Source organism: Saccopteryx bilineata, chromosome 8, assembly GCF_036850765.1.
Source record: "Saccopteryx bilineata isolate mSacBil1 chromosome 8, mSacBil1_pri_phased_curated, whole genome shotgun sequence".
Taxonomy (NCBI): domain Eukaryota; kingdom Metazoa; phylum Chordata; class Mammalia; order Chiroptera; family Emballonuridae; genus Saccopteryx; species Saccopteryx bilineata.
The window spans coordinates 59,466,803-59,538,571 of NC_089497.1; the positions used below are offsets into that span (position 1 = coordinate 59,466,803).

Sequence of the window (71,769 nt, forward strand, 5' to 3'; positions counted from 1 at the left end):
ATTTTGCTGGAAGTCTGCTTCTCCAGATGGGGTCTCCCATGGCAGACAGGCCTAGACCAAGGCCCACAACTCCCATCACTCCCCCAGTTAGAGTGGCCGTGTGGGGGCCAGGCAGGTATGTGGAGCTGCATGGGTGAGGAGGGAAAAAACATTATAAAGGGCAGCCATACCTATTGTCCAGGCAGTAACCTGGTCACCAGTGGCATTTTCATACGGCATTTATTCACCATAAAGGAGCCAGGAGAGTTGTCACAAACTTTCCTTAGAGAAAGCAGCACCAATCTGGTAGTATTTACTAGTTCATTCCTTTGTTCATTTGCTCATAAGCTTCTCTGTGTATTTTTTTTAACCATGACATATTTATCAAGCACTTCCTATGTATCAGAGTTGTGCCAAGGCTCCTAGATGCATTATGTCTTATTTTAGTCAGGATAGATTAGGTAATGCTGTGGTAACAAATAATCCCAAATCTCAGTGACAGAAGCAATGCAAGTTTATTCTTACTGCCGTGACATTCTCAGTGTAGCTCTCTGGAGAAAGGTCTGTTCCTGGTTGCCACCCAGATGGGTGTTTCACCAACATATGGTGCCACCATTTAGCATGAGTCCTTACAATTTATTATAGCAGGGGAAGAGAGTATGGAGAACTTTGCACCAGCTTCTAAACGATCCTGCATGGAAATGACATGCATCCTTCTGTTCACATTTCACTAGATGTCATATTGCTACACCTAACAACAGGCTGGGGTAGAGAGATACAGTGTTTCCCTGGGCCTTAAAGAAAGGAAATATGGAAATAATACAAACTCTGTTCATTTCTACCCCCCACCCCATACCCTAACAACCTTGGATGTAGTTATAATTCTGATTTTACAATGAAGAAATTGAGAGTAGGAAAGATTAAGCACCTTGTTTACATTTGCACAGCTAGTAAGAGGGAGATATGGGATTTGAACTTGGAATGATCTAAGTGCAAAACCTTTTCTGATTCCTTTATATCACCCAGTCATGCCAACAAAATGGCTATATCACAAGCTAGAGAACTGTAGCCAGTCAGCCAAAGAAGGATGAATGAGATGCTGTGTCATTTTAGAGGAAAGATTTCTTCCAGTTGGAGAAATCCAGAAAGCCTTCATTGAGGAGGTGGCTTTTGCCTCTAGGTCTTGAAGGGTAAGCCAGATTTGGACACTCAGTCGGTTAGTTATTCATTCTGTGTGCTATGTGGGTAGCTTCTTTTTTTTTTTTTTACAGAGGCAGAGATAGACAGGGACAGACAGACAGGAACGGAGAGAGATGAGAAGCATCAATCATCAGTTTCTCGTTGTGCGCGTTGCGACTTCTTAGTTGTTCATTGATTGCTTTCTCACATGTGCCTTGACCGTGGGCCTTCAGCAGACCGAGTAACCCCCTGCTGGAGCCAGCGACCTTGGGTCCAAGCTGGTGAGCTCTTTGCTCAAGCCAGATGAGCCCGCGCTCAAGCTGGCGACCTCGGGGTCTCGAACCTGGGTCCTTCCGCATCCCAGTCCGACGCTCTATCCACTGCGCCACCACCTGGTCAGGCTGTGGGTGGCTTCTTAAGTCTGGTGAGCCTTTAAAACATCCATTTAGTTCACGATCTTAGCTTAGTTCTCACTCTTTCTGAACATGAAGAATCCTGGATGATGGGGATGGGAGGGGGAGTAGTTCTGAACGGGGTTTGACTGCGGAACCTTCCTGGAACAGGCCCCGGGGAGAGATCTGATGCAATCAGTCAATTAAGAACTAGATTTTATTGCCAATTTATTATAGCCTTCCTTCCTTTCTCCTTCCTCCTTTCCTCCTTTCCTTTTTCTTTCCCTCCCCCTGTCTTGTGTCCTTAGTATCTGCTCCCTGCCCAGGGCGGTGCTGAGTGTCTGAGAAGGGAACTGGCTCGGACACAGCTTTTGGCCTCTTGAGAGCCTCAGGGTTTAATGATGGGAGGGATAAGGTTGCAGGGACCCAGGGTCCCAGTGTTTGCCTAGAAACTCAAGAAGAAGCCCCCAGCGAGGGGCAGAGTGACCCCATTGAGGGGTGTGGGTAACTGGAGTAAAAGAAAATAAGCTAGCCATACAGAGCAGGGTGGGGGAGGGGGCGGAGAGATTCCTCGGGGCAGCTGGAGGGGGAAGTCCCAGGCCTGCGGCTGAGAGGGGCTGAATGAGTCAGGACCAGCCAGTGCTCGCCCCTGACTTGGGTGGGCAGCTGGGCCCTCTGGGCTCATCCAGAGGCCGCCGACTGCACCTGGCCTTGCCCACAGCTGTGCTCCCTCGAGTGGCTCATGCCAGCAGCCGACTTGCGTCAGCCGGGCTGGAACAGAACTGGCTGCCTCACAGATTTTATTCTCTGGGAGAATACGAGTTTCAAGGACAGAGCTCTGCCTCCACCGGGAGGGTTCAGGTAAACCAAGGGTGCGCGAGGCTGGGAGGCATCGTCGCACGCACGCTGAGACTTGGTGTCCACGTTTCCCCTCCTAGATTCACGGCTGCCAGTAAAGTGCCTGGGGTGTCTACTCTGGGGAAAGTGTTATCAAGTCCATTCCTGGGGCGCAAGAGAGGAGTGCGGGTCCTTGAGCGGAGTCTGCCTCTCTTCCACCCGTAGGGCTCTTCTCCCGGTCACACCACCGAGGATCTCGGTGCCGGATGGTATCTAGGCCATTGGTTGCTAAACTGACAGGTTGTCACCTAGGCAGCCTTTGAAACCACACTTTGCCCGGCCCGGGCCCAGACGCTCTGACTCAGTGGGTCTGGGCCTGCTCTGTGTCTGGCAGACCGTTCAGCAGGTCCCACGCTCAGAGGGGTGGTCCCCTGGGGCCGTGAGGCCCACTGAGCACTTTCCTTGCTTGTGCTTGGCAACCAGCCTTTTCTTGTGAATTTATCGTTCTCATTAAGGGAATGGCTCTCAAGACCCGCTGAGAGGACCAACACCATTGTGCTCCTGAATGCAGAGCCGCCTGGCCAGGAGAGGGTTTCTGTGCTGGCTCGCTTCCATTTCATCAAGGACAAGGAGCCCTTCCCTGGGGTGGGCAAGCATTGTCCGTGCCAGCCACAGCTGCCCGGAGAAGTTCTCCTGAGCCAACCACAGGGAAAGCTGATCAGCCAGAAACATCCTCACCGGGGCTCAGGGCTGCCCAGCGGAGAAGAGGGACTGTGGGGAACACTGCTGACCTCCCTCTGACACCCCCGGCACCCCCCCAACACACCCCCCCAGGCTGAGGGGCAGGCTGTCTGCTGGAGTAATTGAGTTCCTGGGCGTTTCTCTGGGAAAACACTTTCGTTTCTAATTCTAAGTCCCAGGAATTGCTTAGCAAAAAGATACTAGTGATTTTACTCCATGTGCCCAAGGTTTTCTCACGCGGCCTCTCAGGTGCCCTCTCGCACCTCTGGGAGGAGAGAGGAGGATAGAATTATCCTCAGCCCCTACCCCTCTCCCTGTGCCAGAACCCAGCAAGCTGAGCTCGGGAAGGATGTGGGGTTCTGAAGTATTTAGTCTTGACTCAGTAGGGGCCTCGATGTATGTTAGGCACTGTCAAATAGTTAGGAAAGAAAGTGTGTGTGTGTGTGTGTGTGTGCGCGCGCGCATGTGTGTAGAGAAAGGGAGAGAAAACAACTGATAAAGCAAATGGGGTAAAACATTAACAATAGTGAATCATCTGGGTGAAAAGTATACAGGGTTTTTAAGTGGTTTATTCAAGGACACAGAGCAAGTTACCAGTGGGGCCCTTGACCCTGTAAGACCTACTTATCATGTCTATTTCTATATTAACATATTTCTTAATTCAGCTTGAGTCCCTGGGCATTTCTTGAGGGATCCTTCCCTGGCCTTCCAAACTAGATCACATGCCTGAGTTTCAGGTACTTTTCCTGCCACTTATCAAAACAGGAAATAATTGTTTTTAATTTTTTAAAAAATATTTATTGATTTTTTTTAGAGAGAAGAGAATGGGGGGGGGAGAGGAAGACAGGAACATTGATCTGATTCTATATGTGCACTGATGGGGGATCAAACCAGCAACCTCTGCACATCTGGGATGATGCTCTAACCAACCAAGGTATATGGTCAGGATGAATTGTTTTTAATTTAATGTCTGTTTTTCCTGCTAGATCAAAAGCTCCATGAAGTCAGGACCTCAGCTGTCTTGTTCCTGGCTCTATCCTAAATGTCTAGTACAGAGACAGCAGTACCGGAGATGACCAGCTAATATTTGTTGAAAAGATGAGTGAATGAATGCCAAGGGCGTGGCCACAGATGTGCACAGGTGGACAGCCTCGTGTGCAAACATGTTCACGCTCTACGTTCTTGGCTCCATTGCTCTGTGTCATACTCAGGTCGAGGATGCCAAGATTGAGAGGACAGCTGGCAGGGTGGCATCATGCCTCTGAATGACACTTTTCAGGAAGAGTGGAGGATCCCCTTCCCAGCCAGGGGCTCCCTCCCCTCCTCACCTCAGGCCCTGAGGCTCCTCCCAGCAGGTGGTGGAGGGACCCCAGAGACTGAAGGCGTGAGAGGGGGCAGGGATGTGAAGTGGAAACTGCTGCCTGTCCTGAAACAAAAGAGCCCTTTAAAGTCACTTGATATCATGTCTTTATGGCCTGGGCCTCTGCCAAGCCGCCTTCTTCCTATTGTGGAGCAGCAGTAACAACAGAGAAGCTACCTGTATTTGCTCCTCCTGATGCTCTGCCATGGGGAACGGGGGCAAGTGCTGTGCCGGACAGGCCTCAAGTGTCCAAAGGATGCCCAATTTGAAGCATTCTGATTTTGATTTTTGAGTAATACATCCACATGTTTCAAAAATCAAAAAGTATAAATATACCTGTGGTGAAAGTTCACTTCCTACTTTGGTTTTTCATTCATCCAGTTTTCCCTACTGACGTTTTTGGTTTATGAATCCTTCCACAGTAGTTTATGCATATACAACCACATATATACTTTCCTGCAGTGGTAGAAGTCCATACACAGGACACTGTATCTTGCTTTTCCCCCCCTAATGCCCTAATGATATACCTTGGCATTCTTTCCATATGAGTCTGGAAAAGGGTATCTTTGTTTTATGTTCTTGGCTACATAGTATTCCATAGTGTCAGTATACTGGGGCAAATGCCCAGCATATCTAAGAATCCATGCTGCAGCTTTCCTTTGCCATGCTGTGTGCATAAAACCTGCACTTCTGCTCCTGGATGGTCTTGAGTATTGAGGGTTGATGGAGAGTTAGAGATGGGAGGGCCTTTGACCTGGGCTGCCCAGTGAAGTAACCACTAGTCTCATGTGGCTGATGAGCACTTGACATATGGCTAGCTGAATGGAGATGTGCTGTATGTAAATGTCAAATATTCACTGGATTTTGAAGATTTCTCTTTAATAATGTAAAATACCTTAGTAATTAATAAACTTTATTTATTATAAGTTGAAATTATGATTTTAATACATTATTAAATATATTGGTTAAATAAAATATATTAAAATAAATTAATCACCTGTTTTATAAATTATCTTTAAAAAACGTGGCTACGGCCCTGGCCGGTTGGCTCAGTGGTAGAGCGTCGGCCTGGCGTGCAGAAGTCCTGGGTTCAATTCCCGGCCAGGGCACACAGGAGAATCGCCCATCTGCTTCTCCACCCCTCCCCCTCTCCTTCCTCTCTGTCTCTCTCTTCCCCTCCCACAGCCGAGGCTCCACTGGAGCAAAGATGGCCCGGGCGCTGGGGATGGCTCCTTGGCCTCTGCCCCAGGCGCTAGAGTGGCTCTGGTCGCAACAGAGCGACACCCCAGAGGGGCAGAGCATCGCCCCCTGGTGGGCAGAGCGTCGCCCCATGGTGGGCGTGCCGGGTGGATCCCGGTCGGGCGCATGCGGGAGTCTGATTGTCTCTCCCTGTTTCTGGCTTCAGAAAAAATACAGAAAAAAACCCCCAAAAACGTGGCTACTAGCAAATGTGAAATGATGAAATGATGTCTGTGGCTCACATATATGGTCAGCATATTTGTATGGGACTATACGCTTCCTTGGAGACTTGGAGCCCAGAGAGAGAGCTGGAGTCGGAAGGAGCTAATTAGAGCAAAAGGGGAGGCAGCAAAGGAATACAGACAGATGGCCAGCGGCAGCCTGCTGAAGGTTCCTGGGCTGGGGGCGAGAGGACTGGGCCCTCCCCCAGCCCACCTGGACTTTCTGGGGGGCCGTAGGACCAGCTTCCTCCCTTCTCTGTCTTGGTGTCCCCCTGTGTTCAGGGTGATGACGAGGACTGGAGTGTGATGCCTCCAGGAGGACAGAGGCTCCTCTCTGGGTTGTCCTCTGCTCTGTACCCAGAGCTGGAACAGTGCTTGGCACAGACTGAGTGATTGCCGAATGAATGAGTGAGAGCAAGGAGTCCAATGGAAATTTCCAGTTTTCCTTTCTAGGTAACTGTTATTGGACTCATCAAAGTATCAGGACCTGAAGCCGCTAGAGCTGGTAGGGTGCCCTGGACCATGAAGCTTACGCTCCGAGTGCAGGAGTGACTCGCCAGAGGATGGCAGGGACAGGACTACCTCCAGTTTCTTCACTGCCACAGCCAGAGTCATCCAGGAAAAATAGGCTGTTAAACTTATTACCCGCCCTTGGTAATGTCTGCTGTCAATGCGGCCTGACCATGGTACCCCTCCTCCTCTTCACCTGTTTTTAGGGGATGGGGATGACATGTCCTGCTCCCACAAGGCAGAAGGCCCAAGAGAGAAGAGGAGCAAGAGGAACTCACTCAAAACCAAGGGCTCAGCATTTTCCATTGTCCCTCAGTCAGACGGACCTCAGTCTGGTATGAATCCCCAGGCAGAGGCCTGGTCAACTCCCCTGGCCTCCGGGGCCCGGGCCAGTGGCCTGGGGAAGCCGGAGTCGGGCCCCAGGAGCCAGCAGGCCGCAATCAGCAGCGACTGGGGGCCTGTAAATCACTCCTGCCTGGGTGGGAGGGGCAGCAAGGGGCTTTTCCTAGATTGTGCTGAAAGAAATACAATGGTGAGGGAACGGAGCCCAGTTCCCACAGTGTCCGGTCACTGCTGTGGGGGCTGTGGGAGCCGGGCCCGCTGCCTCTTTCTCTCTGGGCAGCAGCACACACAGTTTTTTAATAATTAAGTAACTTTAATTGTCCTGGGAAAGCCGAGCTCGCCTTGGGGCACGCCACACAAACTCATAATTAATGTTACCAAGAGAGATTAGCGAAGGAGAACTGAGAAATGATTCACTTTTTAAAAAGCGCCTCACTGTTAAGCCTTATTATCCTAAGTTTAGAACCTCATTTATCTGCTTGGGAGGGGGGGAGACCCGAGACCCAGAAACGAATGCCTGTGAAATGAAAACTCCATGCTCTTTGTAATCTGGTTTAAAAAACATCAGATGGGAAAATGTTGCCATTTATTGATTCCATCTGGTGAGGGAGGGAGACTTTAAGGCCCAGGAATAGAATTAATAAATGATAATGTATTAACAAGAACTCAGGCTCTTTCCTGCTCTCTGTTCGTTAGAAACTATTTTATTTTAGGGTATTCTGGAACAGCTTTTTCTCTCTGGTTACCTGTGAGAGATATACCAAATTCAGTGTGGTTCTTGGTAATTATCCATATGAAATGATCCCAGTAGTGTCTGGCATCTCAGAGTTGGGTAAACATTTGATGAATTAATGAATGAGCACATTAGTAAACAAAAAGGAGGGACACCCCCACCTGACCCCAAAGGGAAAGCTTCTGTCCTTGCACAGACATTGCTAGTCAACACGAAGGGCCACCCCAGCCTATGCCTGACCTGGGGGAGAGGTTGGTGCTGGTGATGAAAGGATGGTGGACAGAGGGCGGGTTGAAAACCTGGCTGTGGTGGTAGAGCTGGGGTGAGAGGCAGAGGAGGGAGAAGCCGCGAGAGTTAGGAGCGTGTGTATGAATAAGGGCGAAGGGTGAAGTGAAGCACAGAGCTCGGGGCCTCGTGTGACCCTGATGAGTAATGAGTAGTCCATAAATCGTGCGTGACCGATGGCTCCACACGAGTGAGTGTGTTCCCTTATGAAGTCCTTGTGTCTCCACAACACTGCTTTTGTCTCCCATTCAGGCTACAAATATTTGTTTCCTCAGCCATGGCTGTCCTGTCCTTTCAAAGCACCATCATGTGTCTTGTTCCACGTAGTCACCTAATATTGCCCGGATGCCCACCACGTTCCAGGCGCCGTGTAACATGGCCGTCGCTGGAAGCAGCTAGAATGCAGGCAGGAGTTTGGTTCTAAACCCAGTTATATGATTTATGATTCCCTTCTTCTCTCTGAGTCTCAGTTTCCTCATCCACAAGATGGGAAGGATAGTGCCAGCTCTGCTGAGGCTCAAATGAGAGTATGGATGATAGTTCCTTGACAGGTAGATGGGTGATACTAGCAGTTCCTAGAGCCAATTTTGCAGGTAATTCTGGATGAGTTTTCCAGTAGGTGATTCTTTCCTTCCAATGTCTCTGAAGGACACCTCAGAGGTTTCCATCCTACAAAACGGTACTGTTCTCGCCACATGCCCACTCAGTGGGGTCCAGACCGCTACTGGCAAAGGCACTCAAGGCTGGTGGGTAAGTAACGAGGTGCTGACTGATTCAGCTCTAGGTTTGATTTCTTTCAAGGCCTCTCCATATGACCAGACAGCTTACAAAGAGCAAATGCTTTTAAGACATGAAGGAATAAAGTCATTCTCTTCCTGGTGCTGTCCCTTTGTGACTTTAAGCAAACTGTGTCTGGGCCTTTGTTGTTTGAGGGGAAAGGTATAAGGGGCTCCCCCAGAGCTTCTCCTGCACATATAGAAACTGAGGCACGGATGCCAAGGTGGCAGAGGCAGGGAAAGCATTCGGACCTGTACATGGAGAGGAGGGGACAGGGGAAACAGGGCTTGCCAGGCTCAGTGGCAGTGAATAAGAATCATTCTTGGAAACCAGTACTAATTTAGGGCACTGATCAGGAAAAAACACACTGAAAATAACTAGTATTACCAATAGTAGACACAGTCCCTCAATCCGTGTCAAAGACTAGATATTATATAGTACTTTTCTGTCCATTATCTCATTTGATCCACATAAAACTCCAGGAAAGAAAGTACTATTCCCATTTTATAGATGAGGAAACTGAGGCCTATGAGATTTCAGTCGACCAAGTACTTGAGCCCAGGTTCTCAGACTCTCACCACTCTCTCTGTGCACGGCAATCTTAATACTTCCTTCAGGCTCTTAAGTACTGAGACTTATGTTCTTGGTCTTTTCCAAAATGTGATGCCATACATTTAATTATTACCTTAGAGCTCATGAAAAAACAGACAAACTTCTGTGCATTCATTCATCAATCTGTATTTATTCAGCTTATATGTCCTGAGGACGTGTTATAGCTCATCAGGATCCCTGACTCCCACTTTTGGGCTAGACGGTGTGATGTTTAGATTTTAAAATTACGTGCACGGGTCTATGTAAGAGTAAAGAGTAAAAACTAAGCCCCTTCCTCTTATTCTTGATACTCTGTCCCTCAGGGCCTCTCCTAGACACAACCACTGCTGCCAGTTCCTTGTGCATCCTTCACACATAGTCTATGCATATGCAAGCATGCACGCACACATTCCTGTGAGCACATGCATGCAGGAGTGTGTGTCTCTTCTTCCAAAATGGTAACATACTATATGTACTGTTTCTGTATCTTAGCTTTCTGTCTCCATACCTGATTTTATCAGGGAGATAGCTTCATATTAAAATACAGTCATGCCAATCTTTCTAAGTGACTGATTAGCATTGTATTTTATTTAACCTACACTTCACTTTAAGACTACTTGCCCACTGGTGGCCTTCTGCATGGCTTTCATCGTCTTGCCACTTTTGTGGTCCCAGGCCTGCTCTCTGTGGTGGCCAGAGGGTATGCCTAGACTGTTACTGTGCAGCATAATTTCCTCATGAGGTCTCATGTTCTGTCCCAGAAGTCCTGACAGGAGCTTGTCCAGTCTTCACTCTGGGTCCTGCGGGGAGCTTCCCTCCTCCTCTCCCTGGCCAGACGGAGCTCTCCCTGTCAGCACCCTGACACCTTAGAGGAGAGGGATCCTTTCCTGCTGGCTCATTCAAGCCTCAACAGTACCTTGGAGGGACTTGATGCAGTAGACATCGCTGGGGACAGAGAATTGAGGTACGACATTTTTATTCTAAGTCTGTGTTAAGTAGCTATTTGACTTTGGGCAAATGCCAGTGTCTCTCTGGGCCTCAGTTTCACTATCCATGAAGTGGCTCTAGCTTGTATCTAGCATCCTTTCCAGTGCGTCTGTCTCTGAACCCATGAGTCTCCTTAGATCCCAGAATTAACAGAGCACCCTGCAGAGGGTCAGCCCCAGCTGGGCTGTGGGTGAGCTCCATGGGGCTTGCTGACTTGGTGTGCGCCTCTCCTCTCACTGATCTCGGTGATGCAATACTGAACTCAGGCAAGTCTGGCCTTGCTCTCCCCTGGGTCCGGCGTGATTCGGGGCCTGTAGCATGGCCTCCCCACCAGCAAATGAGCTGCAAGACACCTTTCTTGGCAATGGGCTTAGCAAGGGCTCCGGGAAGGGCTGATTACTCATGTGTTTTGCAACGGCAGCAAACTCCTGGCTGAGAAGAGGAGGCAGCAAGCGTGGCTTCCTTCCTGAGTGAATGACTTCAGCGTTATAAATGACTAATCAGTTCGGCACAGAGTGGAACTGGGTGGTCGAGTTGGGGCTGGGGTGACAGTGAGGCAGATGGCACTGGGTACTGAGTAGGCTTAGGAGAACAGAACTGGGGTCACAGGTCTTTTCCAGATGCCAGTCTCCACTGTTTCCTGGGACCCGTCTACCTGGGACATCTTAGCTGTCAGCAAATTGCCAACTTCCCCTCGAGCCTCAGGTTTGGTTCTGCAGAAGGAAAGCTAAATGCTTACACAGAAATCCAGGAGTGATATCTAAAACGCACAAGTTTGTATGATATACTCTATTGTGTACAAGAAGGATTTTTGAAATGAGCCTGTTACCAGAAGAAGGCATGAAGGTGGGGGGTGTCCTCTTTGCCGCACTTCTGGGACAAGAACAGCAGACGGAGGACTTCCTCCCTAGTTCGTTTCCTCTGCTTTCTTATCGCAGGCAGCCTATTGCAGACTCTCGGGTTTATGGGGACAGGAGGGAATACTTCTCCTCGAAAGCAAGGTCTCCGGCTCCGCAGTCGTCCATCCCCCTCTCCTACCGTTTCCAACAGTGATCAGACAACTGCCCTTTGCTCTTTGCTTTTAGCAGTGGCTCCGAGCATGCCTGGAATGTCCTGGCCTCACCTGGTCTATTCCAGAAACCATGAAACAGGATCTTTCCATCTGGGCACTGGGTTCTGTGACGAGTCTCCCTTCTCCTCTCCCTGGCCAGGCTGAGCTCTCCCCATCAATCCCCTGACTCCTTGGAGAGGAAGGATCCTTTCTGTGAGCTCCTTCCCCTGACTTCATTTTAAAATTGCTCTCCGGACTGACACACAAGACATGTGGCTTCAGCCTATGCCATTTGGAGTGCGGGCTGTAGGAAATCTCTGAGCATCTTGTGTGTGTCGGTCCACCTGCCTTTGGCAACATGTACTGGACCTGTCTCTGGTTGCTTGTATTGGGATGCTTTCCCAGGCCCTTTCACAGTCAACCAACTCACGGAGGGGTCTCTAAATTTTCTGTTCCACCATCTCTCTTTTCCAGGGCTTTTTAAGCCAGTATGTCCTCTTGAGGTTGAAGAGACTCACCGTTGAAAGCAGGGCTCTGCCCAATGTAGACACTTAATTGTGGAATGAATGGATTGCTGAATAGTTCTTAGCCTGGGCATTAACATATTTCCTTTGCCTTCAAATCTCTCAAATTGCCTTTTGCTACATATACTTGGACCAGCTGCTCAGTTCTCAGTCACTTTCTTGGGCACATCTTCCTCCATCCTTCTTGAGACAATGGCAGCAAAGTTCATGTCAGGGGACCCTGTGGCTTACAAGTCCACCAGCTTCCCAGCCTGACTGAGAGGAGTTGGACTTTGTGGAAATCATCTATTTTTTAAAAATTATTTATTGATTTGCGAGAGAGAGGTCAATTTGTTGTTCTGCTTATTTATGAATTTATTGGTTGATTCTTGTAAGTGGCCTGACTAAGGATTGAACCCACAACCTTAGCATACTGGGATGGCATTCTGACCAACTGAGCAACCTGGCCAAGGCTCTGAAAATCATCTTTAACTAAACTTTTTAATAATTTAGGGTGAGTTGCCCTATTTGGCCCTTTTCTAGAAATTCCCCCTACAGATTCGCTTTATATGCTCAGGGTAGACTGAGAGGATCTTCCCAAGAGGGAGGCACATCCCAGAGTAGCAGGGCTTCCCAAGGGTGAAGTGAAATTTGTCTCTTCTCTCCCAGGACCTCTAAGCTGGATACCCTAAATCCCAGTGTGAAACGCCCCAAGGAACGCTCCCTGTCCCTCCCTGCTCTGCCCCCTGCCTCTGGGCTCTGGGCCTTGGGTCTCTGCCCTTTCCCGCGTGGGCTGCTCCTTTGGCCGAGGGGAGGGCAGGCCTGCTCCTCACAGAGAGGTTGTGCCTAAGGACGGAATACACACCAATGAGCGAAGGGGCAGAGACCAACCTGGCTATTTCCTGTAACTAGAGACAAAAGCTAACACATTGCCTGCTTTAAGATTAACAAACTATTTGACTAAAGAGATTTTGTGCTTTTCTGTTCCTCACCCCATCCCCTTCCTTTCGGGAGCTTTTCACACCAAGACACTGAATTCACAGGGTGTTTTTGTCTTTAGAAATCCTTTCTCAGGCAACTATGTCAAGAATGTTTTCATACTTTTGGATTGGACGGGGAGGGAGAAAAAAAAAAAGGCTTAATCCCCCAAGATGGGTATTGCCCCGAAAACAGACATGCAAATGTTGGACTTGTCACCCCTAAAATGTTTTCTTTATTCTCGAGAGTTATGGCATACTGCCTGCTGAGCCTGGGAGACCTGAGGAGTGAGGGAGGGAGCCCGGAGGTGGGGTGAGCGAAGTGTGGGAAGGGCGGGCGGCAGAGGCAGAGAGGCACGTGCCAGATAAGCAGGACAGCGGGGACAGCCGCCTGTGCTGGGACATCAGCTATCGCTCCCGGCCCCTCAGGCCGCGGGAGGCTGGAGCTTGCCTTCCAGGAACTGGAGACAGCGATAAGGGAAAAGCCAGATGCACACTCATGCACAGGCTCACAGACATCCTTCTGTCTGCTCTGCAGGCGAGGGGTTAGCTGGTGTCACTTGGTGCTCCTGCCACCTGGCTATATAGCTTATACCTACCTGCCAACCGAAGTTTAACAATAGAGACAGTGAAAGATCCAGAAATCGTCTTGCCTGCGGAAGCCACCTGAGGCTCGTAGTGCAGAACCTCTCTAGATTTTCCTCCACCAAGGAACCTCGGATGGGATGGGGGTAGAGTGAGCAAACGCTTCCTGTGGGCTACTAAATAATTGCAGAGCACCTCATGAGGCTTTGATGTCCCTAGGTATGAGTTCACAGCTCTGTGGGAGAGTCAGACGAGAAAACATACATGCTAAAGCCAGGCAGCCTGAGCTGAATGCAGAAGGAGAGGTGGAAACATCCCCCACCCCCAAATATGGGTAAAATATTTATACCAGATGAGGAAATTGCTTTAAATATTTTACTGCATCTGTAGCTCTAGAGAAGAGCTGGTCTAAATTTTTTAGGTTTAGGTTTCTCATTTCCCAACCCTTTGCCTAATGCAAGTATAGACACAGGGCAGGAAGTGGCCTGCTCCGCATGGTCGGAGGCGCTGGGGCTGCGCACGGGTCTCCCAGAGGCTGAAGGAAGCACTGCGGGGCCGGCTGCTATCCGACCTCTCTCTGGGCTATTGTTCTGAGGATCAAATAAGGTAATGGTTAGGATTACATTTTGTACATTATAAGTCAGTAAATAACTAAAAAGTAGTCTTATTTCCTTGGGAATTATATTGTAGCCTTGAAAACACTAATGATGCCTTCAATTGACTGAGATTCTGCTATGTTCCAGGCTCTGTCTAGGGACTTAACCCATGTTACAGCCAACTAGAATGTAAGCTTGATGAGGGCCGGGACTTGGCTTTGCTCCTTGCTGTAGTCCCAAGGCCCAGAAGAAAGCTGATTATGTAGTTGTTCTCCAACAGGTACACTTTAGAGGTAGAGAAAGTAATTTCTGACCCTGGCAGCCTACCAAGGCACTGGCCCTGTTCTACCAAGGAGCAAGAGGAGTAGCCTGCTCTCGGGCCCACTGTCAGCTGCTGGTGAGTTGGGATTGGAACTCAGTTCATTGGCCTCTTTCCACGATGCCCAGGCTGACCTAGGCCCCTGGGTCATCTGTCTCCTGACTTTATTGGGCTTAGCTGTCCCTGGCAAAGGAGGCTCTAGCACCAGGAAGGTGTGAAATCCTAGGGACAGCTTCAGGGACAGGCAGCCTCTCCTCTCCTGACTCTAAGCACAGTGCAGAAGGCCATCCCCAATGAACTGCACAAATGATCGAGTTTTTCTGTTCAGAAAAAAAGTGGAACAATATCTATGGTAGGCAGAAAAAAATGGTACCCCCTAAGATGTTCACAACCTAATTTCTGGAACCTATGAAAATGCTATGTTACATGTTACATGTCAAAGGGGAATTAAAGTGCTATCCAGCTGACCTTTCAATGGAAAATTGTCTTGGCTGATCCAGGTGGGCTCACTGTAATCACAAGGGTCCTTATAATGGAGACGAGGGAGACAGGAGAGCCGGTGTTGGGTAAATGTAACAGCTCACCTGCTCATTGCTGACTTTGAAGATGGAGGAATGGGCCACTGTGGGGGGGGGGGAGAGAAAGAAAAAATGCAAGCACCTTCTAGAAGCTGGAAAAAGCAAGAAAACATTCCTTTCTAGAGCTTCCAGAAAGAAAACAGCATGGCCACCTGCTTGGTGTGAGTCCAGTGAGACTCATTTCTGATTTCTGAGCCCCAGGACTGTCAGATAATACCTTCATGTTGTTCTTTCAAGGCACTGGAGTGACTTGTTCCAGCAGCAAGAGCAAACTAACACAGCCTCTAACGAGGAGCAGGCTCAAGCAGGGCGAGCCTGTGCCTTGAACTCCAGGGACAGACGTTGGCGAAGCAGACACAATGCTCTGGATCTTTCTGGAAACCTCCTCTTCGGTCACCCCTTACTCCAGCCATGGTGTGGCACTTGGATGGTCACAGGCTTCAAGCTGCTTTGTGGAGGTGCTGGGGCTCAGTTCACCCTGGACCACCTCCTGGACCTCTCACGCTCTGTCCGGGACTTTCTGCGGCATGGCACTGACATTTACCAATGTGCACCTTGGAACTGCGTGGGGCCACCTCGACCAATAAAGGACAGGAACGTACAGATAAATGCTTCCCGTTATGACCCCTCAGGTGGACAGTTCTAAGATGCTTTTCACAAAGCTCTTTAGAAGTTCCCGAGGAGTGAAGCACTCATATTCCCCGCAGAAGCTGCCTTAGTAAGACCCACCACCCCCACCCCCGTGTGGGCTTTCCCCTCATGCCTTGCTTTCCTCTCACCTGACCTCACTCCTGCCTTGAGATCATCACCTGAACAAATACCTGCATGGAAACCTTTGTTTCCAGCCCAACTTTTGGAGGAAACGTTTAAGGCAACATGCTCAAACAGAACAGCTGCTCATCTTGTACGTGCTCATAGGTCGCTCCTGTCCCTGGCCTCACAGAGCTGTGGGGAGCTCCTGAGGGCACAGGGCGGAGGCAGCAGCGAGCCCTGGGCCCTTCCCAGGGCAGCACAGGGTGGACAAGCCTGTCCTGGGGTCTTGGCTGTGGATACTACCCGGACTAATTAGAGGTGAATGAGGTCTGGAGGGAGAGTGTCTGGTCTCTTGGGGACATCAAAGGTCCTGCTTGTTTAGTCACCCAAGTCCCTTGACTCTGGTAGGAGTCCTTCAGAGAATACCAACTGTTCCTATCATTCAGAACAGATGTTTTTCTGATGAATTTAATTGCATTATTAGCAACCAGGCTACAAAACGGGTGAGTTGAGAGCGGCCCGGGCTGGGCAGCTGTTCCCAGGGCTGGCCGAGCCTGCCATTGCGGCGGGCTCCTTCCCCGCCCCCGCGAGGCCGCTCCTTGCTGCGGATAGGCCGAGCTGCCTGTCTGAGGCTTTCCCACCAGCCATGCCCAGAACAGATGGAAATGGATCTCTCTGGGCATCTCCAGCTGATGTGGATTTCACAGCGGGCGGAAGAGCGTGAGGGGGAGCAGACAACCCAGCCCCTTCCCACGGCCACTTGGAGGCCACACTGGTTGTTCAGCTGTCCACCCTCACTCCTGTGAAAGGGGTGGGGCTTGAGATTGGGGGATCTATTTCAGAGGGGGTGAACCTAGAAGCTAGGAATACAAAGCACCCCCCCCCCCCCCGTTCCTTATGGTTTTAAACCTGAGCTCCAAGGAACCCTGGCGGGAGAGGGGGGGCTGAGGGGGGTGCCTTACCATCACTGCTTCAACCAGAGCAGGGTTTCTTCCCAGCCTCATTGTATAGCACCGCTACAGAAAGGCTGGACTGCTGGTGGGTCCCCAGTGCCCCTCCCCCCACTTCCTGCCTTCCGGCCTCTGCTCTCTGCTCCCATCCCAATCTCCTTTCCGCACAAGCACGTCTACCTTACTCCTCTAGACCTGGCTCAGATGCATTTTCTCCGGGAAGCTGCTCCCCCCTCCCTCATAATCCATTCCTCTTTCCTCTGAAGTCTCCAAGGGCTCCATCTGCATGCTCTAATGGAACCAGTCACTTGATGTCTGGGATAACTACTTCTGTCCTTAGTCATGTCTCCCTCCACACTGGGTCCTCTGCAGAGCAGGGAATGGCTCCTTTTTGGCTCCACAGTCCTCATAGGAGGTGCTTGGTAAAATGTCTTTTTGGGTTTGGTTAGTTTTATTTTTACTTTTAATGAATGCATGGGAAAAAACTACTGTCAGAAGGTGCTACTCTTCCCAAAGCCCCTCTCTTGGTCTGCTTGAACTGCTATAGCAAAATACCACAGGCCTGGTGGCTTAAATAATAAACACTTATTTCTTGCAGTTCTAGAGGCTGACAGGTCCAAGATCAAGGTGCCAGCTCAGGCAAGCGCCCTTTCCCTGGTTTGCAGGATGGTGCCTTCTTACTGTGTCCTCACATGGTGGAGACAGAAGGCTCTGGTCTCTTCCAAATATCAGCACATTGGGGATTAGAACTTCCAGATATGACAGACAGACGGACACACACACACACACACACACCCATTGTTGCCTATTTTGTAATCATAACAGTCTCTGAATTAGATACTGGGAATTCTGTTTATAACAACCTTCTTTTGAATCCCTGCTGTGTGACAGGCACTGGGCTGGGAACTGGAGGGAGGTGTTTGGTGGGGAGTGAGCCCAGTGCCTGCCCCCTGGGAGCTCCCAGTCCTGCAGAGCTGCTGCTGTGCACTCAGATCTGCAGCCATGCACCTTGTCCTCAGGGCCGGGATGGCCGGGGGCAGGAGGTGGTGTGGCGGGGGTGTGACAGGCATGGGTGGGAGACCCACTCCTTCTACCCCAGCCTTCCGTGTTTCTGCTACTTTGTTTCCTGGGCAGGGGTGGGAGACGGAAACCGTTTCTCATGGCCTAAGGGACTGATGGCCCTGGGGATGTCTTCAAAGAGGATTTAGTCAAATTTCCTAATTTGCATTTGGGGAAACTGAGGCCAACAGAAGTCAAGCAGCTCCCTTTGGGCCCCAGGAAGCAGAGCAGCGATTCAGCCTGTCTCAGAGACCTCAGGGTTTGCATGATTGCTCTGAAGGAGTCGAAGAACATGAGGAGGGAGGGGTGCCCTGCTGCCAGCAGCACATCCACGGAGATAATCTGTCAAGGGAATGAAAGAAAAAACAGTAGTGAACAAGCCATCTATTCTTGTCTGAGCCATTTTCCCATGTCAGGAGCAGACTGCTGAAAAATTTAGGTTTCTCCTTTCATGTTTCCTTTTACCGCTCTCCGGACAAAATGCCTCCCTCCCCCCTTTTTCTTTGGTAAGATCCTGACCAAAGCTGTAGAAAAAAGAATCTCTCAAGAACATATATATCTATCCATCGATATACATTCAGCCCCTGACGGTGACACGGAACTGTAGTGCCTCTTAATTACCCAGGAAGTGACAAGGTCAAGAGGTGTCTGAAAGCTGCCTTGTGGTCCCGAGCATTGATTCCTCACCATTGTCGCCGCCTCGCGAGCTGGAGTGGGGGGCTACGGCGCCTGGTTTTTGTCCACTGTTTGGATTTCTTCCTTTCTTCTTTCCTCATTCATTTTTTTTTTTTTTAATTTGAAAAGAAACTTCTGGCATTTTGGGTATTGACTGAAAATTCCTAAAAGCAGGACACATTTCAGGTTGGCTGACCAATCATAATGGCTGCTTGGGTGCTGGGGTGGATGGAGGTCAACTTCTTACAGATACACCCTCCCCTCGGGCCCCCGTTCTCAGCTACTCTCCCTCTTTCTTATTATCTTTGGACTTCCCAGGAGAAAATGACAATTAAAGAAAGATTTTAATGCCCACGAGTAGTTACTGGCTGTATTTGTGATGCCTAGAAAACTTGTGCCTTTTGTACTTCACGTCAAGTTTTGAGGCAGATAGTGGTATTCTTTTAAGGAAGGGAACTGAGGTTTTGAATTATAGTCATCAGGAAATATTATGACAAAAACAGAACCAAAGATCCTTCTAGAAACTGATCAAAGTTTTAAAAAATTCTTGGGCAGTGTTGTTTACTTATATTTGGGGATAAAGAAACCAGAGCCTTCTCTAGAGATGTCAGGGAAATTAGTGCACAGAGGTCTCCCTGAGTATTCTGAGTATTATGTTCTTCATAAAAACTGTGGAAAGTAATTACATCACCAGAACAGAGAAGTAATTAATCTTTAGGTTGATATTAGAGGACTTATTCAAAATGTTACCAAGTCCTACTGGATGTTAAAAAAAAGTTATTTATTGGTTTTAGAAAGAGAGGAAGAGGAAAAGAGAGAGAGAGACAGAAACATCTGTCTGTTTCTGTATGTGCTCTGGCTGGAGGTTGAACCCACAACCTTTGTGTATCCAGAGGACACTCCAACCAACCAAGCCATCTGGCCAGGGCAATGTTAGAATTTATACTACAAAGAAAAGTCAGAGCCTATAGCATGCAGGCCTCCAATTCTTTATTTTTCCATGTCAGAGAGGAGCTTACTGTGCAGACACAACTTTGGAATCTTCCAGAGCTCTTTCTGGGGCATAGCATTTTTCTCTTCATTGTACAAATGACACCTTGAAAATTTAAGGCCCCATGTCTAATGTTCAACATTGAAAGAATCTGTAGTAAGAGAAAACTTAACTCTCTTTAGAGAAGTCTTGGATTTTCTTCCCAACCTCCCTGCTTTACTTCAAGGTTTGAAACGTACCTACAATAGATAAGCCAGAACTTTGGCTTTATGTTTTAAGATACAAAAAAACAGAACAAGACGTTGGGAGTTGGGAGGCAGGTAGAGGTTTAGCTTTATTCTATACTTGATCTGTGCAAGCCATATTCCCTCTCTAGACCTTAATTGTTTTCATCTGAAAAATGAGCAGTTGGACTGGCTGACCTCCCATCCAGTTGGAACTCCAAGAACAGAAACAAGAACATATTGACATCTACTTTTGAAAGCTAGTAAAAATTCATCATGCTTTAGGTTAGGGACAAATTAAAACATAACTGGCTCTTTGTCAACTACACAGGACTTGAGATTCAGACTGAATTAAGTATTCCCTAAGTCAGTTCCCATGGTGAGAAATAGATTGTGAATAGATAGGCAAGACACAGAAGCTGTTGAATAAATACTGAAAAATTAAATATATTAACATGATGCAGACACCCAGGTATGAGTGTGTCTTATAGCTCTTGTTGCCAGGCTGATATCTATCTATCTATCCATTCAACAATTCATATACATTTCATCCACGCACCTATCCATGCATCCCTCCACCCATCTACCTATGAACTCACCAATCTGCCTATCTGTCCATCTCATTCACCTGTACGCTACATGGGAGGTAGGGATGAGTACAATAACGAGGGTTAGAAGAGTGCCAAGAGAAATTCCTTCTAGCTGGTGACATTATAGAAGGCTTCATGGAAGAGGTGGCATTTGAACTGAGTCATGAAGAATGGATAGTGTGTAAAGAAGAAGGAAGTGTGAAGGAGACAGCATAAGCAAAGTCACAGAAATAGGACAGGACTGTGCTTGCCCAGAGCACACAAAGTAGTCAAGAAAGAGGGTCAAAGAAGAGGACTGAAGAAATCTTAACTTAGGAGATTGAGGCAATTAAGGAGAGACGCCAGGAGTGTTTTGAAAAGAACTTCCAGTCAGCCATTTTTACAGTAGAGAAAGTGCGATGAGAACGAAGTTAAGGAGGTAGGAGAGGTGGAGAGCCACTGGACAATGACTAGCACATTTTGTTATGGGAAAGGATGTGTGAATCAAATATGAAGAAAAAGCAAAAGGAAACTCTGTGTATTGTATAAAGTTTTACAAGGGCCTCACATTCAGTCTCTAAGTTCTACAAGCAACTCTTTATAGAACTTTACAAAATCAAGGAGACTTTATTTCGTAAGAGACTCATTAAGGAGTGGGAGGCAGAAGGGTGTGAAAGGAATTTTACTGTTTTTGTGTGAGACGAGAGCCTTTCCACCTTCCTGCACCTGGTCCTCTTATGTTATTTTTTTGGAACAGCAAAATGAAAGTTCAAGTGGGTGGAGTCCACTGCTGTTCCCCGAGCCAGATGGTTTTCCAGCCCTGAAGCGCCCTGTGGCCTGAGGACTGGAAGGAGCAGAGACACGGACTGGAAGACTGTCCCTTGCTTCTCTGTAGGTGCGTACCTTGAGAGTTGCAATACCTCTTCAAAATAGTATCATCAAATATTCACAGTAGGATTAATTACAATGAAATATGAAAAAAGAGGCTAAGCGCAAACATTAAGTTTCCCGAACATGCTGGCTCTTTCACAGAGTATGTCATTTTGTCCCTCAGATAGCCCACTGAAGTTGGAATTATTTCCCCTGTTTTGCAAATAAAAAAGGATGTTCCAAACTCAACACATTGGATGACCTTTCATAATTTACTCAACAATTTTCTGCTTTGGTTATTGTGGAACTCTTAGAGACAAGGATTCCTCACTGTGGCAGGCTGTTAAGTAACGAGCATATATCTCTATAACCGTATTTCTGTAGAAGGGGGGGTGGCAGGTTATAGATGAGAGGAAGTGAGTGTTGGAGGAAAATGTGAGGGAATAGAGAGAAATGGGAGGCAGAGTAACCCTGCAAGTTCCTTCAATGTGTTCCTTAAAAGTAGGGGAGGGGTGAGAAGGGTGGAGGAAAGATGAGCCCAGCTGTGGGGGTGACTGGACCAGATGACCTCAGTGCCCTCCAGCTGCCTAGCCCACACTGTGTCCTGTGGCTGGGGAACCTAGCAATCACAGTGGGCGGCAAAGCAAATAATGCTTTGTTGGTTTTGCTAAAAGAAAATAAGAGAAACACTGTTTAGTCCCCATGTGCTGAGCCAGCTGATTTGTAGCCCCATGCTGGGCCCTGATCCTCTGCTCTTAAGGTACCTTGAGTGTTCAAGTGAAGGAGATCCAGGCTTTTCAGCTGTGGTGCCTTTTTCTTTTCTAATAATTTATAAACAACAAAATGCCCATTCAAAGGTCAGAATATTTCTATCACCCTGAAAGTTTGCTCGGGGTCCTTCCCGGTCAATCCTCACCTCCATGTTAATCCCCTAATGCCGTGATCTGATTTCTATCACCATTGGTCAGATTTGACTATTGTTGTGTTGTATGTAAATGCAATCATGCACAATGTTCTTCTCACAAAGCACGATATTTTTGAGATTCATCCATGTTGCTACATGTCTCAGTTCAAGCATTCATTTTTGTCAATAAGTAGTATTCCATTGTATGAATATAGTGCCCCTTATCTATCTAGTCTCGGGGGTTTTTTTTGCAATATTGGCCCAAAATGAAAAAGCTACGCTGAACATTTTTCCATGAGACTTTTTGTAGATATATGTTTTCATTTCTCTTAGGTAAATTCCTATGAGAAGAAGTGCTAGGTCGGGGGTAGATGCGAAGGTGTGCTGGAGTAGACAACCCTGGCCAGCAAGAGGCAAATCCGCTCTCAGTGAGGTCATACAGGCAGCTTGAAATCGGCCTGTATTCATGCCAAGAAAATCAGCAAGTGCCACAAATCAGGCGGGGTTCTCCCCACCCCTTACCCCCAGGAGCCAGTTGTTAAACATTTAGCAGTACACCACTGGGTAGATACATTTACCTTTTAATAAAGCTATCAGTTTTTCAAAGTGGCTGTACCATCTCACATTTTTTCCAGTGTTATATGAGAGTTCTAATTGCTCCACGTTCTTCTCAACATCTGGTAGTGACGGTTTTTAATTTTGGCCATTTTGATAGTTGTGTGGTGGATATCTGTAGTTTTAATTTGCATTTTTCTAGTGACCAATGATGTTGTGGGTTTCACATGTGTTTATTATGGTCGTTTGTGTATCTTTTGTAAAGGATCTGTTTAGTCTTTGCCCATTAAAAACAAAATTGGGTTGTCTTTTTATATTGAGTGGCAGGTGTTCTCTATACAGGGGTGGGAAAAAGTAGGTTTACAGTTGTGAGTATGTAACATAAAAGTTTAATCTTGTATTACTATTTATTTATTAATTTGTATTTTTCCATATAAATGATCATAAACCTACTTTTTCCCATCCCTTGCATATTCTGTGTGTAAACCATTTGTCAGATACGTGTTTTATGGATATTTTCTCTTAGTCTGTGGCTGCCTATTTATTCTCTTGATGGCTATGATGTTTTCTGAGCAGACATTTAAAATTTTGATGACATATTGTTTATCAGTTTTTTATTTATGATTCATAGTCTCCATGTCCTCTCTAAATGACCCTCTGCCTAGAGTGGCTTGCCTTCCTTATTGCCTCTGTCAAGGGGACCACGTATTCCTCACGGCCCAACATAAAGCTCACCTCTGTAGGGACCCCTTCCTGCTCTTCCACTAGCAGCATCCTTGACTCAGTACCCCACTTATTTCATAGCCCTCTGACCATGCGATGACGGAACTGTCTCTCTATGGGTCTTTCCAACCTACTTGACTGAGACTCTCATGTGGGGCCTGTGGGCCTTCTGGATTGTATTCTGCCTTTGCCCCTGCCGCGTGTCTCCATCAGCACCGCACTAGGTGCCTGGCCCAGCAGGTTCACTAACTGAATGCTACTCACTGAGGGAATTAACTTGAATGTAACCAGGGCCTCATGGTTGGCTTTTTTGTCCTTTGATTATGTTGTAATGCTTGAGAATGATTGATTGTGGATCAGAAGACAGGGACTGTTTATTTCATAAAACAAAAGTGAGTTTGAAAGATTCCACCAGGTTCTACCAAAGTCAGAGCATTGAGGATCCTCAGTGAGAATCAAGTGGGATTCTGCTCTGAGAAGGTTAAGGCAGGTCTTGTGCGTGTGTGTGTGTGTCGGGGAAATGGGACGAGAGGGTACGTGCACGGAATGTAACCTGAACTGCATCTTAAAGCGCTGGACTTGTGGTCAAACAAGCCTGGGGTCAAGCGTGTTTATAGCTATATGACCTTATGCAAGTGATTTTACCTCTTTAAGTCTCAGTTTCTTTAGGTATAAACCAGGAACAATAATACTACCCATCTCACTGGTTGTCGTTGGAATTAAAGGCAAAGAAAGTACATAAGACAGCTCTGGAAATGCTGAAGTTTCAGAACACTTCCTGACCCTTGGGTTTGGGCAGCTCCTGTAGGAAATGCTTGGTGGGTTCCTGGCTTTGTAGGGTTTTACACGTGTGATGACTCCCTGTGACCTTCAGTTTCACTGTGCTATTTTCCTGGGCAGTTAGAAGCAGTTCTAGACATGCCGGAGTTGGAGGGGTCCTGTGGAATCCACACGGAAGCTGAAGGAAGAACCTAAGGAGCGCTCTCCACCCCATGAAACCGAGTGCCGCCCCAGAATCAGAGGGCATACTTTTTGGCTTTTCTTTTTTTCTTTTTCTTTTTTTTTTTAAATACTCCGTTTCTTTTTTTTATTTTATTTATTTATTTATTTATTTATTTAGAGAGGAGAGAGAGAGAGGGAGAGAGAGAGACAGAGAGAGAGGAGAAAGAGAAGGGGGGAGGAGCTGGAAGCATCAACTCCCATATGTGCCTTGACCAGGCAAGCCCAGGGTTTCGAACCGGTGACCTCAGCATTTCCAGGTCAACGCTTTATCCACTGTGCCACCACAGGTCAGGCTGGCTTTTCTAATTGTCTGTTTAGTGCCTCTCAAATGGTGCCAGAGTGGGCTGTGATCAAGCCTTTTGTAGCCATCAATAAATAGGAAGCTGTGGGGGTGGGTCTTGGCTAGAGATTGGCAGCCCCCCCCCACAATTACAGACTCAAAGGTGGAGGGTGGACATGATGGAGAGTGCCCCTAAACCCACATCCCTTTGACGGTTCCCATCAGAACCTAACAGCAGAACCTGCCACCCTGAGCAAGCTCCTTCTCCCCATTAAGCAACATCTCCCAGAGTCCAGTATCCCCGTGGTAAACTGGGGGTGAAAATAACCCTCCCCGCCATTCCTCAGGGTCTTTTCAAAATGTGTGTGTGGGGGGGGCAGTGGGAGTCAGGTGCTTTAGAGATTGCAAATAACTGTATGGGCACATTGTGTGTGCAGCCACGAGGGGCTGCCCCTAGGGTTCTTTTGTTCCCTCATTCATTTATTCATTCCACATGTATTCAGCACCTAGGGGAGCTTCACACTGGGATGAAAAAAAAAAAACTCCTCGTCGCTGTGTCTAGACGCCCAAGGGTTAAGCAGGCAGCGCGGCCCCTCGTCCTGCCCGTCCTGCCCGCCCCGCGGCGAGCGGAGGGCGGGAAGGCGGCGCAGCGGGTGCCAAAGTCGGAACCTGCTCCTCGGCAGCGGCTCCCGGCGCGGCCTTGACTCGCAGCCAGGCCTGGCGCGGCCGCCGGCTGTGGAATGTGTGAGAGCCATGTGTCACCGCCCCAGACTGTGGGAAAAGGCTGCTCCGCTCACCTCCCAGCAGCTGCCCCGCGCCCGCCCTGGCTGCGCGGGGAAACAGGAGCCGCCCGCCGCCCTGGCCCCAGGGGCACTTCCGAGCGCGCGCCGCCGCCGCCCCCGCGCTCTCCCGGCCCACCCCGGGGACGCGGACTGGAGCCGCCTCCGCCCCACGGCCCGGCCGCCGCAGGCAGGCAGAGGGCGGGGCAGCCAGCAGGGCCCTTTCCTGCCCTCCGTATTCCGGTGCCTGGTTAGCTAGAGTGGTCTTCCGTGGCCCTCACTCAGAGAAGGGCCTGGGGAGGGAAGGCCAGGAGGGGCAGCGGCTGGGGAGGCAAAACAGCAGGGCCTCCCCACTGGGGGTATCTGCCATCTGCACCTTCGGTCAGGTGCCCGAGGTCAGGCTCAGTGATCAGGCAGCTCTGAGCAGGAGGCCCCTCTGTGCCCCCCCCCCCCAATCAGAAACAGCATCAACTGGGCTAGGCAGGTGATCTGCACCTCCCTTCGGGATCACCCTACACCCTTTGGTGGACCCACAACCCCAGCCCCTGCCTGGTGGGAGTGGGCATCAAGCCGAGCTCAGGAAACCCGCAGGCCAAGGCCATCGGAGTCCGGCCCTAAGTCCTGCCATGCTGGCAGACTTATCCAAGGTCACCCTGCAGGTGGAGCAGAGCTACTCCTAAAATTCAAGTCCAGAGCCCCTTCTGCCACACCTCAATACTCCCCTCCTAGGAATCAGCTCCTGCTCAGCAGTCCAGTGTCCCTACTGAGTTCCCGGCCTTGACTAGAGAAGTCAGGGGTGGGGCTCATGGGGATGGGGTAAACACTGTGTCCCGAGACCCCAGCGGCTTTGCCAAACGTTGGGCTAATGCTGCCAGAAGTCCTACCCCTTTTACCTCAGCCTGACTTCCTGGGGGTCCAGCACTCTCCAAGCCTTCAGTCCTAGGGAATGAGCCCTTCACAGTTGACTCTACGGGTACCTTTCCATTCCTGCACTTTGCTTCTGCTTGTCCATCGATGCCCAGTTCCTAGGTCAGGGAGCAACCAGTCCTGAACACCTGCAACACTTGATTCCTGTACCTCCTTATGGCATTTGTAGTCACCTGTAACTTACGAGCTACATGACCCCTTCTCTCTTTTACAATTTCATAAGTACAGAGACTATGTTGCCTTCTTTTCTATTGATATATCTCTCAGGAATAATAGTTTAGGGGTTCTGCTTATGGTATCTCCTCTGTTTATTGGCTGAATGAACTAGCAAATAAATGCTTTTCAAGTGCAATCTATCACTGGCTTACAATTGCACTTACAGGTGTAAGTTTCTTAACCTCTTTAAGTCTCCGTTTACTCACCTGTAAAAAGGGAGACAAGTTCAATAGGTATTGGGTCTGAAGTGACTTACATAGAGTCTGGAACAGAACAAGTGCTCAAAAAAATACATATACTTGAAAATATTTAATACACAACTGCTTTTTGGTATACACACAAGATATGCAAATAAGTGATAACTATTTTCTTAAGATTTTTTTTTAACTTATTCATTTTAGGAGAAAGAGAGAAAGTAGGAGGAGCAGGAAGCATCAATGCCCATATGTGCCTTAACCAGGCAAGCTGGCAAGCCAAGGGTTTTGAATCGGCGACCTCAGTGTTCCAGGTTGATGCTTTATCCACTGTGCCACCACAGGTCAGGCAACGACAAATATTTTTTTTTAATTTATTCATTTTAGAGAGGAGACGGAGAGAAAGAGAGGAGAGACAGAGAGAGAGAGAAGTGGAGGGAGGAGCTGGAAGCATCAACTCCCTTATGTGCCTTCACCAGGCAAGCCCAGGGTTTTGAACCGGCGACCTCAGCATTTCCAGGTTGACGCTTTATCCACTGCGCCACCACAGGTCAGGCAACGACAAATATTTTCAATGACTATTTCAATGCGGCGTCTACGTCTTTGTTAGGAGCCCGGTGGTTGGGCAAACTCCTTGTTCTATCGGTGTGGACCACCATTGTGTTTGCCCCTTCCCAGTATCCTGCCTTGGGCTGCGGTGATAGAGCCAAGATTGGACATAGAAAAGCAAATATCTAGGCCCAGGTAAGTGTGTGCCCCTAAAGGCACCCACAGCCACACCGGAAAGATTCCTGTCCTCTCAGGACCACTGTTCCTCCTCCATCACTACAGGGCTTTTAACCTCAGATAAGTACAACTTGAGCATCTGCCGTGTGCAGGGCCTATACGTTACAGACCCTCATGCTCCTATTTGTGAAGAGTCCATCTCCTTGTTGGAGAAGCAAAATGAGCACACTTAGGGGAAATTACTGAGTTAGCAAGATAGAATGTCACTAATTCAGTATTATCATATGAGAGACAGGTGATAAGTGACGTAGGCTTCTGAGGATGAGGAGAGATGGGATGATGTGGGAGTATTAGTCTGCTTGGGCTGCTATAATAAAATACCAAAGACAGGCACTGGCCGGTTGGCTCAGTGGTGGAGCGTCAGCCTGCTGTGCGGGGGACCCGGGTTCGATTCCTGGCCAGGGCACATAGGAAAAGTGCCCATTTGCTTCTCCACCCCCCCTCCTTCCTCTCTGTCTCTCTCTTCCCCTCCCGCAGCCAAGGCTTCATTGGAGCAAAGATGGCCTGGGCGCTGGGGATGGCTCCTTGGCCTCTGTCCCAGGCGCTAGAGTGGCTCTGGTTGTGGCAGAGTGACGTCCCGGATGGGCAGAGCATCGCCCCTGGTGGGCATGCCAGGTGGATCCCGGTCGGGCGCATATGGGAGTCTGTCTGACTGCCTCCCTGTTTCCAGCTTCGGAAAAATGAAAAAAAAAAAAAAAAAACCCAAAGACTGGGCGCCTTACACAACAGAAATTTATTTCTTAACAGTTCTGGAGTCTGGAAAGCCCGAAATCAAAGTGCCAACCAATTTGCTTTTCAGTGAGAACTCTTTCTTACCACCTGATTTGCAGATGGTTACCTTCTCCTTGTGTCTTCTCGTGGCAGAAAGAGATTGAAAAAGCAAGAAAGCTCTCAGGTGTCTTTTCTTATTAAAACACTAATGTTATTGGATTAGAGCCCTATCCTTATAACCACAGTTAACTTGACTTCCTTAAAGGCCCTCTCTCCAAATACAGTTTACATTAGGAGAATTAGGGTATCAACATATGAATGTGGGAGGAACATAATTCGTTCCATAGCCGTGGGGAAAGGGTGTGACTCAGTCTAGAAAGAGAGACCTTTTTGGACGGTGGGTGGAAGGCATGCCTGGTGAAGGGAACAGCTTGGGCAGAATGCAGAGGCTGTGTAGGCCTGGCATGGCTGGTGCCAAGAGTGTGTTCTGGGTGGGAAATAAGTTTGAGAAACTTGGGTTACAGCCAGGTTATGGAGGGTTTTAAATGCTGGGTGTTTGGAGGGTTTTGAATTCTGAGCTTGTGCTTGATGTCCCTGGAAAAAGGAGTTAGAGAAGGTTTGGAAGTTGGAGGAGTCCTTCCTTGTTAAATGGCATGGCAACAACAATAAGGCTTTGAAAATGCTTCTCATGGGTACCAGATATAGGGAACTTAATCCTAGTCTGTTGTTGTTGTTGTTTATTTCAGTGTAACTGTTGCCATAGTTATTTTTATGATTATTATTATTTTGGTGTGTGACAGAGACAGAGGGAGAGACAGAGAGAAGGACAGACAGGTACAGACAGACAGGAAGGGAGAGAGATGAGAAGCATCGATAAGCTGTATTTTTTTAAAATTATTTTTATTTATTCATTTTAGAGAAGAGAGAGAGAGAGAGAGAGAGAGAGAGAGAGAGAGAGAGAGAGAAGGGGGGGAGGAGCAGAAAGCATCAACTCCCATACGTGCCTTGACCAGGCAAGCCCAGGGTTTTGAACCGGCGACCTCAGCATTTCCAGGTCGACGCTTCATCCACTGCGCCACCACAGGTCAGGCGAGATGAGAAGCATCGATGCCTTGTTGCGGCTCCCTAGCTGCTCATCAACTGCTCTCTCATCTGTGCCTGGACCGGGGAGCTGCAGCAGAGCGAGTGACCCCTTGCTCAAGCCAGTGACCCTGGGCTCAAGCCAGCGACCCTGGGCTTCAAGCAAGCGACCCCTGGGCTTAATCCAGCAATCACGGGGTCATGTCTACGAGCCCACGCACAAGCCAGCAGCCCCACGTTCAAGCTGGTGAGCCTGCACTCAAGCTGGTGACCCCCGGGTCTGCAACCTCAGTCCTCTGTGTCCCAGTTTGACATTCCATCCATACCTGGTCAGGCATAATCCTAATTTTAGACGAGGCGCTGTGGCTGAGAAAGGTCAAGTGACCCAAATAAGGTCAGCAGCAGGTTAGTAGAGGCAGGGGGAACAGGTTCAGATATGGTGTATGGCTGGCTTCATAGAGGACCCACCTTCCACTGTCCTCCTTGGCCCCTGAGTACTATGTGGTGAGGGGGCTCAAGGAAGGTCCACATGCTGGGCTTGTGACAAGTGGCTTAGAAGTAGGTGAGAACAGAGAGGCAAAAGCGGCTGGAACCTACAGACGTGATCTGGATGAGACCATCGACCTGGCTGGGCAGGACCAGCCTGTGTGAAACTGTTAGGGAGCAGTAGAGTGTGGGTTTGAACTGGGTCCTGAGGAACGAGAAGGATTTGGAATGGATGGGCAGGCATAAAGAAGGGCATTTTCTATCTGTTGGGATATTTTGCTTGCTGTTATCATAGCTGTTTAAGATGGCACTCAGACCGTATATTTAAGTTAATGCTTTAAATTATAACACACCAGTTTTGACCAAAATCCAAACAATGACAGTACAGACAGACTGGCAGAAACATCTGGAAGATATTAAGTGTCTATGAGCAGTGGTTATCCTGATAAGCCAAAATCTATGGGCCTGACTTAGAGGGAAACTAACAATTTTCTAGATGAAGAAACTGAGGCTCAGAAAGAATAAAAGCTGCCCAAAGGCACACAGATAGTAAGTGGCAGAGCTGGTTGACCCAAGATCATCTGGCTCTAATATCTGTCCTCTTTCTACCCCCATGATGCTGACACTGGTTCTGTTTGACACTTGGATATCACATATCCATGTGGTAACTATATTTTCCAACCCCCAAATAGGGACACATGATCTGACAAGTGTGAAGGCACTTATGGGGACAAGAGGCTAGAATGTTTTAAATTAGGACCATGCCAGCAAATCCAGGACATCTGGTAATCATAGCTATCTAGGGGCTGCCCACACCCTTGGCACGATACTGGTTTTTGCCATTTAATACTGTTTCCCATTCTGAATGCCCCAGGTCTATTTTTTGGTTGGAGCATATGCCACAGACAAGTGAGAGACATTTAAAAAGATCAAACAACTGGAACAAGATTGCAATGGACATTCTTTTCAGGGCAGCCGAAGGCAGAGAGAGAGCAGGAGAGGGCAGGGAATTGGCAGAGGGTTGGAAGAATAACCCATGGGTTGGTTCTAAAACCCAGGAGGTGTAAAGCACTGTGAGCTGAGGACAGATTAGGGCGGGCAGACTTTTCGCCAGCATCAGGAATGTTGCTGCCCCTTCATCGCTTCTCTTCCCTGCTCTTCTCTCTTCTTGAACTCCAAATGCTCCCTTCCTGCCTCCCACTCGGGGAGAAGTGTCTGCAGCTGTGTCTGTGGCACCGCAGGGAGGGGCAGCCGGCTTCTGTGGACTGGAGACCACTTCCTAGCTAGCTCTAGGACTGGTTCGAACCCTCTAACCAACTGTAAGAGGTTATTGTAGAATTTTGCGGGATCATATGTGAAACTGTCTTGTAAAGAAATGAACACAAGTGGTGCTCCGTTTTGTATTTAGTGGGATTTGGGGTCAATGTCATGTTAAAATGATCAGAATGAAATGCCAGTCTTCGGAGCATTCATCTTGAGAGGCCTAGCAGTAGTAATTTGAGGTCTGCATGTTTGAGGTTGTGTGTTTGCCTCATTTAAGATGGTCAGTTGCTAATTCACAAATACAGGGAGGAGAAAGGAGAAGTTAGGGGGGAGGTTGTGTGTGTGTGTGTGTGTGCGCGCGCACACACACACAGGGGATTTGACATTTGCTAGAAATCATAAGAACAGGCCTTAAAGAGTGTATAACTCATCCTCTTCACTTTACAGATGGAACACTAAAGTCCAGACGGAAACAGTTATCTTTCCAAGGGTGTGAGCTAGTCAGTGGTCACGCTGGGCACAGTCTCCAGGTCTGCCAGTCCCAGTGTCAGGCTTTCTCTGAGAGGCCACAGTCTGCCCATGTCATATACACAGCCTAACCTGGGAGCGGTGTGGGAGGCAGAGGGAAGAGGAGATGCAATAACTAGTGTCAGGGTCTCACAAATTATCTGGGAAGACCATGACACAACCAGAAAATAGCTCCAAACTGTACTGGATGGGGAGTGGGATCCAGGCATATAATCCAGGGTGCTGTAACAGCCATCCCGGATGGAATGGTTGGGGAAGACTTCAGGGGAGCGCTAAAGGGGGGACATAGACAGTTGGAATGATGTAGCATTTTCTTCAATGGTGCTTTTTGCTCCAACTGTTGTTTAGAGGTTGTAAATTAGGCTTTTATCAGCATCTCTATTTTGAATGAAAATGTGCTAGTACTTAGCTTTCCCTGAAAAGCCCGTCAAACTATAAATTGAAGATTCCTAAAACTCTCTGAAAAAGGTTAAATGTCTGTGTCAGAGACAGAGAATCTCACCAGTTAATATCTACTTCTTCATCAGCCCAATGTGTTGAAGGAAGGCCATTCACTAAGCAGTTGGCAAAGCTATTTGTCATTCCAGTGTTTTCATCTATTGTGCTTTTAAAGCATTACTCCTCCAAAGCATTTCAAAAGTCTCTCTATGTAGTTTCTCTTGGGAACAACCAATTAGCAAGCAGTCTTTACTTGCCACATGCAATGAGTTGCCCTTAAAGTTACTCATGTAGTTTTCTTTTTCATCTGGAAACTTGGTTGTGAACCTCTGGAAGTAGGGGACCCTGACTTACTCATCTGTGTACCTTCCATAGCACTTCCCCTGAGTTCTTGTGCAGGGTTTGTTCTGAGGCTTGAACAAATGATCAAAGCTGGTGGCATGTCCCAATTACCCCAACCATTTTGACTACCAAGCCTCAAGTTGTGAGTAATGAGATTTATTGGCTGTGGTTGCACTAATTCCTCATATGAATCTCCACTGTAAGCAGTGTCACCTGATATCTTGAGAAAAGGGGCTGAGTATCTCATCTTGGTATCTTTATGCTTAGCCTGGTGCCTGACATATAGTAAGTGCTTAATAAATGTTTATTGGTTGACAGACATGAAACCCATTTTCATTGGGCAACCTCTGTTCCCATACTTAAAGTACATATCATTATAGGTAAGAGAGATTTTTTTTTTTTTTTTTTTTTTTTTTTTTTTTTTACAGAGGCAGAGATAGACAGGGACAGACAGACAGGAACAGATAGAGATGAGAAGCATCAATCATCAGTTTCTCGTTGCGCGTTGCGACTTCTTAGTTGTTCATTGATTGCTTTCTCACACGTGCCTTGACCGTGGGCCTTCAGCAGACGGAGTAACCCCTTGCTGGAGCCAGCGACCTTGGGTCCAAGCTGGCGAGCTCTTTGCTCAAGCCAGATGAGCCCGCGCGCGACCTCGGAGTCTCGAACCTGGGTACTTCCGCATCCCAGTCCGACGCTCTATCCACTGCGCCACCGCCTGGTCAGGCGGTAAGAGAGATTTTAAAAACCCATTTTCTTGCTATAGAAACTATACTATTAGCTGGTTTCCTTAAGGTCAGTATTTCTCATCTGGTGCCTGTAGTTCATACAAGAAGTGACAACTTCCTTGTTACTTCCAAGTCCCTTTTCTTACCTAGAGTAATTTTTAAATTTTTATTTTTATTTTTCAAAGCACATATCCATCGTTGATTTATATAGGACGATGTATCTGGGCTGACAAGATGCCTTCCCCAGTTTCCTCATTTAAGCAGGCTTTAATCGGTCTGTTTCTTCCTTGTTCTAGTCCTACTCCACCCCCCCCCCCCAACCCAGTTTGTCATGGAAAACCACACTAGAGGACAATACTGCATCTTTCTGGGATTTCCCTCTTTAGATTACTGATGACTAGGATAAACCCCCACCTCAACCACCAATTCTTTGGATGATATCTTTATTTAAGAACATAATCTTGGGCTGCATATGCATTCATGTGACTACTAACTGATTCAGGTGAACTTTACTGGAATGTAAAGACTGTTGCTGAAAGGCAACATCTAAACCATTCCCTGAACAGGAAAGGTAATCTCTCTAGTGCCAAGGGGAAAGTTTAATGTGTAAGGCAATTTTGTGCATTTTTACATTAAGCAGAATTTTGTGTCCATTTTGTATGGTTGAGATTGTTTACAAGTAACAGGTAAAGGCCAAAGGCCACAGAGTTGCCTGATGTTCCTGTTCCCTGTTTGAATATCAGTCCCACCAAAGATGTTTGGAGAAAGCACTGTTCTGACCCTGTATCAACTAATTCCACCTACTAGTATTTCATCCACCTAAACTATGTCACCAGAGGTTGAATGAAAAAAACCTAAATTTTCCTTTATGTGTGTGTGCGCGTGCATGTGTGTGTGATATGATGGTGGAGCCGTGGATTTTATGCAAAAGAGAAAGAGAGTTTTATGCAAAAGAGAAAGAAAGAAGCTTAAGCTTAATGAACAAACTAACAAACTTTAAAAAAATGAAACAAACTCTACATCTCTTTCATGTATCACGAATTCAGTAGATCCTTTCAAAAAGAAGAAGTAAATCTATTTTCACTTATAAGAATGTTTGGACTTTCCCTGGGTATTTATGTCATTGTGTCACATTTATATGGAGAGCTTTGGAAAGTTTGCCTCCCTCTAATAGATGCCAAATCGAGAGACTAATAGCATATGAGATAGCCCAGGGCCTTTTGGGATTCAAAAGGCTTCATGCTGGCCTCTTATCCAGACTTCCAGACTTCTACCACCTCCAGTTCAACCAGTCTTACAGGCTGGGTCTAAAATAGGCTATTTCCAAAGAATGAGAATTATTACTCTTGAGTTAAATAAATATTTTGTATGATCTCTTTCACCTGGCCTCAATTTCAATTTTTGGATCAGACAGATTGACTTAGAACCTCTGGTTATTGTGACACTCTTGTATCCCTATCCTTGCAGAAAAAAAATCATCTATTGTCTCAGCAGCAGCAACAACAACACATACACATTGATCATTTTGAAGCTATGATAAGACACCTTGACTTTGTTACGAAGATTACACAAATAAAGAGCTCACATATGCTTTTAGATGGACTCTGGTAGCACTAGTGTCATTCGATTTTATAAAGAGGAATTCCACTTACAGAAACTACATTTATAAAAGCACCACCGGGGTGAATGAAATTAGAGAAGTTCATTAAGTTAGATCAATATTCAATCCTGGCTCCACATTCACCTGGGGAGCTTTTTTTTTTTTCCATTAAGTGAGAGATGGGGAGCCAGATAGACAGACTCCCTCATGCGCCCTGACAATGTGGATCCACTTAGCAAGCCCACTAGGGGGCGATGCTCTGCCCATCTGGGGTGTTGCTCCAGTGCTCGGCAACCAAGCTATTTATGCACCTGAGGCAAGGCCATGGTGCTGTCCTCAGTGCTCAGGGCCAACTTTGCTCGAATGAGCCATGGTCGTGGGGGAGAAAGGGAGAGAGAGAGAGAGAGAGAGAGAGAGAGAGAGAGAGAGAAAGGGAAGGAGGAGGGGTGGAGAAGCAGATGGTCATTTCTTCTGTGTGCTCTGACCCGGAATGGAACTGGGACTTCCACATGCTGGCCCATGTTCTGCCACTGAGCCAATCAGTCATGTCCCAACTGGGGAACTTTTGAGAAATACCGGTGCCTGGGCTGCACGTCAGACCAATTGGATCAGAATCTCTGCCAGTGTGGCCTTAGCATCTGTATTTTTCAAAACTCCTTCCGAAGATTCCACTATGCAACCAGTGTTGAGAACCCTAAAGTTAGATAAATAGAAACAAAAATCAAAAGAATAGTGTCACATCCAATACCAGGCTGAAGATTCTGAGCTTTTCATTTAGGATAAATCTGCAGATGACGCAGCTAGTTAGAGATAATGTGTCATTTTAGAGAGGGGGAACTGAGGGTCAGAACCTTGTTAAGTTTATATTGCAAGACAATATAGGCGCTCTAGCTCTAGTAACCAGTACCTTTCACTCTATGCCTCTTCACCTAAAAGTTACATTGAAAATTAAGAGAAAAGATCAGCTACACCTCTATATTTCTAACCATCCATTTATTTGGAAATATTTCAACACTGGAAATGGTTTGCGGTGGAGAGAAGAGCGCAGCTTTGCAGCTCTAGGTTGAGTGGCACAAACATCAAGGCTGCATCTTCTATTAGTTATGGCTTATTCTCTCTGAGCCTGTCTTCTTATTTGTAACACAAGAATTAAGAATAACTACCTTCCACACTGGCCAGTGGTTCAGTTAGTTAGAGAATCATCCTGATACACCAAAGTTGTAGGTTTGATCCTCGGTCAGGGCACATAAAAGAATCAGCCAAGGAATGTAGAAATGAGTGGAACAACAAATTGATCTCTCTCTCCCTCTTCCTCTCTCTCTCTAAAAAATAAAAAATAAAAAGTAAATCAATAAAACTTTTTTTTAAAGAATAAACTACTTCCCAGTATTTTTGCGAACGAACTGACAATTTAAACATGTCATGTGCTAACTAAATTAAGTGATAATTATAATTATTAACTACATTTTTAAAATCTTGGGCTTTATGTTAAAATAACTGGAGAAGGGATTAAAAGATGTCTTGGTGTTTTTTTGCATAAAATACCTTAAACTTCCATAGGTTGTTTTTGGTTTCCGTTGGTTGTAAACAAACCCCAACTAAAGCATTTAGGAAGGAATGAATGGATTTTCAATCTGTGTTTTCTTGTTTACAATGGAAAATATGCAATCCAAAGAAAACACAGGTGGCTAAACCGTTCAGTGCCTCTATTTTTATCATATGTAGAAGAAGTCTCTAAGCATAGGAATGCAAATATTTTAAGTGAAGACTAACTTTCAAGGTTAAATGGCTTCAGGTTTCCTATGTGAATGTAGGCTTTCCTGTTTCAGCCATTAATTGGAAAAGAACTCCACATCCAACAAAGAATTTCAAAACAAAAAATTTTAAATGCTCATAATTAGCATTTGTAAAGAAGCATTTCTTTTCATTTAAGGGTTTTTTTTTGGGGGGGGGGTTGGTCTTGTTTTGCAAAAATAATATCACAGGGAGAGGAAAGCCACCTCCTGACAGCATGATTGTGAAATGCAGATGATAACAGAGACCAGGCAGGTCCCTGGGGAAGGTGCCGGCCGCGTCCCCAGCCTTCACGCCCCCCCGGCCGGGCTTGTGCGGACGTGTCTCGGGCGTGACCTCCCAGCAGCTGCGCCGCCGCCGCCGCCGCCGCCGCCGGCTCAGCCTCGCGGCGGGAGAAACCCGAGCTCCCAGCCAAACAGTTCCCTCTCTGGCAAGTGCTCTGGTATTTGCGGCGCTGCCGGTGGGAGAGATGCCGCGTGCCTGAGAGCCTCCGGGAACTCACAGGCCCCGGCTTCCCCGGTTTTACATTTCTGAAGGGTCTGGACACCTGCAGGGGAACCTCCATTCCACGGCACCGGTGAGGGTGGGGCCCAAACAGCAAAAGGCTCATCAGGGAGGTTTGAGGGAGAGCCTTCTTCACCCTCCTCCCTGGGGTGCATCCTGGCCCTTGATTTTTCTTTTCCTTTTCTTTTTCTGCAAATGTTAATAAGGTCAGCAGGGACTGTGAATAAACCTTTAGAAGATGAAATCCCCCATACAAGGAAGGTTTCACAATACTGAACTGACTCTGCCTGCTGGAAGCATTGGAGGTGCAAAGGCGAGGCTGACAAGAAGTAATGGATTCTTTCTGGGGAAGACGTTTCCAGGCCACTTAATAGTCAACACTTATTTGAGAGCTTATGTGTGCTAAACATTTTAATGCAATAATGCATTTAATTCTCACAACAATCCTATGAATCCTATGAAGTAGGAATTCTTATTATCCACAATAGACAGGCACAGAGATTCAACAACTTGCTCAAGGTCACACAGCTAGTCAATGGTAGGGCTCGAGTTTAAACGTAGGCAGTCTTGCTCCAGATGTCCTGTTTGTAGCCTCTGTGCTCACTGGATGAAAGATGCTGTCTTCTAGAATTCCTCTTCTAGCGTATCACTCTCAACAAGCTGAAGGTAGAAGTTGCTGGAAAGTTTGGAAGTCAGATACGGCAAGCCAACAACTTCCTAAATGTTCTGATTTTGCCAGAAAGAGCAGGGACATGTGGGGATGGTGTAGCCAACACTCACTGGGAGTTGTGTACATGCCGTCTGTTTGGGACATGGTGGTGATGTGTTAAGGCTCATCCTGTCTCAGAAAGGGTTGCCTAGTGATTTACTGATTGGAAACAGATAAGACACACAGTGACAGGAAGTAAGGATTATAGTCAGCCTGCTAGAAATGTTGGTCAGAAAAGAGAAGACAGAGGTTTGGGTGCGACGTGCCACCGGGTAGCCCAGCCAGAGCCTTACCTGAGAGGGAGGCTGCTGATCTCACCTTCACTGCCCCAACAAGTATGGTAGGAATATGGAAGCCCCTACTCTGAGGACTGAGTCTAGAAGGCCAGTGTACTGATGGACAAGGTTGGCTAGGGCATCCCTCTCCTAGTATGATGGTAGGAGGAGTAGAATGAGGCACTTGAAGATGCATTTGTGGAGAGGGCAATGAAAAAGGCAGGGTTATAGGATCGTTTGGGGGTTCATTTCTGTGGAGCATGGAAGAGCTAGGTGCACCGTCTTCCTCATATACACACCGCAGCAATTCATTTCCCACTGATCTGAATGTCTCTCTAGGCTAATCCGTACTCTCTGATTCCACTACCTTTGTATACTAACAGCCCCTACGGTACCATTTTATACCAGAGTAAGTACCCAGCACATTTGCCTTCAGTCCGGCACGAAGGACCTTTCTCTCCTGATCCCCTTTCCTGGTACCCATCTGTGGAGCGAGGGACCTGGCACCTAGCAGAGGTACAAGAAGTGCACCCCAACCCACCTTCAAAGGACAGTGATTAGGACACAGAGCAGCCCTGGGACCATGTCTGAGTCACCTGGACTATCCCCGCTGTTCCAAGGTCAACCCTCAGGTGGGGAAACTGCTGTCGTGGGACATGCATAGCTTTTGTGGGTTCCTGCATGGCTTTACTACTGACTTGTTGTGACCTTGGGCAAGTTATTTAACTTGCTTGTGCTCTGGCCTTGTCATCTACAAAATGGTGATAATACTAACAACCACTCCAGAAAGTTGTAAGAATGAAAATGAGTTAATCAATGTAAAATGCCTGGCACGTGGTAAGTGCTTAATAAATATTAGCTTCTGCTTTTACTACTACCACAAATATGATCATTATGCAACTCTAGGCAGCTTACTGCACCTCTCTGAATCTCATTCTCCTCTTCTGTAAAATTGGTGTAATTTTTTGGGTCTATTTTATGGGATTGTTGTGAGTGTTAAATAGTGTTAATTACTATTGTAAAGTTTGCAGTAGATGACTTTTTTTTTTTTTTTTTTTTAAGATTTATTTACTGATTTTACAGAGAGAGGAGGTGGGAGAGTGAGAAGTATCAGCTCATAGTTGCTTTACTTTAGCTGTTCATTGCTTGCTTCTTGCTTGTATGTGCCTTGCCCGGGCAAGCCCAGGGTTTCAAACTGGTGACCTGAGCACTCCAGGCTGATGCTCTATCCAGCGCACCACCACAGGCTAGGGCTAGCTATTCTTTATGTATTTCTTTAGCTTAGTTTATCTCAAAGGGGGCAGTTTTATTTTCAAATATGAGGAGGTTCTTATAACAGCTTCAAAATACTGACCATAGCCAGTTAGGGTGCTTGGACACTTGGCTTAATTTAACCTCAGCTACATTCCTTTTCCCAGCTGTAAAATAGAATGGTAACAACCACCCCTAGGAATCTCAAGGATATTATGGGGGGAAATATACAATAATATACAAAGCACTTTGAGCTCCTCTGAAGAGAGACGCACATAAATGGAAGGTGGTATTACAAGGTGGAGTAATCACTGGCTTCTCTCCCCCCTTTTTATTTAATTAGGAGAAAACTAGTAATTAGGAAGCATGGTCTTGTTAAAGCTGTGGCCTGGGAAATCCTTCTCTTGGCACCTAATCAGCACTTGTGACTCGGCAAGTTTCTGTAAAATGTAGGCAGCAGGGGACCTTCCCCCAGGCTTAGTGACAAGTCTGCAGATTGTGAGGAATTTGTTGTCTGAGGGCCATGGCCTGAGGTGGCTGACGCAGAGGTGGCTGGTCCCCTGCTCCTGAGGACGTCTCTCTCCAGTTCAACAAGGTGACTCCACCCAGCTCATAGCCTTAGTCCTTGAAGGCCTGAAGTCACCCTGATCCGCAGGTTTCAGTCTGCTGCAGACCTGGATCCACGCTTTTCCACCACTGGGCTTTCTCAGCCTTGCTGGGGCCACTGCCGAGCTCTGCAAGCCCCTCCCATCTGGCCTTTCCTCTCTAATTCAGTACCAGGAGGAAAATCTGCCTGCTCTTCTCAAAATGGGCCATAGCAGAGGAGGTGGCTGGGCCTTACACTTGCTCCCATCGCTGCTCCTGTTCCCCGAAGTGGCCCCCAGCTGGAAGGACCACCCTCCTCTCAGCAAGGCCCAATCTGCCCGCTCTCCTGGATCCTGTTAAGACTGCCTCTGCCAGGAGGCCTTCCTCAGGCTTCTTCCCAGTTTCCACCACTCTCTTTGTCTTCTAGACTCTGTTGCTATAGTCTTCTAGACTCTGTGTTCATCCTTGACTTATCTCACCTTTGACTCTCGCCACTGGAAGGAGAGGAAGGAGAGAAAGGAGAGTAAGCTAGAGAAGTGAAGTACGCCCAGCCACAACTGGAATTACCCGCAGAATAGATTGTGCTGGTTTCCTCTTATGCACTGATGAGTAGGTGAGACCTTGAGATGAGCAGCTCTTTTTAAAATTAGAATTATTTCAAATATGCACAAAATATACTAGACACGTATATATCTACCACTCAGATTGCCAGATGCTAATATTTTGCCATATTTTCCTGAAATAGTTGCTTATGTATTTTTAAAAAGAAACATACATATTAGATACAGCTAGGGCACTCTCTTGCAACTGGTGTCACCATTTCCCCTCTGTCTTGTGGCCACCATACTTTCCTTTATCATTTGATAAGCACCCACAGAAGAGGGTGTTTAGGAGATTGGTAAACTGCTGAATTGTGTGTGTAAAATTATGTACACACATCTTTCTTGTCCACACCACAACTCCTCAGGAAATCCTCTTGACTCATCCTGCCCAAGGTCTCCGTGGCCACCACTGAGATCATCTTGCCCCTTTGCTCAAGTCCCACTAACGGCTCCTGACTTAACTCAAAGGAAAGGTCAGAGTCCTTGCGACCTACAAGGTCCTACGTGACATCTGTCCCTCCGCCCCCTTGGCCTCCTCCCTCTCTCCAGTCCAGCCATACTGTCCTCACTTTTCCTCAGACACGGGGCCAGCCTCACCCTGGGGCCGTCACCTCTGGCTGTCGTCCTTCCCAGATACCCACACTGCGAAACCTCTTACATTCTCCAGCTCTTTGCTCACACTTCCCTTTTCAGGGAGGACAACCTGGCACACTTAATTAAAAATACAACCTTTGCTTCCCCTCTCTTTTACCCTGCTTGATTTTTTTTTCTTTTTCCATAACACTTATTTTCTAATAAATGATATGTTTTACTTATTTATCACAGATATATTTAATGACTATCTCTTCCTGCTAGAGCCTAATCTGCACGAGAGGAGGAATATTTTGTCTATTTTGCCCACTGATCTTTGCTTAGTGCCAAGTAGTGCTTGGCACATAGGTGCTCCATAAATATTTGTTGAGTGATTAAATAAATAAATGGAACTAAATTCTGAGCGTTCCTTGCTGGAGAGGGTCCAGAACTTTCATCAGATTTTCAAAGGTGTCTGTGACACTAAAAAGGGTAGGAACCATTGACATAATAAAACATCAAAAAGTTTGCTGGAAATTTTTTGCTTGCCAGGTAGCTTGCCCGATGAAGTAGAAAATCATGGGGGTTCTTCTCTTTCTCCAACTTGTGTCTCCCTGGAGAACTATCTCTGGAAGCCATCTGGGACCTCCTTCCCCAGGACTGGCTGCGGGTCTTCCTGGATGCAGCCCTGGTCTGACCGAGGTCCGGAGCCAGGGATCTATTGATGGAGAGCGTGGGCAGGAGCTCTGGCAGTGAGCTGGCACCAGAGAAGCTGTAATTTTCCTTACTCTTGTGTCTGGGGCAGAGGTTGAACTGGACGCGACCACAGCCTCCTGAGATCCCTTCGGGGAGCTAGGCAAGATGCCCAGACCAACAGGAGCTGCTTCCTGCCCTATAGGCTCCAAGCCTAGGCAGGAGCAAGACCAGGAGATCTCAGAGAAGCCCCAGTCTGTGAAGCCAGACATTGGCCTGTGATGCAGAGACAGATAATAGGTGAGTGGGGGGAACCTGGAAAGCAGAAAGATACCAAAGGCCATTTGGAGGTGATAGTGGGAGTGAATTGGAGGTGAGTCAGCCAGCTCTCAGGGCAGTTAAAAGACGAATGGGTAATTGTGGGTGCAGTTGGCGGGTCACACAGAAAATGAGGAACAAGTGCCTAATTGGGCCCACAAGCCCAGGATCCTGCCTGTAATTAGCAAATTGCAGGGCTTTGATATTTGCTTTGGTAACAACTTGTGGAGTAAATTGCAGGGAGGAAAACTGCACTCCCAGCCTGGGAGGTGACCCTGTGTCTGTGCTCCTTGAACGATTTTCTTGCAAACACTTATAAGTAGCACGCAGAGGAACATAACCCTTAGCATTGTAAGGGGAGGGAACGTGCACCTTTCTGAAGGCTGACTGCAGCCCGTGACACTTCTACCCTTTGCTTAAATTGTTGCCAAGTCAGGGCAGAAGCCGAGGCCTGGTTTCCTGGTGTATGTTCCTATTGTTCACATCGGTTCCTATGTTCTCTTAAGTCACAGCCCTTTTGATAGAGCTCCTTCTGACAAATATATGACTTAGGCTGGTCATGAGGGATTCCCATGCAAGTGCCATAATATGGGAGGGGGAGAGCCAAAGGACTTCTGTTGCAGTATTGTCAAAATTTTGTCCATGAGGATTGCCTGTGCTAATGTCTGATTAGAGACTGGCATTCTCAGGTGTCAGGTGTGTCCATCTCTGCAAGCAACTGAAGTACAGACCGGAAATATAGGAAAATTACATTGGGATTGTTATGGTAAAATCTTATATATTGCCACAGATGTAGAGAGACTGGTGAGCGCAAGTAATGAAAAAAAAAGCACTGTGTGAAAAGGTCAGGAGACTTGGGTTTGAATTTGGACTCTGATGAGTTGTTGTTGGGTCTTGTCCAGTTACTTAAATACTTGTACATCATTTATGTCATATATTGGCCTGTTTTTATTGACTGTTTTTTCTCTTGGTTATAAGTTAATATTTTCCTGCTTCTTTAAATGTCTAGTAATTTTTTATTAGATGGTAGATATTGTGAAGCTATATCGTTAAGTATTTGCACTTTGCTGTCTTCTTTTAAGAGTGTTTTTGACTCTGTTTTGGCAGGCAGTTAACTTACTCATGAAGTAGTTGATCCCTTTGAGTCTTATCTTTATGCTTTGCTATGGAGGGTTGAGGATAACCTTCAATCCAGAAGTAGTTTAGTAACTTTATTCCTCTGGGCTCTTCCTTGAATGCCCCAGGGAATCACCAAGGAATCTCCACTTTGATTGGTTGCTACACAACCATTTTTCCACCTATGAGAGCTCTGGGTTGTTCTGCTTACTACTTTCTTGTCACTTCTTTTGTGTGGTCTTGTGGAGCTTTACTTTATATACACATAGTTTAATACTCAGTAGACTAAAGGGGGTATCTCAGCAGACTTACAATGCTCTTTTTCTCTGTATTTCCCTTCTTTTCTGAAATCACGATCCTCAATTTCTAGCCACCTCAGCTTGTCTAATGTCTAGTCTCTGTCTCCTCTACTTAGCAAAGTTGACAGACTGTGCTTGTGATTTCCAGATGGAAACTGCCTGTAAGCATACACCCAGGGTTATTTTAAAGTTTACCTGATTGATTCTTTCTCTCAGGGATCACAGTTTTGCACTGCCTACTTCCCAGTTTCTTAAAGCAATTGTAAATCATATAAGACTAGAAATTTATGTCATCTTAAGGTATAAAAACTTCAGTTTTCCCAAGGGTAAAAATAGAATATAATATTTTTCTTGAAAGTAAATTATGATAACTAAAATACATAATAGCTCTGAAAGCATATACAATGAAACATGAAATAAGCAATGATGCATAAAATAAAAGCTGTTAATAAACACCAATTCTCTTTCATTCCTTTGATGCCAATAGTATAAACAACTTTAGCATTTTCATGAAACTGTAGAATTTTAAAGCTGAGAGGGATTGACTTTAGAGAAGATGGGTTAGTCCAAATGCCACATTTTACCAATGAACAGACTGAGGCTTAATGAAAGAAAGTGATTTTCCCAAGATTTCATGGCCAGTTACTAGAATGAGACTGGTACTTAAGGGTCCTGGCTTCCAGCCTATGGGACATCTACTTACTCATCTCTCATTTATTGAATATTTACTAAGTTCAGAGCACTGAACTAACTGCTTGGTTGCCTCTACATAATGTCCTGGTTTGTAGAAAGGGTTAAAAATTGATCTGGGAACATTATAGTAGGTTCAATAAACCAGCATAAAATTTTGGGCTTCTTGGGAGTGAGTGGATCTGATGAACATTAATTAAAGCAGCCTACATTGTCCAATACAAAAATGCAAAATGCTTCCAGCATTCAGCTCCCATGGGATATTCCATTATAGTGCTTCAGACATATGAACATGTCAGATAATTACTGTGGTTTTATGGCTCTTTCAGTCATGGTTATAGGGAAACTAAGGATTTACTCTGCCTGCAGCCATTCCAGGGACTCAATGCAAAACTGGATGACAAAACTTTAAGGAAAGTGATCAGGATGCTGGACAGTAATATCAGGCTTGAAGTCTACAGGGTGGCCTGGCCTTGAGAGATGCAGGCTTTGTTGACAGTGCCCATGGAGCTTAACCTCACCTGCAGATCTTTGATGTGATGAGCAATACTAGGCAATATTGCTCAGGCTCCTGATCCCTGCTTGATTTTACATTGCTCAAATCAGCCAAACCCTTCTGCACTGGCCTCTTCCCTTTCTCTGTGTTCCAAGGAACTGGCATCTTGGAGTAGGTAAAACCCTTCACTCAGCTCTTTAGTGATGACTAGTTCTGAGTGCAGAGCTGTCTGCCGGCCAAGCAGAGCTGGAAGCGGGGAACACTGTCAAGAGAGCAGTGATTTAGCCATGCCAGGTCCCTCCTTCCCCAGTTTCTTCTCTGCCCATGCCCTAGGTCACAAATGGTTTGTCCTGGCAAAACAGACATAGCTAGAGTCTCATTCAGAGAAAGCCTACAGGCTCTGACTTCCTTTCTTTGCTTCGAACTCAAACTAGATGTTGTACTTTTTTTTTTTTATAAGGAGTTAGGTCTAAGTCCTTTCCTCTTGAATCTAGGTGTGCTGGTGACTGCTTTGACAAGAAGTTTGGCAGAAGTGACTGTATGTGACTCCAAAGCTAGATCGTGAAAAACCATGTAGTTTCTACCTTTTTCACTGAAGACTTGGTTCTCTGACTAGTTGTCCTTGCTGAGCCCAGCCTTCTAGCCATGTCCATCCATGAGCCTGAGATGTGAACGAAGCCACCTCAGACCTTTCAAACCAGCCAGTCTGCCAGCTGACTACCTCAGAGTAAATGCAGTTAGTGCCATGTGGAACAGAATTGCTAAGCCAAGCCTAGCCTGAATTCCCAACCCACACAAATCAAGAGATATAAAAAAAAAAAAGTTTATTTTAATCCACTAATTTTGGGGATGGTTTTATATGCAGCAAAAGGTAATGAGAACACTAGACAAAAATAGAAGAAATTTTGCTTATAGCTTTTGATAAATTTAGGTTGATATCATGTGATTTCTGCCATCTGTCTGCTCCTGACCATGATAATTCATTTTGCCTAAAACTTGGATCAGGTTATTTATTTATTTATTTATTTATCTGTGACAGAGACAGAGACAGGGACAGACAGACAGGAATAGAGAGAGATGAGAAGCATCAATTCTTCATGTGGCACCTTAGGTGTTCATTGATTGCCTTCTCATATGTGCCTTGACTGGGGGCTACAGCAGAGCGAATGACCCCTTGCTCAAGCCAGCAACCTTGGGTTCAAGTTGGTGAGCTGTGCTTAAACCAGATGAACTATGCTCAAGCTGGTAACCTTGGGCTCTCAAACCCTGGGTTCTCCACATCCCAGTCCGACGCTTTATCCACTGCATCACCGCGCCTGGTCAGGTGGGTCAGGTTACCTCTTGACTGATCCAGAACTTCACCTGGATTTTCCGACAGCTCCCTGAACCACAGCAAGACTTTCAAGTTTCCCAACTCATTTGGTTGTCAGTAGATTGTCACATCCAACCACACACTCCACTTATTCCAACACAATGGCTATATGTTACCTTAATCCAAATGGTTTGCAAAAATTATCATGAATTGGAAGTGTGGCTTAAAAAGCCCTTTTTATGAATCTGGATAAACAGTATAGAGACAAAATTTTCACAGCATCTTCATATGCAGAAAGGGTACCGTTCTACTTCTTGGCTTGTATCTACCCTCACACGTGGAGTACAGGATGTCCACATGGCTGCTTTTCTGCCTGTAACCATCATTTCTGTCCTTGCTTCGTGTGGCGAGCTAGGACTAAGACATTTTTAAATGAATAAGAAATCAATGAGAATTGAGTGAGACCAAGTCATCAGCCTGTTTTTCAGTCTTGATTTGGGACAGATTCCCAGTTTCCTGAGTGAGGTGAGTGTAGGAATAGAGGTAGGTTGTGTCCCCAAGATCAAATGACTTTCCTCAGCGTGCTAAGAGGACGAGCACGGACATGAGTCAGAAGGACCGGAGTGCTACCACACACTTCTTATATGATCTCAGACAGTTATTTAATCTCTTGGATTCTTAGTTTTTTTTATTAGTCAAAAGGCTATAATTTTAACCAATTTCACAGGAAATATGATGCTGCCTTAGTTTGGGTTTGTGCAGAAGCATACCCTTAGACTCGGATCTGACTGCAGACAGTCTATTTGGGAAGGGGAGGGAGCACAGGTAGAGGCATGGCCATTGATAGAGTAAAGGGAAGGCAGCCAGGAAAGGGTTTGTGATCAAGCCAGTTACCGCTGTGGGCAACTGCAGCTTAATCCCAACAGAGACACTCTTGGAAAGTTGTAAAATGCATGCCTCAGAAATGGTCTTCCCTAAGTGGGGAGGAAGCTGAAGTATTTAAACACCAGCTCTTCTCAGTGGTTGACTGAAGGCTGCTCCCCTGAGAGTGTTAATTTCCTAGCTCATCTGGACTGCTTCAGTTCTGAGAAAAGCCCTCAGGCTTAGATACGCGGATATTAGTAGTTGGAAGTTTCCTGGAGCAGACATATGTCCACTGTGTTCAGAAGTTTACCAGAGTGCTCAGACAGGTGAAGCTTGATTTCTTAGTGTTGTATTTGCTCTGAAGAGTCTGATTCTTGGGGAGCAGAGGCTGAGGCTGAGTGAGGCAGAGCTGGACTGGGGAGCTGGGAGACGTGACTCCTGTACAACTGGAGACTCACCAAGGGGACGAGGTGGTCTCAATGGTGAGATGACCAAATGTCACAGTTTGCTCAAGACTGAGGGGTTTCCTGGAATGCAGGACTTTTAGTGCTAAAAGTAGGGTAGTCCTGGGAAAACTGAGATGATTGGTCGCCCTAACTCATATGCCAAAGCATTAAGTAAGATATTTTTTAACTAAAAAACAAAAAGGAAGAGCTCTATAAATTTTCAAGGTGTTGAGAAGTAATCTTCAAGATATATTTCAAAAGTCAAGCTTTGCAGAATTAAGAAAGTTGCAGTGGAAGGAAATTTGAGCCAAAAGACCCAGAGTCCCATTTATGAACATTACACTGCGTGACTTAGAAATTTATTCCAATTTCTCTGAGCCTCAGTTTGCTCAGCTGAGAAATGGGGATGATAACCTACCTGGTCTTACAGGGATGTGCCTGTGGGATTGATAAGTTTATTCATTTGTAACCATTCACCACATTCCCACAGGATGACCAAGAACTGCAGGCACAATCATCATGGAAGACGGTTAGTTCAGGTCATCTTGAATATGTAGGAGGTCAGTCTCATGAAGAAATACATCTCCACATACAACTGTAATACTACATATAAAGGGTCATAGAATCCTGTCAAGTGGGTAACTGACTGTGGTTTAGTGGGGTACCTGAGAGTGCATCAATTCCTTCCAAGGTCTCCAAGATTTGAGATTTGTCCTCAGAAACTCAGAAGAAAGTATATATTGATTAAAATGAAATATCCAAGTCATTAGAACTATTATATTCCAAGAATCAGTAACAACCCGCTGTCTCCTCTCTCCTGCTCCCTCTAACATTGCTCCCATGACCTGTGGTCTGGAAGCCAGAACTCCAATATCACCAGTGGCCTACCTCCCTTGCTTCAGAACCCAGTGGCCCTATTTATTGCTTTAGATTCATGCACCAGCTGTCCTTCCTTGGACTAACCTCTGCTGTGGTCTTGGCTCAAGTCTAGACTTGGATCTGGACCCAGCTTTCCCCACCCTTTTCAGGAATCAGAGCTATGGACATGAGGTTTTGGAGGCCGGGATCACATAACTTGCCTTTCAATAGATTTTTTTAATTGAATGTATTGGGGTGACATTGATTAATAAAAGTACATAGGTTTCAAGTGTACAGTTCTATAATACATCATCGGTATATTATATTGTGTGTTTACCGCTCCAAGTCAAGTGTCCTTCTGTCACCATTTATTCCCTTTTAGCTTCTTCCACCACCCCCCTCCCCTTTGGTAATTGTCATACTATTGTCAGTGTCTATGAGAGGGGTGTTTTGTTGTTGTTGTTTTTTCTTCTTAATTCCTTTCCCTTTTTCACTCAGCCCAGGCTCCTACAGATTTCTGTGTAGCTGAGTCCTTTAGAACAGTGGTTCCCAACCCCGGGGCCGCGGACCGGTACCGGTCCGTGGGCCATTTGGTACTGGTCCGCAGAGAAAGAATAAATAACTTACATTATTTACAGTTTTATTTATATTTAAGTCTGAACGATGTTTTATTTTTAAAAAATGACCAGATTCCCTCTGTTACATTCGTCTAAGACTCACTCTTGACGCTTGTCTCGGTCACGTGATACATTTATCCGTCCCACCCTAAAGGCCGGCCTGTGAAAATATTTTCTGACATTAAACCGGTCCGTGGCCCAAAAAAGGTTGGGGACCACTGCTTTAGAAGTCTGGGCTTGGCTGCTGGAGGACACACAGAGAGAAGGCTTGCCGAGCTTCTCTGCAGCATATGATGGGGTTTTTAGGCTGGGGGCTTTCAAAATTCAGCATGAAGAAGAGCCACCTAAAGACCATGTTATGATGTAATTTATGCGCCTCTCTCCTGAGTTTCTGATTCAGTACATGGCAAAAATCTGGGTTTTCAAAGAAGCTACTGGGCTGGTTCTAATACTTATGCTCTGTGACTTATATTTATAGAACTATTGCTAGGAATTGGGTCACTTTAGCTTAAAAAGTATTTCATCTAAGCTAGAAGCACGAATCAAGAACTTCTAGAATCTAGGGACTGAGAATGTGATATTTAAAAAATAACTTAGTCTTTGGTATGGTGTCTCAGGTCACTGTTGTTGGCTGAGGTTGTCATTGTTTAGAATTGAAACATAATTTGGATATTTTTCATTTTATGGATGTTTGGATGTTGGTAAAATGGAAAATTGACCCAAGATCTTGGACACCTTTGCAAACATGAACTCTTTGGTCCTCTTGACATTCTGGAACGTGAGAGGCAGAGATTATTGCATCCATTTCATAAATAGGAAACTCAGCTAAGGCCTAGACACACCCGTAACTGCGTTGCTATACAATTTCAAAGCAGTTGTGCCCACATTCCCTTACTTGCCCCTCACAGGAGACTGTGTAGCAGGTACCATATCATGTCTGTTTCACAGGGGAGGGAGTCTGGGCTCAGAGAAGGGGCGGGATGTCCTCAAGGTCACAGAAGAATGAGTGAGTGATGACACCAGAACCCACTGGCTGTTCTGGCTCCTGAAGTCACTCTTTTCAATACATCCCCCGCCTCTCTGGAGACCGCAATAGCACAGGTGAGAGGGGAGCCAAGAGACTCCGATCTGGGGGAAACAAATGGTTTTGCCTGGCCCGTGGAGACCTCTGCTCACAGATGTAAGATCCACCGTTACAGTTTGCTAGGTCCACCCATCACGTAACCTGCCAAGCAGGGGAAATGTAAGGGTCCTTTTGGGATTTACTGGATAAAACAAGGACAGATGGCAACTTAATTTAAAAGAAATGGAGGAAAAAATAGAAGATAAAAACGACAAGTGGACATGGATGTGTTCCTTTAGAGACGGCCTCCTGGCTGTGTGCCTGCCTCCTGCGACAGCTGTTTCTGTGTCTGACACCTCGGCCTCACCCCCTCCGGGCACCCAGGGAGGTGAGGGGGTGACACAGACAGGTGTTGGAATTGACGGGACCAAGGCAGCCTCACTTCCCACCCTCTTGGTAGGAAGAGGAAGCATGATCCATTTCCTCCTGGGTAAATATTTTCACAGGAAGCATTTCTCAAATGTCAGCAGGGACAGTGGGGTGGTCTGGGATCAGTCAGACAGGCTCTGCTCCTCCCCTGCTCCCGGGGGCAGAGGCTGCGGTCTCTCCTGCACAGTAACTCCTTCTCTATCTTCTGTCCCCTCTCACTCAACCAGCTGAGCCAGAAGGGAGGAGAACAGACCCTGGAACACCCCACAAGCACTCCACCCTTTCTAATAAACAGAGTTTCTCTGGACTGGGCACCTGTAAAGAGGCTGATTGCCTGGTTCCTTCCAGAAGGAATGCTGGGAAGGAAATGTCTGAAAAAGCCTCAAGCAAGTCTCCATCCTCAGGTGCTGGGCTCTGAAACCATCCCCACTGCTCTGAGCGGGGGACCTTTTCCTTGAATCTTCTCAGGTTGGGGAAGGCCGCTCAAGCAGGACCACTGACTCAGAGGTCGCTCCTGGGTCTGTGGACTCCAGCCCCTGCCAACGCGCAGGAAGAGAAGCCGTTCCTCACCAGCCCTGCTGGTCCCTCACGGCGCCGGCAGCCTGCCCTCTCCTCCGTGAGAAGCAGAATGCAGCAGCAGTGAAGCCAGGGGGATGTGCATCTCACCTCTACTGGCTATGACCTGTATGATTTTAGGCATGTGGCTCCTGTCCCCGGCTTCCCCATCTATCGTTTCTTATAAATTTACTGAGCACTATCTCTGTTCTAGGCACTGTGCTAGGCCCCGGACAAAAATGCAGCCTCCCTATAGATTTGTGATGAAGATCAAATGAAACAATTCAGCAAAAACATTTAGCAAATTGTCACAAAATAAGTATTCAATAGCTGTTAACAAATACTGTTATTCTCACTATTCTTATTCCCACACATTATTTCCATCTTACCATTAGTATTTATTCTTTGGAGAAGAGTAGAATTTGAAAAGTCATTTGCAGTTACTCACTCTGTATTTCCAACAATGCATGAGTGTGTCCCCTGGGCTGCCAGGAGGAGTAAGAACGGCACCAGCCGCCATGTTGAGGAAGGTGGGAAGGCGAGGGGCAGAGTGAAGATCCAACTGCAGCTAAATTAAAGTTAGAAGGAAGTGAGAGTCTAGATGAGCTGGAAGGAACACTCCTTCAGGGAAACTAGAGGTTATTTCCAGCTGAGGGTTTGGAGAAAGACTTGGAGGGCTTTATGGAGGAGGTGGCAGTGGGCTGTGCTTTGAAGAAGGGAGAACTTGGTGGGTCCTGTGGAGGTGGGAGGAAGACATGCATGAGGTCTGAGGCCTGTTGCCAGGGCAGAGGAAAGCACTTTAGCCCAGGAATAGGAAGCTCTTGGTCTCTGGGCTGTCAGTTAATCGTGTAGACATTGTAAAGCTTCTATTTTACTTGTGGGCCATTTTTTGTGTACATTATGTCATTTCAATTTCACAAAAATTGAATGATTCAGACAGAGCAAGAATTATTATGCTCACTTTCTAGATGAGAAAATTATGGCTCAGGGAGGTGGAGGGGTTTGACTAAGTCCATAGAGGTGGCCAGTGGGAAGGTAGTCACTGAACTCAGGTGTCTTGGCTCCGAATGCAGAGCATTTTCTAAGGCATGAAGTTGCTACCCGCCTCTCCCTCAGTCCCATCACCCCAGGCTGGTCTTTGGAGCCAGAAGAGCTTTGAGCTGGTCCCTCAGTCTCAGTTGATGATGTCCCATCAGCACTTGACAGGACTCTGCAATAGTATCCTTAGAGGTCGCCTGCTGCCTTCAGGTGGCTTCCAATCTATCTTCTAGAATCCTGTCTTTTTTTTTAAATAAATAAATTTTTATTAATTTTAATGGGGTGACATCAATAAATCAGGGTACATATATTTAAGGAAAACATGTCCAGGTTATCTTGTCATTCAATTCTGTTGCATACCCATCACCCAAAGTCAGATTGTCCTCCATCACCTTCTATCTAGTTTTCTTTGTGCCTCTCCCCTTCCCCCCTCCCTCCTTCCCTCCCCCCTCCCCCTGTAACCACCACACTCTTGTCCATGTCTCTTAGTCTCATTTTTATGTCCCACCAATGTATGGAATCCTGCAGTTCTTGTTTTTTTCTGATTTACTTATTTCACTTCGTATAATGTTATGAAGATCCCACCATTTTGTTGTAAGTGATCCGATGTCATCATTTCTTATGGCTGAATAGTATACCATGGTGTATTAGAATCCTGTCTTTTACACAGAGTAACCTTTTTATAGACTAGATCATGCTCTGCTCTTGCTCAAAAACCTCTAGTAATAGGGACCAACCCGAACTGCACTTGTTCTTCTAGGCCCTGCAGGTTCTGTCCTGTCCTCCGGCACCCCCGGCACCCCCGGCCTCCTTTCTGGCTCGCCGCTCTTGTGCTTCTTCTATGTGAGACACTGAATTTCTTGTGGTATGTCAGATGCTCCAAGTTGTCCCCTCATAGTGTTGTGCACACATGAAGTCTGGAGCTAGACTTCCGAGTTGAACACTCAGACCCACCACTTAAATAGCTATGAGATTGAGAAAAACTCCTTAACTCCCCTGTGCCTCAGCTTCCATATCTGTGACATGAGGATGGTAATAGGACCCCTCTTGTGGGGCTGCTGTGCAGACTCATTGGCTTAATAAATGTAATGATTAGCCCCAGCTTGGTACACAGTAGGTGCTCAACAGATGCTGCAGTTGTTCCCAGTGCAGAAACGACTTTGTGTGCCTAGCAGACTCATGCGTTCGCTCAGGCTCCTGGCTCCCATTGCTCTGGGCAGCCTGTCCTCACCGCCGGAGGCTGGGACTCTCTCCTTCAGCCTGTGTTCCTGTCTCTCCTGCTCTCCTCATGCTGTAATTATCTGCTAAATTGGCCTCCTCACCACAGTTGGAGCTCCTTGGGGGCAGAGTCTTGCTGTTTCTGAGAGCCAGATCCATGTCTGAGTCACTGTGGTACTCACCACACCAAACACAGCCCTGACTGACACATAGCACATCCTAATGCAAGTCCATGGGGGCGCACAGGCCTGGCACTGAGGGCCTTGTTGGGGACACAGCCACTGATGTGCTAGATGACTGACCACGTTTACCTCTCTATTCCTTTGTTTTCCCAGAAATAAAATGGATAACTGGCCTCCCTGATCCGACTGGTGTCCCGAAGCTCGCAGGCCCTGCAGGAGCACACAGGCACCGCCCTGGAAGGTATAACAAGATTTGGAAATGGAACACTTAGGTCATGTCCTATCACAGAACGGCAGCAGGTTTTCTGGGAGGTCATAAAGCTTCGCCACCAGGCTCCTTGTTTACTCAGATCCTTGCAAGGCCATGTGCTTCATGTTGTACTTGTCATTTTGTATCTTTTTTTTTTTTTTTTTTTTTTTTTTTTTTTTGTATTTTTCTGAAGCTGGAAACGGGGAGAGATAGTCAGACAGACTCCCGCATGCGCCCGACCGGGATCCACCTGGCACGCCCACCAGAGGGCAACGCTCTACCCACCAGGGGGCGATGCTCTGCCCCTCTGGGGTGTCGCTCTGCCACGACCAGAGCCACTCTAGTGCCTGGGGCAGAGGCCAAGGAGCCATCCCCAGTGCCCGGGCCATCTTTGCTCCAATGGAGCCTTGGCTGCGGGAGGGGAAGAGAGAGACAGAGAGGAAGGAGGGGGGGTGGAGAAGCAAATGGGCGCTTCTCCTGTGTGCCCTGGCCGGGAATCGAACCCGGGTTCCCCACACGCCAGGCCGACGCTCTACCGCTGAGCCAACCGGCCAGGGCCTTGTATCTTCTTTTTTTAAAGATGCCCTCCCCCCTAGTGGTACAAGTTTCAGGACTCCCAGATCCCTGTAGCTCCTGGAGTCAGTCCTTCTCCCCCTGAGCCTCCTCTTCTCTCTGAGCCTGGAACTCTGCGCAAGGGAGGCCGAGCAGGAGCCGCGCCGGCCGCTCTCTGCCCTCCCCTGGCGCCCACGTCCGCCGTGCCTGAAGGGCAGCTGTGGGAGTCGCTTGAGATGCCAAACTCCATGCAGAACACCTGCATCACCCACACCCACTGTCACCTCCGTGGGACTTCTCAGGTCCTCAACCTCCCTGTTGATTTTGGCTCTGAACCAGGCTCCGCCCCTCCCCACACATTCCCCCTGCCCCACCCCGTTTTGGGCCAGCCTCCTTGAGTCCAGGCCTGCTTGGACTTTGAGCATTTGAGCCTCTCCCTTCCAGGGCATGGCCTCCAGCTCCATAAACCACAGCTCCACCCCCAACCTGCACTGCAGCCTGTGGGTCTGCAAAGCCATCTGCCCATTGACCAGTGTGTGGGCAGGGGAGGGAGGGAAGGGGTGGTGGGGCCATGTTAGACACATTCAAACCATTTCCTTAGAGAGGAAATATCATTTTCATAAATACGCTATTTGAAGGCGCCTATACACACCCTACAGGGTGCAGTTGTCAATCCTGGTTGCACTTTTGAATCACTCAGGGAGCTTTAACTTGTAAAGTGATGCCTGGGTCCCTCTCCAGAGGTGACTATTTTAATTGGTGTGTGATGCAGCCTGCGTACAAGGACTTTTTAAAGCTCCTTGTACGGTGATTTTAACATGCAGCCAGGCTGGAGAATGACTGCTTTAGGGAACATTCTATAAACGTGGAGGCAGATGAAAAGCGAGAGTTTGGAGCAAAATGAGTTTTCGTATGAGTGACATAACGCCGCTTGGTTCCTTTGCCTCCCTGATCCACATGAAGAGATACACACTTGCCTTTCCCGCGTTCAGCCCACAGGACAGATGGGAGCAGGTCCTGAGGCTCATACTGGTTCAGCTTGCCCCCAACCTCTAGGAGGACAGGAATTTTAAGGCAGAAACAGTGACTTTTAGGGAAGCAGGGCCAAGTTGCCTTCATTCTGGCGTGCCTGAGTCAGAGGTCCTGGTCTTGCTGGGAGCTTGAGACAAGGGTTCAGTGTTCGTATTCCAGCTGAGCCCCAGGTGCTGCCCACGCCTGCTCCTCCTCCTGGCTCCTCAGCTCAAGGAATTGCACCATCGTCGTCTCTGCTGTTTATCTCCAAAATTCACTCACTCTTGTCTCTGCCTCAACTTCCCTCCAAATCCGATGGTCACCACATTCTGCACTAGTTCACCAATCATCCTCTAAACAGCTCTTCCTCCCCCTCCCCCCTGCGGAGCCTCCTCACCACTTCCCATGCTGCTTCTACGAGAAGCTGCTACATTCACTTCCAGGCTGCCCTGGGCTTCCTGTTTCCTCTCTCTACACTAGATCAACGTTCCTGTCTTAGTAAGGCTCTCTCTCTTTTTCTCTATCCATGTGATCCAAGAGCCAAAACCTTCTTGGGCTTTCCTTGGCTTAGCACAGAGGTTCTTAAAGTATCTCCTTCGGAGCGGCAGCGGCAGTATCATTTAGGAACTTGTTAGAAATGCAAGTTCTTGGGCCCTGGCCCAGACCTACTGAATCAGAGCTCTGTGTGTGGGTCTGGTCATTTGTTTTAACAAGTCCTCCAGGTGATTCCCACATGTGGCCTAATTCAGTCCACACGCCTGTGTGTGGCATTCACAGTTCCCACACTCTAGTCCCAATTCGTCCAATTCACAACTGTCACCTCTCCCCCCCAGATCCCCTCCTCAGGGACTCTGCCCCTGCTGTTCCCTCCCTTGGGAAGCCTTTCAACAGTTCCAAGTATCTAAATCCACTTTTCCTTCAAGATCCAAGTCAAACATCATTTCTTTTAACAAATCCCAAGATTCTTCTTACAAGAACATTTTTTCCTTCCCTGACCTTCATAGAATTATCTCCTTCTAATCCTGAGTTTTGCCTTTAAAGTGGGACTTCTCTCAATCGTGACCACATATGAGAATCACTCAAGGAACTTAGAAAAATATGTATGCCTAGGCCACACTTCAGAGCAATTAAGTCAAAATTTCAGGATGGAGCCTATCGTCACATATTGTTAAAGTTCTCAAAATAACGTTAATGTGCACCTGATATTAAGACTCTCTCTTCTAAAGCAGCAAGAGCGGCCTGACCAGGCGGTGGCACAGTGGATAGAGCGTCGGACTGGGATGCAGAGGACCCAGGTTCAAGACCCCGAGGTCGCCAGCTTGAGCACGAGCTCATCTGGTTTGAGCAAAAAGCCCACCAGCTTGAACCCAAGGTCCCTGGCTCCAGCAAGGGGTTACTCAGTCTGCTGAAGGCCCACGGGCAAGGCACATATGAGGGAGCAATCAATGAACAACTAAGGTGTTGCAAAGCGCAATGAAAAACTAATGATTGATGCTTCTCATCTCTCTCCATTTCTGTCTGTCTGTCCCTGTCTATCCCTCTCTCTGACTCACTCTCTGTCTCTGTAAAAAATAAATAAATAAATAAATAATTAAAAAAATAAATAAAGCAGCAAGAGTGAACACCATGATGGGAAGAGATATGAATTTAAAGTTAGGAGACCCAAGTTTGACTCACGACTCTGTCCCAACGACCACTTAACTTTGGGTAGGTCACTTCCCCTCTTTCTTAGCTTCTGTGTCCCATGCTTCCAAAAAGAGCATTGTTTTAGATCAGTGGCTCTCAAAGCTGGTCCAAGCCTGGATCCCACTCCTAGGGATTTCTATTTAGTCAGTCTCGCGGGTGGGGGTGGGGCAGCCTGGATTTCCATTTAATTGATCTGGGGCCTGGCCTGGATTATAACCACGGTTGAGATCCACTTTCTTAGATCTTACTCAAGGGCCCATAAAACTGTGTCCGATGGTTTACTTTTGGGAGCAAGGATGTCTGCCTCGTTAAAGTCTTGTCTGAAAGAAGAAGAGTCAGGGATATTCTGAGCCCACCACAGTGGCCAGGTTGGACGTCGTTTGGCCCCTGAGACAGGAGGTGAATTTAGAATCAGCCGAGCACCCTCCCCAGAGGCCTGGTGCAGGGTCACGGAGGGGGCCTGCACCCCAACAACCTCCAGGTTCCAGAACACCCTGTCACACCGGCATGGACGGGAGACAAGTCTTCCTCATGGTCAGGTCACGCTCTTACTTAAAGGCAGGTGTAGAAGGAGAACTCATAAATAGCAGAAGACAGGTTCACCAAGGGTGGTGGAGGTCTGAAACTAGATGAGAAGTCAGACTCCAGCCGGAGGAAGGCAAAACGAGCCAGCTGCGAGGGGCGGGGCGGCTGGAGGAAACAGCCTGCTTATTTAGGGGGTGGGGGCAGGGAAGGGAAGTGAATGCTTACATAAATGCCTCTCTGATGGAGGTGTTACTGTCCCCAGAGACACCCAGCAGCCGTCCACAATGAGTCCCTCTGTTTATCTGCATATCAGGCTGTTCCCCTACAAAGGGAACCGGCCCAAGTTTGAGGGAGCCTGGGGCAGAGTCCCTCCACCCCGGAGCCAGGACTGCGGAACCATGAAGGCAGGAGAAGCTCCCTAAAGTCTTCATCCCCTGCCTCCCCACCCCTCTGCGGACCGGGAATCCTTTCCTTGCTCCCTGCAGTCTCCTTCCACACCCTGCCCCACAGGGAGTCCCCTCCAGGAGTCGGGCTGCTTCCCACGGAGGGGCTGTGGGCCAGGAGAGGCCCTGCTGCCTGCGGAGGCCGGGTTGTTTTGCAGAGGAGAGAGCAGTGCGGGGGTGTGTGGCGTCTGGCCTCGGCTGGACCAGGGAGCCAGGACAGAGGTCAGGCTGTCTGTCTGGAGCGTGGAGCACTAGACCATACTTCCTGATGACTTTACAGTCGCAGCCATTGAGGAAGAACAGGCACATGGAAAAGCAGCTTTGTTTTGACTCCTTGACACTGGCTGGGACCAGCCCTTCCTGCGGGTGGGGGTGGGGTGGGGACAGGGATGTCACAGGGCAGTGGGTGTGATGTGTTCCTCCTCTACCGCAGCCTTTTGAGGTGTCTGAGGGGTAGCTCCCCAAGGTTAAGACTTCTGGGGCTGCTCAAGGCACACTGGAAGATTTGGGACTTAATTATTGATCAAATAAAGCTTTCTGGACCCTGGAAGGGAGAAAAGTCATAAAAGTCACCCACCCAGAGGGCACATCATGACTTTGGAGGGATTGGATCCCCTCTGCCAGGCTGTTGTTTGGTTGCCTTTGAGGTAAATAGACTTGAACAGTCTGAAGCCACGCCCTCGGCCTGGGCAGGGGTGGGGAGACGGGGAGTGGGGTGCAGCGGCTGAGGTTGCTGTACCCCCAGCTCTCCATGCAAGTGCAAAAAGACTGAGGGAGCATTTTACAATTACCTTAAATTGTGAAGTAGTCAGAGGATCTTCAAGTTGGAAGGGAGCTCGGGTCAGTTTAACATTTCTGCACCTCGGAAGGCCCTGCCCGCCGGTGTCTGGGTGAGGAGACCGAGCCCCGGGCTGCGCAGCGTGTCTGGGTGAGGAGACCGAGCCCTGGGCTGCGCAGTGACAGGCCATCCCGGGAGCAGTCAGGCCCCAGCACACTTGCCAGAGCTCAGCCCTTTGGCTCCTCGGACTTTTCCACCTCAGGACATAACTCTGGGCCCTTTGGCCTGCTCATAATATCCCTACACTTTGTGATTTTTGGCAAATCTCTTAACCACGCTGTCACTCAATCCAGCCCAGTTGGGAAGCCAGGCCTGACGCAGACTCCTGGGAAAGCAGCCGTGGCCCCCAAGGGGCCCTTCTCTGCCAGACCCTGCCCAGCTGTGAGAAGACATGCAGGTGGGGAAGAGAGGCTGGGGAGAGCTGGACACGGCTTCGTAACACCCCAGTAAAGGCTTTGTACCCCACCGCACCCCACAAGAAAACTGGAAATACTGTAAAGAAGAAACGGCCTAAACAGTGAGCCTTTACAAGGTCTTCATGGGTTCCTTCCCACACGCATCCACAGGATTTGTTTTAAGAAACAAACAAAAAGGAGGAAAAGACTTGAAATGAGGCCAGACATGGTGACTACCTCCACAGACTCCAGGAAACACTGCCGGCTGCATCAGTTCGACTGCCGCAGAGACCCACTGAGGGGCCTACAGTGCGGTGTCCTTGTTCTTCTAGAGCAGGGGTCTCAAACTCGCGGCCCGCCGAACAATTTTGTGCGGCCCGCAGACTAATCCACGAACTACAGTTTCTGGTCGTTTTGTGACACTGAAAAGTGTTGCGTAACAGTTGCCTTTTGTAGACCTAGTGCGGCCCGCTGAACCGCTGTGATCTTGCTCTGCGGCCCACATGCTGAGTTGAGTTTGAGACCCCTGTTCTAGAGCATTTTAGCACTGGCGGACCCCTAAGGCCTAACCCACCCTGCAAGGAGAAAACGGAGGTCTGAAGAAGGGGGGCGCTGTCTGAGGTCACGCAGCAGGTGACAGTAGCAAGGTCACGAGGAGCCCCAGCTCTTTCCGGCCTGTCTGGGACTCAACTCCATCACATGGGGCTGTTTGCGCAGGTGAAGATCAAGGTCCAGGGTCACATCTCTGTGTTGCTCAAGCAGCACTGATGGTAATCTGCCAGCTGAAAGCATGGGCCAGACTTCTGGTCTGATTCCGGACTGATAACAACCTTCTTTGATTGACGGATCATGCTACTTTTTTGAGCTCCTGTTCAGAGGTTAGGGGAAGCCATAGGCCTTGAGATGTGGGTATAATTCCAAGTTTCTTCTTTTTTTAAAAAAACAGTTTAATCTTTTTTTTTTTTTTTAAATTAAGACTTGGTTTATTTTAGAGAGGAAAGAGAGAGGTAGAGAGAAAGGGGAGGGGGAGAAGCAGGAAGCATCAGCTCCCATGTGTTCCTTGACCGGGCAAGCCCAGGGTTTCGAACCACGGACCTCAGTGTTCCAGGTCAATGCTTTATCCACTGCGCCACCACAGGTCAGGCCATTCTAAGTTTCATCAAGAGCCACCTAAAGGGAAGTGACCAAGGAAGAGAGAGGGTTTGTATGGTTAGCTTTGCCACCTGAGGCTCTGATTAGCATCCACTCACCCCCTTTTAACGATGGAGATCATACAGCTGCTGAGCAGACCCTGGCAGAGCACCCGGGCAGCGGCAGGTGCACAGGACAGGACCTGTGTTGAGAAGAGACCTGGACGCCTCCCCGAAGGAAAGAGCAAAGTGCCGTGAATGCGTAGAGGTGACAGGGCCACACTGCTCGGTGGTCAGCAGGCGTGTCTCTGGAAAGGGAGATAGGCTTTAGCTGTGGAAGAGGAAGGAGGGAATGGGGCAGAAAGGTAGGCAGGTAGGGAGTCTTCTGCCCCACCCAGCGAGTGACCAACTTTGTCGGAGCTACAGAGCTGAGAGGCTAAGAATACAGGCTTAGCAGTAAGACCGAATGTCCTGACTCAACCTCTTTCTAGCAGTGTGGACATGGGGCAAGCTACTTAACTCCTGTGAGCCTCATTAGTGGTATGGGGATTGGACTACCTATCTCATAGGTCATTGTGGGAGTTCAGTACAACAACACATGACAAATGTTTATCACAGGGGCTGGCATTCAATACAAAATTATTATTAACACTTTTTTTTCCAGAGATTTTTTTCCCCCAAACCCCATGTAGCTGCTGGTTTATAGAACAAGTCTTTCTTTTGGCACCCAGAAGAGATACAATAAGGAAGAACAGAGGCTCTAGTGCCTTTTTGTGGGGCATCGCCTGTCTGCGTTGCTCTTTACTTCAGCTAGAGTACGTAGGAGTGACGCGGTGAGGAGGACTCCTAGGCATCCTGTGGCTCCGTGTTCTCTTACAAAGCACAAAGAGAGGCTTCCTCCTTCTAAGGACCTTGACTGGAGATGAGGTCCCTCCTTTTTCTGCTCTTAGGCCTTTCTTACCCCAAGGTCCCTCTCACACTATGACATTCCTTTCAGGTTCCTTAAAGTTGGCCTCATAGTGTGGGAAGGAGTCAGGTTTGGTTCAGGCCTTGCCTAGCTGGGGCCGGGTGTGACCTTCCTTCCATTTGCCTTGGAAGCTGCCAGGGTCTTGCTATCCCCTCCCTGGAGCAGGGAGTCCTCTATAACCTCCCCTCTCTGAGGACGTGGGATTGCTGAGCCTGTGTGATTCCTCTGGGAGATTCCTGGTTTTCACAGGAGCCCAAGGATGCTCCCTCAGCCTTTGGGCTACATTACATCCAAGAGTTCGAATTCTCACGAGGATTAGGAAAACGCTACATGTATAGGCAGCCCTTGAGAGGGGCTGGGATCTTCATCGGATACGGAGGCAGCTCAGGAGTCTGAGCAAGGATTTAGGGGCATCAGAGTACAACTCTCTTTGTTTCTACTTCCACACAGATCTCAGGCGTGCCTCAAAATAAACTTTGAACAAATATTTAAAGAAGTAAAGGGGAGGGAGCAAATTATTAATTTTCACGAGGCAGCCACAGGTCTTGTATAAACCTTACTATATAAGTGTTTAAAACAAACAAACTGGCAAAGACTATTAGCAGTCAAGAAAAATCTTGTTCTTTTTCTTCCTGATCATCAGACAGACTATATTTCCCAGACTCCCTTGCAGCTAAGCATGGCCATGTGGGGTCATTCTGGCCAATGGAATATGAGCAGGAGTTGAGTGCCACTTCCAGGTCTTGCCAACTAAAACATCTCAGATGCACTCCTACAGGTTCTAAATGAGGTGAATGCCCAGGTGCCCTTGTAAACCATGTAATGTAATGGCTATATCCATCTAGCCTGAATTCCTAAAGAGCCAAGTGGAGGCAGGTCACTGGGTTGACTCATTTCTCTGCTCAAAACTAATATATGAACACAAAATAAATACTTATTGAATTTAAATTGTTAAGAATTTTGGGAATTGTCTGCTGGAACAGTACTTGTACTAACTCATATAAGAGCAAATACTTGAGTTACAGAGACAGCCTCCAGTCCTTGTGATCTCTATAGTATCTTCTTATTGCTCATGGTAATTATGTTCTATAAAGTTGCTCTGAACACTGAATAAGCAAATACTAAGCATATTGCTCCTAGAAGAAATTCAAGGTTAGCTTCCTCTGAGCCTTTGGTCACAATTTTGTCAATTGATCAATACATAATCTTGTTTTATTGTGTGTTTCTGTTGAAAGACATCTTATTTAAATACATTATTGAAAAAAATAAATACATTATCAGTTCTTTAACAATGAGCTCACAACCTACACCACAATAACTCACACCTGAATAAAACTTATCTAACACACATATTATTCGCTCCATACGGCACACTCAGCCTTCTTGTGCTAAGGAACACTGGACAGCACGTCAGCACCATGCTTGGGGATATTTTTAAACAGTGATATCACTTTAATAAAGCACCGAAATGCAAAATAAAATAATAAAATAAGTAGATTGTGAAAGGATACTCACTTTGCAGTAGGAGAGCTGAAACGAGAAGGCACGGCATGGACCTCACCGGAGAGTGAATGCGTCAAGGGAATCGCATTTTCTTTTTTTTTTTTTTCATTTTTCTGAAGCTGGAAACAGGGAGAGACAGTCAGACAGACTCCCGCATGTGCCCGACCGGGATCCACCCGGCACGCCCACCATGGGGCAACGCTCTGCCCACCAGGGGGTGATGCTCTGCCCATCCTGGGCGTCGCCATGTTGCGACCAGAGCCACTCCAGCGCCTGGGGCAGAGGCCACAGAGCCATCCCCAGCGCCCGGGCCATCTTTGCTCCAATGGAGCCTTGGCTGCGGGAGGGGAAGAGAGAGACAGAGAGGAAGCGCGGCGGAGAGGTGGAGAAGCAAATGGGCGCTTCTCCTGTGTGCCCTGGCCGGGAATCGAACCCGGGTCCTCCGCACGCTAGGCCGACGCTCTACCGCTGAGCCAACCGGCCAGGGCCGGGAATCGCATTTTCATCCCTCTGCGAATGTCCACGAGTGAATGGCAGAGCAGCACGAGTATCGGCCTGGGAGTTACAAAGAGGTGAATCTGAAAATGTTGAATATAGACTGTCACTAGATAACACCAGAGCCCACTGACCTAATACACTGTTGGGAAAATCCTGGTTGGTGAGGAGGATTTGAATCAGATGAAGTGAGCAAGGTGTTAGGCTAGTACTAGGATTGGGGCGGCAGCTGCAGAGACTGTGTGTGGGGCTCCCGGAGACCTGCTGCCTCTGCTCGCGCCGCTTATGTAAGGATACTTTGGGGCTGAGTATGGCACCAGAGTCTGTCCATCAGGCTACCCTTAATTTAAAAGGGATGGCAGGCCTCCTGGCAGTATCCAGAGTAATCACACTCTCAGTTGCTGCTTTTAAAGACAGGACCAAATCATGGAACCATTTTTTGTTGCATAAGAGCACCATGTTCACTCTCCCTTTAGGTCTCTGCACATTTTCTCTCCGGCTGGGACTCTCTAACCTCCCTTTTCTTTTTCTTCACACGCCCTGCCTAATACTGTCTACCCATCAAATCTTGGTCAGTTTTTCCAAATTTGGATTCCAAGTTTGGATTAAGAGGCTCAACTCTCTGCCTCCCAGTATCTTATACTTCCTCCAGTTGAATATTCATTATTTTATGTACTTTCTCTCTTCTTGACTGGACTACAAAGTCACTAAGGATAGAATTTTATCCCAAATCAAACTGTCTTAAATAATAAAGTTGTGTACTAGCTCCTGGAAATAAACATTTCAGAGGCTCAGAGATGTAACCAAGGACCTAGTTTCTTTTGTTCTCTCTTCTTTGTCTCCTGTGTATCCGCTTCATTCTAAGATGGGTTCCTAATTTGGTTACAAGGTGTCTGCCCGGAGCCCCTGCGATATCTGCTTTCTGCTCCATGTGCAGAGAAAGAAAGAATAGATAGTTTCTTTTCCAACTGTCAAACAAAAGACCTGGGCTTTCTCTGACTGGATGATTTGAAGTCATATGCTCACTCCTGAACTGTGGGAAGAGAGAGAGAATTACCATGATTGATTTAGATCTTGCAGTTAGGTTGGGATCAGTTGTAATAGACTGAATGACTGTGATAAAGTAAAAGAAGGGTGGAATGAGTGTTGAGAGGTCAACCATAGTGTCTAAGACAGCAAGGATCGGTAGCAGGAAGATCCCTGAGACCTAGATGAGTTAGGTTCCTGGACAACCTATTAGAGAAGAGCCTCAGACTCAAATGGACCAAGAGTGGAACCATCTCTTTCTTATCAAAATAGGGGGATTTGCAGCAAGGCAGGTGTTACCTTTAGGAAGCTGGAACACAGTGACCAAGAGGAAAATAGCATTATGAAATGAGGTTGGAGAGTTGAGGAGGGGCTGGATCATGCAGAATTTTGCAACCCATTCTAAGATTTGATAGATTAAGCCTGAACAGATCGTTTTCTCAACCTCCCCAGGTAGGCAAGGAGGAGAGAAAGCCAGGTGCACCACCAATGGAGGAAACTTCTCCTTTGCATTGAGTTATAAAATGGTTGCTCACCTATCAAAAACCTTTCTTGGTAACAACTAAAAATAAAATAGGGTGGCTGCTCAAATGTGTTTCCACAATGATTGACCAGACCTTTGCTTCTTGGAGAGAAGTGATTGCTTAAGACTGTGCTCCTTAAACAAAAGGAAACACGGTCTCTGTTTGGGAAGGTGTCCCAGCAAAATATTTTAATCCACAGGGTAGGTTCGGAATATCTTCATGGACTGTAAGTTCACTTAGTGGTAAGTAATTTGAAATGTTTTTATAGTGAAACAAAGATATATTATCAAACATCAGGATACAAATTCTGCATGAATTTTTTAAGCTTAACCACAGGCTTTAGGGAAAGTTTGGGCTTGAGTGTAGGTGGGAGGGAGGTTGTGGTGAGTGTTTAGAGTAACCAGGACCTGTGCCGGCAAGCCTCTAGAGCAGGCATGGCCAACACACGGCCCGCGGGCCGGGTCCATCCCGCGTAATGAGTTTATGCAGCCCATGATCAAATTTTTAATCTCCGCACGACACACTGTGGAAATGAAATAAGCGGTACTTTTAAATTGTTATACATAAACTACGATATCTAACCATTGTACAACAATGAAAGTTAAAATCTCAGCTACTCAGAGGCAAAGCATCTTTGATTATTGGAAATCGAGATATTTAAGAAGATAGTGATACGCGGAAAAGAATTCCGCCTGTGACTAATCTAGGGTTAACTTCCAATAATTGGTCAAATGGATTTGCGATACTTCTTTATTTTTTAAAAAAATTTCATTATAAAGATTTACAACTTTTGTACTCATCTGTGCAATTTTTATAAGCAATTGAATAATGGAAAATATGAAAATTTAAAAAAACTTGCCAAAAAATATTTAGTAATCTTTAGCTCAACTTATATTTGTGAACAAACTTTTTCTTTAATGAATCTAAATAAAAATACAACAAGATCAAGATTGAATGATTTACATTTGGAGGCTGTGTTAAGAATAGCTACTACAAGTATAGAGCCAGATATTAAAAAAATAATAGGCAATGCAAAGTGTCTCAACACGTCACATTAGTTTTTTTGATAATTTGCTGTACTAAATTACTTACATGTATTCATAAACAAATTACATAATAAACTTTTGTTTACTTAAACTAATTGTTTTTGTATTCAACATTTTTAATTTAATTTTATTTTTTTTCTTTTCTTTTTTTTTCTTTTTTTTATTTTTCTGAAGCTGGAAACGGGGAGAGACAGACAGACTCCCGCATGCGCCCGACCGGGATCCACCCGGCACGCCCACCAGGGGGCGATGCTCTGCCCCTCCGGGGCATCTCTCTGTTGTGACCAAAGCCACTCTAGCGCCTGGGGCAGAGGCCAAGGAGCCATCCTCAGTGCCCGGGCCATCCTTGCTCAAATGGAGCCTTGGCTATGGGAGGGGAAGAGAGAGACAGAGAGGAAGGAGGGAGGGTGGGTGGAGAAGCAAATGGGCGCTTCTCCTATGTGCCCTGGCCGGGAATCGAACTCGGGTCCCCCGCACGCCAGGCCGACGCTCTACTGCTGAGCCAACCAGCCAGGGCCAACATTTTTAATTTTAATATTTCCGCCGGCCTGTGAAAAAAGTTTTCTTTCCAATCTAGCCTGGGGGCAAAAACTGTTGGCCACGCATGTTCTAGGGATACCCTTCCATTTTCCTCTCCTGTCTGGGTCTGGAATACTTTAGGGAGAATGGAAAGTCTCTAATGCCTGTGCTTCAGGGCCGGGCACTAGCGCCACAGAGCCAGGGGAGAGGCCTCGCTCCTCTTCTCCATCCTATGGAGAAGATCCTGCTGGGACATTTGGCAGGTAATGCCCCTGGGATTTATCCAAGACAGAAGGTAGGTGCTAGAGTCTGCTGAAGCTCATATGCGATGCCATCTAAAGTCCTGGATGTGACCCAAGGAGAAAGCAGGGTGGGGATGGGGCGTGGGCGCCTCCTAAACATTCTGCCTGTCCTTTGCCTCCGTGGAGCAGAGGCTGTTAGTTTGAAGTCATTGCTGTGTGTGTGTGTGTGTGTGTGTGTGTGTCTCTCTCTCTCTCTCTCTCTCTCTCCCTCTCTTTCTTTTTGATAAATCTCAGCTGTTGGCACCCTGTTTCCCCTCCCCCAGTACACCTACGGCTCTCTGCGTTTCTTCTGGACAGTGGGTGCTAAGCTTTTTAATCTTTGTGATTTTCCTGAGCACCCACTCAGATCTGGAGCGAAGCGTCAGTTTGGTTACTCAATGAGTTTTTGTCTCAGAGAGCTATAAGGAGGTGAAAGGATTTAGAATTTTCTTTTTCATGGAGAAGTTTCTCTGTTGTTCCATGGGTAGTTCTTGAATGATCAAGTCCTGGGGCCGATTAACCTCCTGATATCTGCAAGTGTTTGAAATTTCCTGTGTGGGCCTCAGCAGCAGCCTGCCCCCAGAATGTGTTCTTGAAATTCTGCAGGGTGGCCTCTCTCCCACAAAGTGGGACCTGTTCTGCACGGTCGGAGAGGAAGGAAATGTCAAACAGGTGGAGTTATGAGAACTACATGGAGGAAGCAGTCAAAATGTCACTCTATAACTAATTCAAGCGCAATAGAAACTTAATAATGTACAGTGACCCATTTTGCACTTATGTACCTTCTTTCAACTGACCATAGAAAATATTAATCTTTTACTCCGATGGTCTGCTTTATGTGAGGAGTCCCCTCTCTGTTTTGTTTCTTTTTCTCCTCCTCCCAAAGGCAAAGAAAGTGTAACTGACTTATTTAAGTTCGCACAATGGCTCCTCAGATTTGAGAGAAGTTGATGTTGGTGTTATTTTCAGGCCCTGGGGACAGGAGAGGGGGTTGGAAAACAGAGACGGCTTTGCTCTGGCCCAGTGGTCACCCAGTGAAACCCTTTCTTGATGGGCCAGTTCTGTCAGGTGAGTACATCAATTCAGTTAAAAAGAATATGAAAACAAAGCAAGACCAGTGTGTCCTGTACTTTCCACACATGTCTAGTGAGAGGGGAGGGTGCGGCTTGGCCTGGCCCCTGGGCCTCTGACTGGTAGTTTAGGAATTTGTCTGGTTTATTTCGTGAATGCTGCCGGACCCTTGGCAGGACATGTTGTCAGGGTCTAAGGCGGGTCTTTGAAGGGAATGGCATCAGTTACGTGATAACATGGAAACGTTAGCAGCATTAGGAAGGCGAGGTAGGGCGTGTTTTATTTTGTGTTCCAGTCTGTCCTCTTCCCAATCCCAATTAAGGTACGTATGTCTGGAGAACAAAAAAATGCTTCTGAAAGCTAAATTTAGATCATGCGTGGATCTCGCTTGATAAGATTTATGGATGCCATTTGATCTGTGTGTCTATTTATTCATTTAGAGTTTACATCTCACCTATTTTCATGAGAGATTTTAGGGACCTTACAACAAATACTTGGAATGAAAATCAAAGATCAAAAACAATTGAAAAGGGGAGAGAAAACTATACCTCAAATTGTCAACTAAGTGACTATGCTCAGGCAGTAGCTTTATCTCTGAGAGAAGGGAAACAACCAGTTCCGTGATGCGTTTCTGGTAGAAGGAAACGTGACAGTTGTTTAGGCAAGAGGACTTTCATCTCGCGCTGGATTGATTTCTGAAATAAGTGTATGTCAGAGATCTGTTTACAAGGCGGTCTGAAAAGCACGAGGATTATATTTGTAGCAGCACTTTTACAACAGATGTGGCTGTGTATGCACGGGGGAAGGACAACTGTGATACTCCCAGGAATTTTGCTCTGTCCTTTCTCTTTCTTTGGGGACAGGAGTTTAGGGTGGTTGGATGCAGGCAGGTATCTATAAAAGTTTGGGTGGCAGGCAATAAAACTGCTCTGGCCAATTCAACAGAAGGAAGCCTTTCAGTAGAGAAATAGTCAAACCTTATTATCTCCTGGCATCCGGGCAGCAGGTCCTGGTGGATAGTCCCTTTGGGGTCCAGCAGCTGGATGGACGGCATGCAGCTATTTCTTCTGGCATCACTATGCTTGGAACAAAAATCCCAAAAGACAGTCCAAGGGGCAAAGCATGAGTCATGTGGCAGCTCCTTGTTGGTGGATGTCAAGGAATTTTGACGGCCTCACTAAACTGCATACAATGAGGGCAGAGGACGGATCTCTAAGGGAAACTGGAATGTTGTTGTCCGGCAGGGTACTTTAACTCCACCCCATGCTGGTTCTGTTTAAGGAAGTTTCCTTATTCAAAATGAAGCTGCTTTTTGCAGTTTCCCATTATCTGAGCTTATCCTAGAGATGTTTTCTGCTTAACTGACCTGATGATTATCCAGTGATCAATCTGAAAGTCAGCAGAATACAATAGAATTTTCTATCGTCAAGAAAGGGACCCATTGGGCAGTTTCCTAAGGCTGCCAGAAAGTAGTACCACAAACTGGGTGGCTTCAAACAGCAGGAATCGATTGTCTCACAGTTCTGGAGGCTAGAAGTCTGAAATCAAGGTGTTGGCAGAGCCATCCTCCGTGTAAAGGTTCTAGGGGAAAATCCTTCCTTGCTTTTTCTTAACTTCTTGTGGCGGCTTACAATCCTCGGTGTCCTTTGACTTGCCCTTACATACTCTAATCCCTGCTTCCATTGTCACGTGGTCTTCTTTCCATGTGTCTGTGTCTTCATGCGGTGCTTTCCTCTTCTTCTTCAAGGGCATCAGTGATTGAACTTATGGCCCACTCTAATTCAGTATGACCTCATTTGTTATGTTCTGAATGTTTGTGTTTCACCAAAATTCATGTGTCAAAATTGTATCCCTCAATTGTGATTGTATTAGTAGATGGGGCTTAGGGAGATGACTAGGTCATGAGGGTGAAGCCCTCATGAATTTGATTAGTGCACTTATAAAAGGGAGCTCCCAAGAACTTCCTAGCCTCTTCTTCCATTAAAGTCACTGGCTATGAATCAGGACGAGGGCCCTCACCTGATCCTGCTGGTGCCCTGGCTGCCAGCTTCCCAAACTGTGAGAAAGAAATCCCTATTGTTTCTAAGTCTACCCGTCTATTTTTGGTATAGTAGCCCAAAGTGTTATAGGCAGAAAACCACTACAAGCTCATCTTAATTTATACTTTAATTTCGTCTGCCACAACCTTATTTCCAAAGAAGGTCACAGTCACAGATTTCAGAGAGTTGTGCATTCTTGGGGGATACTAGTCAACCCAGTAAGTCAGAGAATGGAGTTTGCTTCTCTGGTGGTTGATAAACTCAACTTCAGATACAAAAAAACAAATGAGTGAGACATAAAAATTCATTGAGAAACAAGCTTCCTGCAGTGGGATTTAACAGAGACTTTTGTTTTCTGACCGAGCACCTTCTAAAAGTGCTTGGATTTCATAACTGGAGAAAACAGGTCATATGAAGTTCTTGGGGTTGGTTTCTAGGGAGTCTGATATCAAGTCAGTTTATTTATTTTACTTATTTAAAATTTGTATTTATTGATTCTAGAGAGAGAGAAACATCAGTTTGTTGGTCTACACACCCATGCGCTCAGTGGTTGACTCCCTCCTGTATGTGCTCTGACCAGGGACGGGACCTTCCACCTTGGTGCACGGGGACACGCTCCCACCAAGTTACCTGGCCGGGGCTAATACCCAGTCAGTTTAAGTTGCTGTGCCATAAGAGAGAAACATTTTTTCTTTTCCTTTAGATGAGTTCATGGTTCGGAACAAGGGCATGTCTACACCTAATGCTTTTATTTGTCTCTGTAATGAGCTCTTGGCTTCAGGTCTTCTTCTGTCTCTGTCCTGCCCAGTCTCATCTTTCTTTGCCCAGTGTAGACCTGACAATTCCTTGAGTTTCTCTAAGAAAACAAGGAATCTGGTCTCTAAGGGAGACTCAGAAGGAGAACAGGAACTCAGAATCACGATGTGTTATGTCTCTGTCAGCTTTTAAGCTCATTCTGGGCTAAGTCACAGAGCTGTGGTTCCCATGGTGACCCACTGGCATGACCATAGAGACTTTGTTAGTTGTCAACTCAGCTTTTTTTTTTTTTTTTTTCTAATCACATACGACACAGCGGTCATATGGAGAAATGCAATTGTGCTTGACTTTATCATGGGTTTTTATTTCTATTTCTTGATGCAGGTCTGGCTGGCAGGAGTAGGGGTGGGGTTTTGAACAGCGAGGCCAGACAGTGGACCAGGGCCAGAAGACCGAGGTCCCTGAAAGCCATGCTAGAAACGGACTTTATCCGGGAGGCCTCCTTTTCTCAGTTTGATCTGTCAGACCACCTACATCAGAATCCCTTGTGGGAACGTGTTAAAATGTAGATTCCTGAACTCCACCCTGACTTCCTAAACCAGAATCCAGGGAGTGGCTCAAAGTTTGCATTTTTTTTATGAGCACCCCAGGGGATTCTTGTGCAAACTAAAATTTGAAAACTACTGCTATAGATAATGTGGGTTCTGGCAGGTGGTGAACACATTTGGGTTTTAGCAAGAGTCTTTTGATTTTGTAGGAAGAGAATGAGGCTGTTTAATAATTCAGCATTTTATGAAACACTTACATAGTGTGCTTACTATGTGCCATGCACTGTTTTAGTGGATTTATAAACACGGAGTTATTTAATTCTCACAATAACCCCAGGAATAAGTTCTGTTATCATCTCCACATTCTGGAGGAGGAAACTGAAGCCCAGAAACTTGCCCAAGGTCATACAACAGTGTGACATTACAGCACATATCCTCAACCTCTATGCTCTGCTAAAATGTCAGTGTGAGGGGCCTTTTGGAGAAGGGACTCGAGAAAGGAGAAAGCAAATACAACCAAGAGGCTGATGGAACCATTAGCCATGAACCTGAAGGTGACGATGTGCTGGGTTGTGTGTGTTTACGTTATCAGTGCCTCCCCTGTTCATTGTGAGCTCTTTACAGGAGGGATAATGAAATCACTGACAGCTCCCAAAATGTAGCACAGGTCCAGCTGCACAGGCACCAGACTCAAAACTAGGGGGTCGAGATCCTAGAACTGGTTCTGTCAGTAACCCGCTGTGGTGGTGAGTTGCTGACTGTCAGCTTCTTCAGCAGGATACATGATGCTTCTTGCACTGCAAAATGGGCAAGGCTGCAGGGTTGCACAACCGCAAGGCTGCCGTTCACCTGGTGCTCTCAGAGGTGATGTGAGCAGTGGTATCTGGGATTGGACGAGACAGGGTTACTGAAGAGGGATGAGGAGTATCTGCTGGGGTTCAGTGAGTTAACACAGATGAAGTGTTTAGATCATGCCTGGGATATGCAAGTGTTAGTCATTATTCTTATTTTCTTTATATTTCTTTCAGCTCAAATATCCGTTGTCTGAGATCCTCTGAAAAAATGTTGTTTTTTCTCCTAGAAAAAAATGGATTTGAACTTGAGGGACAAAAGTAGTTTATAGGCCAATGATTTCTCTTTCTTTTTTTTTTTTTCCTGAAGCTGGAAACGGGGAGAGACAGTCAGACAGACTCCCGCATGTGCTAGACCGAGATCCACCCAGCATGCCCACCAGGGGGCGATGCTCTGCCCCTCCGGGGCGTGGC

At 47.0% G+C, this 71,769-nt stretch overlaps 1 long non-coding RNA gene across 1 annotated transcript; it reads left to right on the forward strand.

Moving 5' to 3' along the window:
• Positions 1–6,666: 6,666 nt before the first annotated feature.
• Positions 6,667–56,210, forward strand: LOC136312279 (uncharacterized). The gene is made up of 3 exons (XR_010726917.1): positions 6,667–6,793; positions 53,053–53,140; positions 55,939–56,210. It is a non-coding gene; the product is annotated as an uncharacterized lncRNA (long non-coding RNA).
• Positions 56,211–71,769: the final 15,559 nt, after the last annotated feature.